At 39.6% G+C, this 72,089-nt stretch overlaps 1 protein-coding gene across 3 annotated transcripts; it reads right to left on the bottom strand.

Annotated features, from left to right (window-relative positions):
- Positions 1–16,893: 16,893 nt before the first annotated feature.
- Positions 16,894–57,855, bottom strand: LOC108712202 (GRAM domain-containing protein 2B). 3 transcript variants are annotated; one of them, XM_018253963.2, is made up of 13 exons: positions 57,587–57,855; positions 40,093–40,221; positions 33,397–33,478; positions 32,909–32,978; positions 32,660–32,763; positions 31,645–31,743; positions 28,792–28,863; positions 28,588–28,656; positions 27,386–27,458; positions 27,161–27,241; positions 23,391–23,490; positions 22,007–22,114; positions 16,894–19,085 (listed from the first exon to the last, which is right to left on the bottom strand). In XM_018253963.2, exons 1-13 carry the CDS (start codon positions 57,628–57,630, stop codon positions 19,070–19,072), a joined length of 1,047 nt encoding a protein of 348 aa, XP_018109452.1. In that variant the 5' UTR covers positions 57,631–57,855; the 3' UTR covers positions 16,894–19,069. The 3 variants fall into 3 exon arrangements, with proteins under 3 accessions (XP_018109452.1, XP_018109442.1, XP_018109460.1); XM_018253953.2 differs by lacking the exon at positions 57,587–57,855 and adding an exon at positions 44,609–45,015; XM_018253971.2 differs by lacking the exons at positions 23,391–23,490; positions 57,587–57,855 and adding an exon at positions 44,609–45,229.
- Between the last annotated feature and the right edge of the window lie 14,234 nt (positions 57,856–72,089).

Raw genomic sequence — 72,089 nt, 5'->3', positions numbered from 1 at the left:
TTGGCTGAGGCGAATGTATGCACCTTGTAGAATTTGGAAAAGGTGTGTGTGGATGACCACACTGCAGCTCTACAGACCTGTTCCGCTGAAGCCTGGTGGCAAACCACCCAAGAAGTGCTGACCGAACGAGTGAGCTCAAACCCGGAAGGGTGTGGCCTTACCTTGTACCTCATAGGCCTCAATCCATCTTGCAATGGTGGCCTTAGATGCTTAAAGGCCTTTCTGTGGTCCTTCTGGTAAGAAAAAGAGGTTGACCACCTTCCTTATGATCTTGGTAGCCCTGGTGTATGTTCTGAGAGAACGAACCACATCTAAGTTGTGTAACTTCTGTTCCAAATTTCTTTGGCTCAGGACAAAATGAAGGAACCACCAGGTCCTGGTTAAGATGGAATTCTGACACCACCTTATGAACAAAATCCGGGGCAGGTCTCAACACCGTCCCTTGTCCTTGTGAAAAATCAAAAATGGTGGATTACAGGATAGAGCTGCTAGTTCTGAAACCCGTCTCGCCAGTGCTTGAATTGGGTGTAAAAAAAGTGAAGGGACGGTACATTTGCCGCGCGTATCGAAAAAAAAAAGAGGCCACGCCCACAATTATAAGCCACAACCATTAGTATATGCCACGCCCATTGATGCTTTTTTTGGGTTCCCCCAGTAAAGCGAAATTGACACCAGGAACGAAATTTTTTTTTTTTTTTTTTTTTTTACACATCTATCATGGCATTCACTGACACTGAATGGATCATCAAGTACACTGCTATGAACAGAAGTCACCCAGGGCAAAGAACTACATTATACGTGCATATAAACATGTAGTATGTAAAAGCAATAACTACTAACCTTATATTTTTGTTCCATGCTCTGCTTTTATTTTATTTTACATCTTTTTCTTGCTCCTGCTCCTCTATTTGTCTTGTTTGTATTTTCTTTCTTCCACCACTTCTTTACTTTTTATATATTCCTCAACCTCTTCAACCTCCTCACCTGGCACCCCTCACACACTAAGGCTCACACAAACACACTGAGGCGCGCACACACACCCACTAAGGCACACAAACACACTGAGACACCCCCACACACACACACTGAGACGCCCCCCCACACACACACACCCACTGAGACGCGCACACACAGTGAGGCGCACACACACTGGCACACACACACACACACACACACTATGACACACACACACACACTCACACACACACACATTGAGCCACACACACATTGAGCCACACACACACACACACACTGAGGCACCCACACCCACTAAGGCACACACCCACTGAGACACACACACACACTGAGGCACACACACACACACACACACACACACTGAGGCACACACACACAAAGGCTCACCCCCACTGAGACAAACACAGACACACACTGAGACACACACACACACACACTGAGGCACACACACACACACACTGAGGCACACACCCACCCACGAAGGCACACACACACACTATGGCATAGACACACACACATACATTGAGGCACACACATTGAGGCAAACACACACACAATGAGGCTCACACACACAGACATACACATCAAGGGCCCCATCGGGGGGCATGGACCCTGGTGCAGTTGTGCACACACTCCTGATAGTACTGCAGGGGGCGCAGGGCCCGATTGGACTCAATCGATCCAATCGGCCTAAGGCCGGCACTGCACACTGACACAACAAAGCGCGAGTCACTCTAGTCAGTGCCGAGAGGGCGGACCTTGCCATGCACACCAACAGCTGATCCCCCGGTTTCCTCCTCCCCCCGCATGCACTTAGAATATCTCAAGATGAACTTAGCAGCAGCCCACTCTGTGTCAGCTCCAGCACTCGATGCCGCATAGTGACATCACGTCATGGAGCCTCTCCAAGTCCAACATTATTCAGCCACGAAAGGCAGGGATACGAGCAGTGGCACTCGGTGCCGCATAGTAACGTCATGTCAGGGAGCCTCTCCGACTCCAACATCATTCAGCCGCGACAGACGAGCAGTCTCTCGTATCCCTGTCGGCACTGAGGACAGCGCGTGCGCATAAGTAAAGGAGAAATTTGTAGCGTGCACAGTCCTCAGTGCCGTAGGGCAAATATGCGGCTGGAATCGTGCCGCCTGTCTGGATCCAAAAAATGTTCCGGTATGCTAAACACTAGCATCCCGCCTAACGGGATGCATTTTTTGAAAAAAAAAAGAAGTGGCGGGATGCCATCCCGCCGCATCCCGCCCCAATTCAAGCACTGCGTCTCGCCAAAGTGATGGCTAGTAGAAAAACTACCTTTCAAATTAAACATGAAGTCCAATTTCTATTTTTTATTAAAGCATTCATACAGTTTCTACTCAAACCTGTTTATAGTACCCAAAAAGGACGGATCTTTAGTCCGGTGCTAGACCTAAAGGCACTAAACGACCAAGTAAAGAAGCACCACTTCAAGATGGAATCCAATCAGTCGGTCCTAATGTCCCTGGACTTAGAGGATTTCATGGTGGTGATCGACATCAAAGATGCATACCTGCATGTCCCCATATAATCCAACCACCACTGGTTCCTTCTCTTTTCAGTGGCAGGAGAATATTGGCAATTTGTGGCACTCCCCTTCGGACTATCCTATGCACCAAGGGTGTTCACAAAGGTCATGGCTGTGGTTCTAGAGGACCTGCGACTGCAGGGAGTTTCATACCATACCTGGACGACCTACTGGTAAAGGCCCCTTCCATGGCAATGGCCGCAACTCATCTCCAGACAGTGATGCAGACACTAACGCTGTTAGGCTGGCAGATAAACTTCCAAAAATCTCGACGCACACCTTCTCAGAGTACAGAATATTTAGGGCTTGTCCTAAATTCTTGGGAAGAGCCTTCCTTCCCCAATCCAAGATCACCTAAACGCAGGGGCTCCTGTCAGCTCTGCAGAAAGCAGATCAAGTACCTTTACGATTTGCCATAAGAGTGCTGGTGTCACCCTTCCCGGCGATTCCATACACGTAGCTCTACAGCAGAGCCTTACAGAGACTGATACTCCAACACGAGAGGTGGAACCGAGTGGACCTAAACCACAGGATTCCCCTATCAGAACTAGTTTGAGCCTCAATCAATTGGTGGCTTCGACCAACAACACTTCAGTCAGGATAACCCTTCCCCAATCACAAGTGGACAGTCATTACAACAGGTGCCAGTCTACAAGGTCGGGGAGGAGTAGTGGGAGACCTTAACAGTACAGGGACATAGGTCACAGAAGGAACAACTACTCCCCATCAACATCTTGGAATTAAGAGAGATCCATCTCTCATTGCTCCACTGGTCAGACAGACCAGATATACCTGCATACAGTCTGACAATGTGACAGCGGTGGTTTACATCAACCACCAAAAAGGCACAAGGAGTCAAGCGGCCCTCGCAGAGGCACAACAAATCCTTATGTGGGCGGAAAACACAGTACCAACTATCACCTTAGATGAGGGCGAGTGGAGCCTACACCCAGAGGTTTTTTTCAACTGATTCTGGCAAGGTGGGGCACTCCTGAAGTAGACTTAATGGCATCCAGGTAAAACAATAAGTTTCCAAGGTTCATCGCAAGAAACAATGACCTGCTGGCCCTAGCAGTGGATGGTACTTTATATGATACTATAATATGGTACTTTCTGTATTGTAGGAACACCTGTTCGAGCCACTGGATTCAATTCACTTCAATTACCTCTGCTGACGCTTAAAGGGGACCAGTCACCCAAAAATTCCCAGTCTGGGAATTTAAAATGATAGCAAACAGGCAGCAGCCATTTTGTGCACACTGTTATTAAGACAAGCCTTGCATCATCTCAGAATCTTGTTTGTGCACCAGAATGGGGGACCCGATGTCCCATGCACTGGCTACACAATTAAATGGTTAAGAGAATGGGGGGAATGTGGGGAGAGCAGTGACATCTAGGAAGTGCTGAATGGAAAGTGAAAGTAATTGTCTGCCCCGCCTCTATGCCCATAGAGGAGGGGCAGACAATATTTAATTGACAGCTGAGATTTTTAAATGAGTTTACAACAGCTATTAATGCTTTAATAAAAAGTAGCAGTTGCAGAGCTGGCTGGTAGGGCTGTGTGGGATTGTAATTGTGCAGTGACTGCTACAGACTTACAGGCTTCACATACTGGCTCAGCCGAAATGCTAGAAAAATTTATATTTGCAAGTAGCACATGGCAATTATGAAATTGCATTGGTGGTACGTAAAGTTGCCTGCTTGGGAATGGACTGGTCCTCTGCCCTGCCCCTCATGGCTATACTATGTAGATAGTGCCACCCAGTAAGTAAGGATATTGGGGAATATTAGGAGAGTCCAGAGGAGTGAACCACCTCTTCCTTAGAGTGTGATCTGTGGAGACAGAGGGAATTCGTGAAAAACCCCATAGTAGGTCCCATAGAGAGAGGGAAGTGTTACTACCTGTTCACCAAGGTAGGAAGGAATGGTGCCTTGTTCTTCCCTGTGAGGCTGGAAACACTCAGTGCTGGAGAGTGATGCGGATCCAAAATGGCCACCAGAGAGGTTTCCTGGGCTTCGGTATAGTACCTTAGTAAGATGGCGCCCGTGAGGTTACAGGTGCAATAGGGATAGAAGAAGAAGCGGTGTCCTATGTCCCCTTGTAGGGAATTCTCTGTCCGAGAATAGAAGTGAAAGTGAAACTAATGCTTTTCTGCAGAGCTGACATGCAGCAAGTAATGGGGGGGAGGGGGGGAATTGACTTACCTCCTCGTGCAACCTAGGAATGCTCAATAAAAAGTCTATCCTCCGTTGTGGCTACTGGTGAGCCCCTGGGGAGTGGGAACCAGTTGCCCAGCGTAGTGTGGGGGTGGGGGCGCCCCCCAGCCAGCAGCCTCCATAGAGTGGGAAGAGCATCTTCAGATCAGAAGTCCTTGGCTGGAGGGGTTCTGGAAGAGAAATACTGACCCCCAGTAGTGGCATGATACTGAAATCTGTACCATTGCTCCCAGCCACGAAGTGACCATCCTCCTGAGGACACTAAAATAAAATTGAAGTTTGAGGAGGTAGGTGGGGGATGAAGCCAGAGGAGGAGCCACTTTAACCATTCTTCAAGCAACAGGATCTGCCCATGGTGCCTGTCCCCCCCAATCTAGGCAAGAGAAAGAAACGTCCATCAAGTTTAACCTTTTGACTTTGTTTTAACCTGCTTAAATGCTAGTTGATCCAGGAAAGCAAAAAAAAAAAAAAAACATTTGAAGCCCCTCCAATTTTCATCAGAGGGGGGAAAAATTCCTTCCTGACCCCAAAATGGCAATCAGTCATGTCCTTGGATCAACTTGTACTATGAGCTATCATCCATAACCCTTTATTCCCTCACTTGCTATAAAGCCATCCAATATATAATGTATCAGCCTGTATGACTGATTCAGACAGACAATTCCACCTTCAGTGTAAATAAAAAAAAAATAAAAAAAAAACTTCCGAATATTTAGGCAGAACCTCCTTTCTTCTAATTGAAATGGGTGAACTTGCATTCAGATGGAAAGGCCTACTGGTATATAAAGCAATAGAGAGATTATATGATCCCCTTAAATATTTATACATAATTAGCATATCCTCCCTTAAGTGCCTCTTCTCCAACGTGAACATCCCCAATTTGGCCATAGCTAAGATTTTCCATAACTTTTACCAGCTTCATTTCCCTTTTCTGTACCCTCTCTAATTCAATAATGTCCTCTTTGAGCACTGGAGACCAAAACTGCACGTCATATTCTGGATGGGTCCTTATCCGTGCCCTATACAGTAGAAGAATGACACCTTCCTGCCGTGAATCAATGCCCCTTTTAAAACAGCTCAAGACCTTATTTGCCCTTGAAGCCACTGACTGGCATTGCTTGTAAGTTTATTATCTACAAGGATTCCAAAGTCCTTTTCCATTATGGATTTGCTGAGTGCTGTCCCATTAAGGGTATAAGTGACTTGGATATTTTTACATCCCAGGTGCATGACTTTACATTTATCGACATTGAATCTCATTTGCCACTTACTGTACCTGATCCTGTAGCCAGTTTCCTATCCATGTGCAAACGACATCATTAAGCCCAACAGACCTTAGTTTAGAAAGCACTCGTTTGTGGGGCATGGTATCAAACGCTTTGGCAAAATCCAAATAGTTCACAGCTACTGCCCCCCACTGTCCAGTATCTTACCTCATCATAAAATGCTATCAAATTTGTCTGACATGATCTATCCTTTATAAAGCCATGCTGATTGCTGCTCATAATGACATTCACTAGGACAATATTTTGAATCCTTTAGCAAGCCTTCAAATAATTTGCCCACCACAGATGTCAAATTTAATGGCCTATAATTACATAGTTACATAGTTAAATTGGGTTGAAAAAAGACAAAGTCCATCAATTTCAACCCCTCCAAATGAAAACCCAGCATCCATACATACATCCCTACTTTTAATTAAATTCTATATACCCATACTTATACTAACAATAGAGCTTAGTATCACAATAGCCTGCCATTTGTCTATAATGTCCTCTAATGTACTGTAAAGTGTAATCATGTCCCCTCGCAAGCGCCTTTTTTCCAGAGAAAACAACCCCAACCTTGACAGTCTACCCTCATAATTTAAGTCTTCCGTCCCTCTAACCAATTTAGTTGCACCTCTCTGCACTCTCTCCAGCTCATTTATATCCCTCTTAAGGACTGGAGTCCAAAACTGAACTGCATACTCCAGATGAGGCCTTACCAGGGACCTATAAAGAGGCATAATTATGTTTTCATCCCTTGAGTTAATGCCCTTTTTTATGCAAGACAGAACTTTATTTGCTTTAGTAGCCACAGAATGACACTGCCCAGAATTAGACAACGTGTTATCTACAAAGACCCCTAGATCCTTCTCATTTAAGGAAACTCCCAACACACTGCCATTTAGTGTATAACTTGCATTTATATTATTTTTGCCAAAGTGCATAACCTTGCATTTATCAACATTGAACCTCATTTTCCAGTTTGCTGCCCAGTTTTCCAGTTTAGACAAATCACTCTGCAAAGTGGCAGTATCCTGCATGGAACCTATAGTTCTGCACAATTTAGTATCATCTGCAAAAATAGAAACAGTACTTTCAATGCCCACCTCCAGGTCATTAATAAACAAGTTGAAAAGCAAGAGACCTAGTACAGAGCCCTGCGGTACTCCACTAACAACACTGGTCCAATTAGAAAATGTTCCATTTACCACCACTCTTTGTAGTCTATCTTTTAGCCAGTTCTTTATCCAGGTACAAATACTATGTTCCAGGCCAACATTCCTTAATTTAACCAATAACCTTTTGTGTGGCACTGTATCAAATGCTTTAGCAAAGTCTAAGTAAATCACATCCACTGCCATCCCAGAATCGAGGTCTCTACTTTCTCATAAAAAGAAATTGTTAGTCTGGCAAGATCTATTACGCATAAAACCATGCTGGCACAAACTCATAGTATTATGATTTGCTATGAAGTCCAGTATCTTATCCTTTATTAACCCACTTTATTAACCACTCGCTTACTACGCTCCTCTACTGACCTGCTACTCAACTCTTCTCTCATTACCTCCTCACATGCTCGCATTCAAGACTTTGCAAGGGCTGCACCCCTCCTCTGGAACGCTCTCCCACGGTCTGTCCGACTTTCTCCCAACCTTTCTGCTTTCAAAAAATCTCTGAAAACGCACTTCTTTCGAGAAGCCTACCCTCACTCTGCTTAACTACCAAACGCAACACCACATACAACACCACATTTCTCACCCTCTTACTTCGATCTTGCCCACTCCCACACCTTGTGTATTACTCCCTTCCCTTTAGACTGTATGCCTATGCATAGGGCCTTCCTCACCTCTTTGTACCTGTATTGATTGTGGTGTTTGTTACTCCATATATTCTATATATGTAATTCATGTGATGTAGTTGTATAATCACATTTACTTTACAGTGCTACGCAATATGTTGGCGCTATATAAATACATGTTAATAATAATAATAATAATAATAACCCCTCGAAAAGCTTTCCTACCACTGACGTCAGACTAACTGGCCTATAGTTTTGAGGCTGAGAACGGGATCCTTTTTTGAATAGAGGCACCACATTAGCAATTCGCCAGTCTCTCGGCACTATGCCAGATCTCAATGAATCCTGAAAAATTAAGTAAAGAGGTTTGGCAATCACAGAGCTAAGCTCGCTAATTACCCTGGGATGAATACCATCTGGCTGCCAGGCTGAGATCAGAATCCCTTTTTAAATAAAGTAGATATTCTGATATAATTTGCAATTGTTTTGCGTTTTTGTAATTTAATTTGTTGTTTTTGAGTTATTTAGCTTTTTATGCAGTAGCTCTCCAGATAGGTTTTTAGCAATCGGGTTGCTAGGGTCTAAATTACCCTAGCAACCATGATCTGATTTGGATAAGAAACTGGAATATGCGTAGGAGAAGACCTGAATAGAAAGATGAGTAATAAAAAGCAGCAACAACAATACAGTTGTACATTTACAGAGCAATTTTAGAGGGTTGGTGACCCTCCATTTGGAAGCTGGAAGGAAACAGAACAGGAAGGCAAATAATTCAAAAACTATTTAAAGAAAAAACATAGGTAATGAAGACCAGTTGTAAAGTTACTTAGAATTAGGCATTTTTTTTAGATTGAGTTGAGAAGCTGCAAACATTACTTCATAGTTGGGAGACAAAGGCAGTCATGTTCTTGCATTAAAGAAGGAAAGTCAAACTCACCTGGAGGTACCAAGGTTAGGCACCCCTAAGTGATTATAAGGAGATGGAAAGTTAAGAATCATCGGGGAATACAATCACCCCCCAGTAACTGTATTCACTTACTTGATACACTGGGCTCGTGCAGAAAACTACCCTGGCTTCTCAGTGAACACAATGGAGCAATCCACTTGTTTCTTCAAAATACCAAGGACACCACATGTGCAGTGGTGCGTGCACACCAGCGCAAAAAAAGATCACTGTGGTGCTCACTGGAAGAATCCAAGGTCACACCAGTTTTCTGCTGATAGAAGCATCATCCCAGGGTAGCAGGCAAGTGAATATAGTCATGGGGGGGGGGGATGCATAAATTTGGACATGCCCCAGTGATTCTTGCCTTTCCTTCTCCATTAAATTAACATGGTAATTATTCTTTACAAATCATTGGATGTAGTGTGCAGTTATTGTCCCCATATACGTACAAAATGGACATTAAATTAGAGAGGATCAAACTAATGGGTGGGATATTTTGTGAGATTTGCAAGGAGTTGGAAAATTGTGACAAACTGTTTTTCCAGAGGCGTTTAACTGGTAATCCAGGATTGAGCACTAAAAATCTTGACTGTCATGAAAAGCGGCAGTTGGAAGGTATGCAATTCTATGAAGGGAAAGCATTTAATAAAATAAATCTAAAATAAAAAATGTATATTTTAAAAGAAATGAAGCATTCTCAGAGTCCCACACCAATAACATGGGAAAATGAACCTGTGGCCCAGACATTTGACCAAGGGCCAGCCCAAATTGGAGAATTTCTCCAATGGATTATGAAGACAGAGACGAGACAACAATTACAGGTGGAGGTAGAAAGACTGTCTACCGCCATAGCCTTCATAGCAGAGGCAGCAAAGGAAGTCACTAAACTTGCAGCTAAGATAACAGCCAATGTGGTGGTCGCATGCAGAGCTCTGTGGCTCAGACATTGGACAGAGGATACAGCATCAAAACTGAGACTTTTGTCACTAAAGTTTACAGGTGACTTACTCTTCAGACCTGATTTAAAACAGATCATATCGGAGGTAACTGGAGGTAAGAGTACCTTCCTACCCACGGGAAAAAGACCCAGGTCTGAGCCGACAAATAGATACACAGGCAAAAGATCATGGTCCTCTCAATCGAGACCCTTTCGTTCCTTTCGTGCCTACAACAAAAATCCCCCAGCGGAGCAAATCGCAAGACGCTGCAGACAAATTTGGCATCAACAGGCACGTAATACCAGAAAGCCTAACACTAACTAGCCTAACTCTGCCTGACTCAGCTCAACGAATCAGGGCGCAGCACGTGGTTGGCCGACTTCAAGAATTTATCGGGGACATGGGAAACACACGTCACAGACGATTGGGTACTAACCATAATCAGACAGGGATACAAGATACCCTTTTCCCCTCACCTTCCACTAGGGAGGTTCATTCCATCAACCATGGCACCTCACAAACTACACTTACTCCAACAGGCAGTAGACACACTGCTTCTAACGGGTGATCGAGCAGGTCCCAGAATCACAAAAGTACAAGGGATTCTACACCAATCTTTTTCTGGTTCGCAAAAAGGAAGAATCCTTCCGACCAGTACTCAACCTAAGACCCCTAAATCTAATGATAATTAAACAAAAATTCAGGATGGAATCCATAAAATCGGTAATTGCGGCCATGGAGCCAGAGATCTTTATGACGTTGATAGATCTACAAGACGCCTATTTACACATACCCATTTTCCCCTTCTCGAGAAAATTCCTCAGATTCGCCATCGGAGAAGATCATTATCAGTTTACGGTGCTGCCATTTGGTCTTTGTACTGCACCACGCGTCTTTACAAAAGTCCTAGTTCCGATAATAGCCTACCTCCGGTCCTTGGGAGTAAACATTATCCCATACCTCGACGATTTCTTGATAAAGTCGCCCACAGCTCAACAGGCAACCAGGGACACACAATTATGCCTACAGGTACTAACACAGCATGGCTGGTTAGTCAATCACAAAAAGAGTTCTCTAAGACCAAGTCAGACAATTATTTTTCTGGGCCTACAGTTCGACTCCAGGGTACAAAAGGTGTACTTACCACACGACAAGGCCACCAAGTTACAACAAACGACCCAATCATTTCTAGAGAATAATAATAATAATAATACAGAACCTCCTACAAGGGAGGAGTTTGACAAGCACCCCCTGGGACGTAGTAACTACGGATGCAAGCCTCAGGGGATGGGGTGCAGTTTACCAAGGACTAACCCTACAAGGGATTTGGTCGGTTCAAGAGAGCAAGTTACCCATCAATGTGCTGGAGTTAAGAGCAGTTGCCTTAGCTCTAGAGGGATGGTCATCGATCTTGCGATCTCGGGCAGTCAGACAATGCAACTGCTGTAGCGTATATCAACAAACAGGGAGGCACACACAGCAGAGCAGCCATGCAGGAGTTCTCCCAGATACTCACCTGGGTGGAAAATATCGTCACAAGCATCTCAGCAGTGTTCATTCCAGGGGTACAGAACTGGGAAGCAGATTACCTGAGCTGAACGACAATAGACCAGGAGAGCGGTCCTTACACAACGCTGTGTTTCAACAACTAATTCAAAGGTGGGGAACCACGGAGGTGGACATGTTGGCTTCCAGATACAAGAAAAAACTACTCTCAATATAAATCACAAGACTTCTTATGTCTAACTTATTAAGCTCTTCTTCCTCTACACAGAAAGAAGGATGGAAGTATAATCTGAGAGTTAATATTTTGCGTGGAAGGAACTTTTGGTCGAGTTCTGAGAACAACTTTTTCTAGAAAAAACAAAGTATACGGTGGATTTGCTGCTAATGCTTGCATTCTCCTACCCTTCAGATGTAGCAGATGTAATTGCTACCAGAAACACCGTCTTTCATGCCAACAACTTGTGACTGACAGATTTCAAGTGTTCAAAGGGATCTTTGCATAAAGCTGACAATACCAAATTGAGATTCCATGCTGCAACAGAAGTTTTCACTGATGGTCTCAAACTCATCATTCCTTTAATAAAGCAGTTGATCATAGGTTCAGAAGTCAATCTCTAGATGAAACCGCTGAAATGGCCCCAAAACTTTTAAAGTAGCCGGCTTCAACCCTTTATCAAAACCGTCTTGCAGAAACTGTAAAATCCCTGCCACCGGACAAGTCGTTGACTGAAAATCTCTCTGGGCACACCATGAACAGAAGACTCTCCAAACTTTATTGTATACTTTGGAAGTGGACTGCTTACGAGAATGTAGAAGTGGCTGGACAACTTCCTGAGAGAGACCTTGATTAACTAGCAAGTCCTTGTCAAATTCCATGCTGCCAACTTCCATCTGGCTGGATTCGGATGACACATCTGCCCTTGTATTAACAGATCTCTCCTCTGTTGCAGTATCCAATACACCCCATTGGACAGGACCATCAGGTCCATGAACCAAACTCTCCATGGCCAGAAAGGTGCTATCAAAATGATCTAGGCTTGTTCGTACCTGACCTTCTTCACCACCCTCTGTATCATGGCCAGAGGGGGGAAAATGTAGGCTATCCTGAATTTCCATGGAAAAGACATTGCATCCAGGAAGTTTGGGTTGTCCATTCTTGACAAATGGACAATGAACCACGAAAACACCTTTCTCCTTCAGTGCTGCTGCCAGAACCACGATCACTTTGGTAAACACTCTCAGAGCTGAGGTTGTCCCAAAGGGGAAGGCTCTGAACTGGAAATGATGAACCTTGTCTTTTTCCCAAACTGCAATGGGAAGATAATTTCTGCGGAGAAGATGAATGGGTACATGTAGATATGCGTCTTTCAGATCTATTGTAATAAGTTGATCTCCTTCTTGTAAAATACTTATTGCGGATCTGATGGTTTCCATTTGAATTTTTTTAAAAAAAAAAAAAAACTGGTTGAGAAACTTCAGATCTACCACTAATCTGAAAGAACCGTTCTGCTTGGGAACCAAAAACAACTGTAAACTCCCATCTTTATTTCCCCTTGAGGAACTGGTGAACACTTTCATGACTATGAATTGTCTCACTGCCATCAAAATAGCCTCTTGTTTTATAGGGTCTTGTCTCTTTTTTGTTATGCAAAATTTGTGAAGGGTTGTTCCTGAAATGTTATGTGATAGCCTTCTTTCATTGCATTCAACACCCATGCATCCGAGGCTGTTTGTTGCCAAATGGGGAAAAATAAAGTCAGTCTCCCCCCAACCTCCTCTTGACCTCTGGCATCAGAAATTAGGTGATTTATTCTGACCGGAGTCCTTCTTTTGACTAAATTCCTTTGATGCAATCTTGGACTTGAAGGAACTTGTCTATGTTCTTTCCGTCTCTGAAGGGTCTTCTACCCCTAGAAGACTGTGGGGAGAACCTTCTGGTAGAAGAGCGAAAATACCTTTTCTGAACCTTTAGTATGTCTTGTGGAAGTGTCTTCCCCTTCCCTGTTACTAAACTTTCAAGCAAATTGTCCAAGGCGGAACCAAATAATTTTCCAGGCTCAAAGGGCATCAAGATACGCTTGTTCTTTGACGCTAAATCAGCCACCCAAGCCTTAAGCCTTAGGGCTCTTCTCCCTAAAGTAGACAAAGACATGGTTCTTTCCCCCAACTTAAAAGACTCCACTGCCACATCACATAAGAAATCCGTAAACTAGTCTGATAGGATAAAGCATATCCAAGAGATCATCTCTAGAAGTTCCTGCATCAATGTTTTCTTCTAAAGCATTCAACCAGCATTTTAATGATCTGGAAACTGAAATGGCTGCAAATGATGGATTGCATACATTGGCCCCAGCCATATAAGACCTCTGAAGGGCACATTCCAGCTCATCTACATCTGATGATTTAAAAGGAAACATCTGCTTGAATCTTTTATTCATCTACGTTTTTTTCCCCGGATTTTTCCACTTTTTTTTCCGGATTTATCCCATCTAGCATCTGAAGTTGAAGTTTTTGGGCAAACTATTTTTCTGACTTCTTTAATCAGCCTAGCCATAATATCCTCTTGGCTAGGGTTGGTACAGGCTTGGCAGCTGTTTCATGGCCAACCCTCAGGAATTGATCACAGCCCGACAAAATCATATGTCTGCTTTTTCTTTTGCCCTGCGACATCTAATAAAACACAAAGAAAAGTAGGGATAATTATCTTATGTCCATAGAAAACACCAACCATTACCAATCCTGCTGCTGCAAGCTAAATACCTTAGCAGTCTTTGATACACAGACTGGCAGCATTAGCCACAGTACTGTAACAAGGCAGCATATACCAATGACTCTGCTGCCTTAAATACCCCCTTACCGGTCACAAAAAATGCCTCCATGTCCTTGAAAAAGGAACTGAGCCTCCCCAGCATTGCGCGTCTCACTCGCCATTAGTGATGACGTCCGTGCTCAACTGCTACCTCCATATTGACTTGGGAAAAACCAGCAGCCCTTCCAATTTCAGTCTGCTAAGCATCGCCTGCAACCCTGAAACCTCTTCAAAAAGCCTAAGGGAAACTTCCCCTGGGGAACTCAGTTCCCTATACTGCCATCAGACACCTCGGTGCCTGGATCTTCTCCTACACGGCCCACAGAACTTGTGCAATTGGATTGGAGCAGGAAAAAGAACACTAGGGAAGGCGGGACAGAGGTGAGGTAGTTTTAAGCTTGGTAATTGACTATTCATGATTGTGTTTTTTTCCTGTGCTACAGGGGTGGTTCGGCTGTGTGCGGAGAGTCCCAACATTTTTCTTTCAGCGGAGATTAGTCATTTGGTCGATTGGACAGGTTACAAAATTTCTGTCGATAATATCGTACGATTTCCAGAGGGAGACTGTCACTAGCTGTCAGACATAACTTTCATATGATTGCTGTCAGGGGCAGAACATCGGCTGATCTGTTCTTTTCTACTTTATTTGATCTGAATGGTTAATGGCAGGTCGGGAGATGGGGAAGTCCGATCGTTCGAGGATTTGTACGATCGGATCTTTGCGTCTATGGCCAGCTTAAGGAAAAGGGTATTTAAAGGGATTCTGTCATGATTTTTATGGTTCACTTTTTTTCTAAATTACACTGTTTACATTGCAAATAATTCACTCTACTAATTAAAATTTTATTCTTGAACCAACAAATGTATTTTTTTTTTAGTTGTAATATTGGTGTGGAGGCATCTCAGTGAATTGTGCCCGATTCTGAGCTTTGAGAAGGAGCCAGCACTTCTGTGAGACAGCTATTGTTTCTTCCCTTCCCATTGTATTTTACCACAACCCTAGCTCTTGTTTGCAGTGCTAAAAGTGAGAATAGCACCCAAGCAGGAAAAAAAGTAGGGGTTTTCCTGTTTTGGAGCTATTCTCATGTCTACCACTAGATGGGGTTAGCAATGCAAACAAATCCTCCAGCAGAGATGTCAGTTAGCTGCTATCTGGTTAGCTGCCCATTGTTCTGTTGACAAGCTGCTGCTGGGGAGGGATGGGAACTTGCAGTGTAGCAGTAAAGAGTGAAGTGGAGCACCACAGAGAGATCCTCTTTCTGCTTCTTCAGGTCTTCTCGCAGCTGCGCATGTACAGTAGAGCAAAAAGGCAAACTTTAACGATTAAGCCGACTATTTCATCCTACTGTGCATGTGTCTGCCCCGAGAAATTTGAAGAGTGAAGAAGCAGGAAGAGGATCTCTCTGTGGTGCTCGCTGGAATAACCTCAGTTTTCTGCTGATAGGAGCATCGGCCCGGGTGTCAGGAAAGTAAATACAATAACTCGGGGGTGCCTAAAATTTGGCACCCACAAGTGGCAAATTACTTTCCTTTTGTGGTACTCGCTGGAAGTTTTTGTTATACGTAGAATGGAATGGTCTTAATGTTTTTCATAGTTTTTAACTTGTCTTCTTCTTCTGTCCCTTTGTAATATTCAAATGGGGGTCATTAAAACTGGCAGCCAAAATACTATTGCTCTGTGAAGCTACAGTTTTATTGTTAGTGTTACTTAGGGGCATATTTATCAAGGGTCAAATTTGAAAAGACCAACCGTGATGAAGTCAAAGGTTTTTTTGCCCGAATAGGTCTGTTTTCGATCGAATAGGTCCGTATTCAGCTGACTTCGAATTGTACAAATAGAATTAATAACGCATTCAATCGAATTTGATTTAAAGTTTTTCCCAAAAAACCTTTGAATTTTTATAGTCCACCAAATGACTCCAAATAGGTTCTAGGAGGTCCCCCGTAGGCTAAAACAGCAATTCGCCAGGTTTTAGATGGAAAATAGTCAGTCGAATTTTTAAAGAGACAGTACATGATAAATTTCGACATTCAAATTTTTTCAAACTCAAATCGAATTGGGACTATTCCCTAGTCAAAGTAAACTAAAAATAGCTTGAAATTCACATTTTTTGAATTCAAAAATTCACTTCGACCCTTGATAAATCTGCCCCTTAGTGTTACTTACAGTATTACTTATCTTTCTGTTCGGTCTTCTCCTAATAATCTTCCAATAGCTCATTCACCACACCACTGTGTGGTTGCTAAGTTTATTGTGATCCGAGCAAACTGAGACCTGCTGATTGAAAAGCTAAATAACTTAAAAACCACATATAATAAAAATGAAAACTCAAAGTTTATTTAAAGGTGAACAACCCCTTTAGGGTAAGGGCAGATTTAGTTGCCTGATGACTAATCGCCTCTTCTTACAAAAAAAACAAGTAATAATTAGGTGTAATGAATTTATATTCACTAACTAAAAAGACTGCAAAGGTTCACAATTTATGATTAGGAAGTCAGAGTGCACGCTGCATTTCTTGTTTTAAAGAATTTCTGTAGGACTCTGCACCCTATTTAGGAGCACAGAGAACGGCAGCTATGCCCATAGCTATGCACTGTCTGTGGTCCTTGTACTGTAATTATTAGGGCAGGTAAACGCTTCCCCTCCAACTCTCTAACTTGGACATCATTCCTGCGCTAGTAGTAGTATTAACCAGATGTTTACAGGGGTAGCGGTTCTTCTAACAAACTAACAAATTTAATTGATGTCATCCTCTTAAATCAATGTCAATGGTTTTCTCTTTGGTTTGCAATGCAATGGGCTTGATGGGACAGGTATTCCATGGGGCAGGTATTCCATGGGGCAGCTGTTTCCCTTCAAAACTCATACAACACCATCAAACATAAAATTCCATTTATTATAGTGTAGGAAAATCATTTTATCAGGTAAAAAAGACACACAGCAACATACATAAATAACCTGCATACAAATCTTTTTGATACATGTATTAAATTATATTACAAAAATCAAGATAAATACAAGAAAAACTTATTGGTCCTAAACTTAAAATGTGATTCTTTGTGTTCTGAGATCACAATGATCTGAATGTTCCTGAACGAATGTTCTGTCTTTTTAGCAAAAGGGGTATATGGATAATTAACATGTTATGAACATCTTCTTTTCCATATAATAAAACAATGTTTTTCTGCTTATTTAATGGGCACTGGGCCTAGCACCTGAGCATGCTTACTGATAATCATCAGGCATATACTGATTTTTTAATCATACTGCACTGAAGCAAATTTCTCAATTCTGTCATGGAAACAATTCTAATTATGTTGCTTGACCGTAAGAAATACACCCCATCTATAAATATCATACATTTTACAAAATTATGCATGGTTATGTTTTTCTTTAAACTGACAGAAAAATCTGAAGGTAAAGTACATTTCCACTGATAATATACTCATCTTAAGTACTCTCCATTGCCTTCCAAAGAACCCAGATTGTCTATTGTATTAATATAAACATGTGGAGATGTTAATTTGACATGTGCAGTTACTTGCAGCATTCAATCAGATATTTTCTGACACACTCATGCAGTTTAGCATACATGTTACTACATTATCCAAGTATGTTCACTGTTTACAAAAACAATTTTCTTTTTCATATTTATTTTTTTTAACGATAGCCTGTGCTTATAAATGTAGTGTATTTGCGCATTAGGACTGGAGGGCTCCCTTACAAAGTAGACAACAGAGTGCAAACTTGCCATACAAGTGCATCCCAATTGCTTTCTGGCAGATGTAACAGTGCATAGACAACCACAGTCAGTCAGTGTGCACAGGGTCCTATAATTACAATCTGCAACGGATAATCCCTTGGTTGCTTGTGGACAGACACAAATGCACCATGCTACACTTTCACCTCCATGCTCATGCCCAGGGTTTTGGTGTCATGAAGCAGGCCCCTTGCCCGATACGTCTGATTTTTTCAGCATGAAAATATAAATACATCATTTGCTTTGCTCTTTTGTATGTACACTATATAAAGCCACAATATGGAAAATACTTTCACACTGAGTATTGACTAGGCTAAAGAAAACCTGAATATTGTTTTGATCTTGTGGCATAAATAAATATATTAGTACAGTCCCTCAGCATGTTTTTTTTTTCTCATATTTATTAACTTCTAACTTCCTGCTTGGTAGAGTGAACCGTTTCGCTGCAAAGTAACAAACCCCCTGACATAAATTTTATCAGTTTACCATGTATGCATTAGTGAATGTTACAAGCCCTTTAGAGTTGGTGCCAACCTGAAATGAAACTGTTAGTCTCTCCAGTACAAATAACACTGTCCAAGTCACATTTTGGTCATCAGCATGAATCACAACATACATACCATGTATAACTGACCGTATGTTTGTATGTGTGTGTGAGGAACCTACAAACCAACCTCTATAATTGTTTCCCTTGTAGCAGGTACTGTACAGACTTTGTATAACAATTTGTTAGGAGATGCCCATAAAACCAAGCATAAATGGAATCCTTAACATCCTGTTAGGATTCCAGCAACAATACCTGGCAAACATTTTCTTCTCCTATTTTCCCCATCCTGTGAGGCTTGCCCACAAAAAAAAAAACACAAAAAAAAACAGAATACAGGGAATGGATGTAATTAACTTCTCCTTCATATGCACACTTTTTTTTTTTTTACAAAAGTATGTGTTGAAACCTGATGTACAATCTAGTTTCATAAATGGGGGGCAGCAAACATCAAATTGAAATGTGTTGTGCACCTCCCCTTTTCTCCTTTTAGATCATGTTTTAGTGATTGTCATTAATCCTGGTGGTGCTGCGGGAATAAAGTGCTGAGAACCTCTTTATATCTTTTTGGGGTCATCATCTCACCCTGGCCCTTTAGAAAGATGACCACTGCTTTTTCACAATAGATTATATCATCTGAAGTGCAGAAGCATCATTGAGCTCATGTTGATGGAGCCTGTTCTTCACCTCTGGCCGGCAGAGATCCTGAATGATATTTTACAAACTCTTGTACTTGTACTCTTGTAAATTCAACTATCCTGTAGCCTGCAAAAACAAATATACATGTATATTAAACATCTGTAGATTTATTTATTAAAAGAGTGCCAAAGAAAAAAAAAGGACTGCTTGTCATGTTGTTTGTTCACAATGCAGTAATTCTTCCCAAAGTTCTAGTGTAACTGAAAATTATGCACAGCTAGTTATTGGGTGCTTCTCTGCTGGCCGAAATATGCTGTTGAAAAAATTCTATGTATGCCATAGTCTGTAACTGTAAAAGTTGTATATGTCAAACTGCAAACCAGAAACTTGTCTCCTTCAATTGACACTAAATTCATGCACAGTGTGAAATAACATGTTTACTAATTAAAAGCATATATACTTGATTTGGTCCTACAAGGAATTTTTATGGCACCCAGCAGGTATAATTTTAATGTATTTAAATTACAGAGATTTATAAAGTTTTAATTCTACATGTAATAAAAGGTATGGGTATGGGATTCATTATCTGGAAACCCGTTATCCAGAAAGCTCAGAATTAAGGAAAGGCCATCTCCCATAGACTCCATTTTATCCAAATAATCCAAAGTTCTAAAAGTTTAAAAATGATTTCCTTTTTCTCTGTAATAATAAAATAGTACCTTGTACTTGATACAAACAATATAATTAATCCTTATTGGAAGCAAAACCAGCCTATTGGGTTTATTTAAAGTTTACATGATTTTCTAGTAGACTAAATGTATGAAGATCCAAATTATGGAAATATCCGTTATCTGGAATACCCATGGTTTAAATGTTGATTGTTCTGGATAATAGGTCCCATACCTGTACTGGTCTGGTGCAGTAACCATAGCAATCAATAAGGCATTTAATTTTTAACAGTTAACCAGTTGTTAATGCATCCTGCTTATTGGTTGCTAAAGGTAACTAGACCTGTAGCAAACTTTTTATCCTCTTAAGCTGGCCACAGACGCAAAGGTCCGATCGTACGAATCAACGTACGATCGGACTTTCCCATCTCCCGACCTGCCACTAACCATAAAGATCAAAGTCTTACCATTCAGAAGTAATAAGAACAGATCAGCCGATGTTCTGCCCCTGACAGCAATCGCACGATAGTTATGTCCGACAAAGTTAGTGACAGTCTCCCTCTGAAAATCGTACGATTGGCAATACAAGCAGAGATATTACCCGCAGCCGACAGAAATTTTCTAACCTGCCTGATCGACCAAAAGACCGATCTCCGCCGGACGAAAAATGTCGGGACTCTCCACACACGATCGGATCTTTGCGTCTATGGCCAGCTTAGACGCAAAGATTTTCAGACCGTGTGTAGAGAGTCCCGATATTTTTAGTCCGGCGGAGATTGTTCTTTTGGTCGATGGTCTTTTGGTCGATCGGACAGGTTAGAAAATTTCTGTCGTCTGCGGGTAAATCTCTGCGTGTATTGCCGATCGTACGATTTTCAGAGGGAGACTGTCACTAGCTTTGTCAGACATAACTATCGTAGAATTGCTGTCAGGGGCAGAACATCGGCTGATCTGTTCTTTTGTACTTTATTTGATCTGAATGGTTAGTGGCAGGTCGGGAGATGGGGAAGTCCAATCGTACAATCAGATATTTGCGTCTATGGCCAGCTTTAAGGGGTTATGAAAAAAAAGGACACTACGTTTGCCCCGGTGCAGCAACCCATTCTATATAACATACAGTATATCCTTCCTATTCTTCCATTTTAACTTCCTAACAACTGCCTGGTTGTTAGGGTTATCTTTAGCGATCAGCTGGCACATTTCCAAATCTCACTGCTGCACAACACCTATATGTCTCCAATTACAGAATTCATAAACTACAAAAAATACAAATTGTAAATTGTCTTAGAATACCATTGTCTACAATCTACATCATAATAAATGAATTTTTTAATGTAAACATCCCCCTTAAACCAATGAATGCATAGTATGTACAGTGGGGCAGATTTATCAAGGGTCGATTTTGAAATTTGAATTTTGGAGTTTTTTGTGGCCAAAACTATCAAATTCAACTAGGGAGTTAAGAACTCAAATCTGACTATTCGCAACCTAAAACCTGCAGAATTGCTGTTTAAATCAATGGGAGATGTCCAGGGATTAATTTGGAGTTGTTTGCAGCCTTCCTGCCTTCCTTCAGGGAAAAAACTTGAATCGAGCTTTTAAAATTCGAATTGCATTGAATTCGAGTTTTCGAGTCAATCCTATTCACCTGAGTTTACAAAATTTGATTTTTATAATAAATTTGATTGTTTGAATTTCGAGTTCATGGGAGTTTGTGAGTTTTAAAAAAAATCATATGAATTTGAAATTCAACCCTTGATAAATGTGCCTCAGTATGTTACTGAGATGCAATATAGACTTTGCCTACTTGTACTTAATAGAACATATATCTGTGCAGCAATTTATTTGTGTGCATTTAGTATGTAATGTCTGCAGCCTATTACTTCTGTAATTTCTAGTACTGAAAAACACCGGAATATACAGAACGTGCTGCAAGGTAATTAAAGGATTTGTTACGTTTTTTTAATCAAGTTTTTAGTTTAGTTGTTTTAATCAAACTGGTTTAATAATTACATGTAGAGGTGTATGATTTGTGCCACATTTATGCAATTTATCTTCTCTTTTATGACTGACAGTGTTTTCATGTAGCAAACACACTTTTTAGCCCTTGGGGTTTAATACATTTCGAAAAAAAAAAATTAAAAGCCTATTATAACACAAAAAATCACGAATTTTACAGATTTCAAGGAATTTCGGGTATTCGGAGCTTAGTAAATAACCCCCTTAGAGATTACATTTTTCCCACAATTTGAGAAGGCAATGAATGGAACAATGTTATTTTGTGATCGCATTTAATCAAGTTTTCCTTAAATATTATAATCATTATTCTACAAATGTAAACAATTGTTTAGATAGAGAGAAACTAGTATATGTACTGACCCTTGAATATCTTCTCCATTTGGCCAGGCTCCCATAATGCTTAGTTGATTTTCCAGCTCCATAATCCGCAAACCAATGTATCCGGATGAGACCAGTAAAAGCAAAACCCTAATTAAGAAAAGGAGAAAAATTAGTAAAGGAAAAACTTTAATTTAGAGATCTATTAAAATAAGGGAGTCATGTGACAAGGGTGTGTAATGCTGGGGAGGCTGATATATATATATATATATATATATTTATAGTTGATCTCTCTAAGGGGGTTATGTATTAAAGTCTGAATGCCAAAAACGAAAAATTTGAGGTTTTTGTTTTTTACTATAAATCTAAATTTTTTGTGAAAAAAAAACCCTCAAATTTTTCCCCAGAGGATGCTAAATGTCAGAATCCAAAAATCCGACATATCCGATCTGCCGAGGTCGTATATAAGTCAATGGGAGAGGTCGCTATCTTGTTTTAAAGTTTCTGTGGTCTATTCTGGAATTTTTGGGTGAAAATCCAAAAAATGTGGCATTCTTAAGGAGAAGCCCGAAAAAGTCAAACAATTCGGGTTTGCATTCAATTTTATCAAGTTAAATCAAGATCAAATCGTGGATTCTAGTTTGGTCTGACTTTTTTATTTTAAAAAAATCTGAAAAATGTGTCTTTTGATAAATAACCCCCAAAATATAAGTTCTATTAAAAACAGTGTTTGTCTATTACTTTCTATGTTCTGGTTCTGACAGACATACAAATACTGCTTTTAATAGCAATTACTTTTATAAAGAATTTCAAAAACGCTGAAAAGGTTTAATTCAGTTATACTGTAAAACAGTTTTTGCCTGAAGCTCTCCTTTAAATAGTTAGTATCTAATTCCCAGGCCTTATAAATTTGAATAATTATTTTTATTTATTATATTATAATACATATGAATTAACAAACATTACTTTTATACACATTTTTAATTATATTTACCAGAAAAAGTTGTAAACAGAACTATGGCAATGCAGTATGTAAGCAAGCCTCACATGTGGAAATGACCTTAACGTTTGATCAAAATGGCATATAAATGAAAGTTAGATTTGCTTATAGTACAGGTATACGATCTATTATCAGTAATGCTTATCACTTGAGGTTTTCTGGATAAGAAGTTTCCCCCTAATTTGGATCAAAATATCTCTACCAAAAAAATCATTTAAACATGAAATAAACCAATATGGCTTTATTTTATGTTAGTTACCATCACTACAATACTGTACTGTTTTATTACTACAAAGAAAATGGAAATGAAAAATGTTTTAATTATTTGCTTAAAATGCACAATGGGAGATATGATATTCAATATCTGTTCATAGCATAGTCATTTTACTCAAGTTGTCCTGACAAAAACAAGGAAAAATTACTTACAGCAGCATATAGATAATGAGGAGAACATTCACAGCACTGGATTCCACCAACTGAGTATGATTAGTTTTATCTAAATTTACTTTTTCTTGGCAAGCTTCACCTGAGATTAAAACAGTATAAAGTAAAATTTAAACCTTCTCAATACACACACTGCAGAATCTGTGCTGTACAACACTACAACATTTTGAATAATATTATAGTTATATAAACCGAAGATCTGACAACTTCAGTTCAGTTTTCCACTCACAAGTTTCCAATATAAAAAGCATATTTATCAAAAATTTACTGAAAAAAATTGCCAAATTCAAACGTGTGCTTATTTATTAAAAACAACTTGAAACTTGAAAACTTGATTGATTAAAAACTTGACCATGGCGAAATCTCCCCTTCATTATCATTTACAATTAATCAACCAACTTTAGAAAAAAATTGAAAAACTCAAATTTAAAAAAATTGCTTAAAGGTCATGGGAAAAAAATATTTTTTCAAAATGAATCAGTTAATAGTGCTGCTCCAGCAGAATTCTGCACTGAAATCCATTTCTCAAAAGAGCAAACAGATTTTTTTTATATTCAATTTTGAAATCTGACATGGGGCTAGACATATTGTCAATTTCCCAGCTGCCCCAAGTCATGTGACTTGTGCTCTGATAAACTTCAATCACTCTTTACTGCTGTACTGCAAGTTGGTGTGATATCACCCCTCCCCCCCAGCAGCCAAACAAAAGAACAATGGGAAGGTAACCAGATAACAGCTCCCTAACACAAGATAACAGCTGCCTGGTAGATCTAAGAACAACACTCAATAGTAAAAACCCATGTCTCACTGAGACACATTCAGTTACATTGAGAAGGAAAAACAGCAGCCTGCCAGAAAGCATTTCTCTTCTAAAGTGTAGGCACAAGTCACATGACCAGGGGCAGCTCAGTAGCTTTTAAATGCCAATTTTTTCCATTCGGTTTTTAGAGGTTTTGTGCTTATTAGGAAGGTTATTTATCAATGTTATCGTTTCCTATGATTACATTTTTTGCACTAAAAATCACAAATTTGAATAATGGTTTTAAAAACACTGATTTTTGATATTCATTAAGCAGAAAAAAGAACTCTATTGTAAAACTTTGAATAAATAGTTTACATTTTGCCTAGCCAATTTGATTTTTTGAGCTTGTCAACTCAATAAAACTTATAAATAAAATACAAATAAATACAGGTACTCATATATTTTTGTGCACGGTCTTATTTATTTATTTATTTTTTTAATCTGGATGTTTTAATAAGTAAGGTAAGATTTGAGTTTCTTTAAAATTTCTAGGTAATTCAAAGTATGAAAATTGCACAAATCTGAATCTTGATATATAGGCCTCCACATCTCGAACATTCAAGTTTCTGAAACCCTCATACAAAAAAATTTAAATTCAAATGTTGACAGAAGAAAGTATACCTTTTTTACATCTATCTTAATATTGGCCTTCCATGCTATTTATAATTTTGCCATTAAGTATTTGCCTGATAAGGGGGCTGCCATATTTGTGCAGCAGGAGTCGGTTAGCATTAGAAACTTTAACTGACAGGCTGAGATGGGACAGACAGGTTGGCAAAACAGTCATGTGTAGGAACTTCAACTAACAGTTAGTAAAACAGACCTCTCAGCAAGAAACAATCAACATGACCTATAGGTAACTTTAAATGTACATTCATAATTTAAAAAGTGTTTTTTAAGTGTCTGTATAACTTTAAGTTTACTTTTAGTATGTTATAGAATGTCTTGTTCTGAGCAACCTTACTGCTGGTCTTCATTTTTTGTTTTTGAATTATGTGTATTATATCTTCTTCTTCTTTCCAGCTGTCAGATTGGGGGTCACTGACCCCAGCAGCCAAAAACAATTACTTTTTGAGACTACAATTTTGATATTGTTAAATGTTAGTACTTTCTATTCAGACCATCTCATATTCATCTTCCAGTCTTTTATACAATTACTGCCTGGTTGCTAGGGTAAACTGTACATAAACCACCTGACAGCTGCCGGAGAGCTGTTGTACAGAAAGCTTAATAATTCAGAAATCATAAAAAAATATAAATCCAAACCAATTGCAAATAGTCACAATGTGGTCATATATTTTAAGATTTTTAAAAGATATTTTCGTTATCGTAGGACCTGGAACTATTGTTTAAATGCACAATTAGTCCATCAACAAAAACAATAATTTCAAGCGACATCTAGTTAAAGCTGGGAAGCTGTGGGTAGCTGCCTGCTTTGCCCTGTACACAACTGGACTATAGCTACATTTCACTGTGACCAAAGAAAATGTTCTAATCTGACGTTCGATTTTCTGAATGATAAAAGGGCGAAAATCATTAGATTTCAGTGCCCACTAACCTCATGATAATTTGACAGGTTTGTCAAAAAAATGAATGCCTATGGCCACCAATATAGTTATGAATATGAATGTCTCCATTATACTAAAATAAAAAACTTTTTAAAGGTGAACCACTCCTTTAAGGTACACGTTCTAAACGTTTATAAAATATACTTTTTTGGCTATTTTTTGACAAATTTACATTGTTTTACATGTTTTCTTTTTTAAATCTATTTCTTTAACAAGTAGAACATAAACAGAAATTTGAGCAAATGGATGACATTTATAGACTTTTTTTGGTCTATTATGTAAATTTACATTTATTAGGTATTAGGCTTATAGCACATGTGGCAGTTTCTATGTCTGTGTATAAAAGCAAGCAGAGAAATAGCTGATCTGCTTTGATTCAGTCAGACCTGACTGGTAGTAACGATATGGGTGTTTACCTGCAGATCGTCGAGTTAGGATTGAAATTTGGACAACATTGTGGGTTTGGGTTGGGTACGGGTCAGACTAGGGAAGTACACTTCTCTGCTTCCAAAGATTCCCTTGGAACCAGAGGAGTGTGCGTAAGTAGCATATGGGGCAGGAAGACTTTGGTTTGGGTTGGATGCGGGTTATAAAATGACAACATTTTGCAGGTTAGGGTTGGGTGCAGGTTATGGGTTTGTGGGTTAGGGCCGGGTGCAGGTTGAGTTCTTACTGATTCAGAAAAAGAGGAACCGCTCGCACACCCTGGCCTTCTAAAGCGACACCTGGTGCACGGTGATGAAGGGGTCGGCACCCTCCAAATCGAACAGTACAAGAAGGATTCACTGGCACTCAAAGGCTGCTACAAGCAGGGATAATCCCTTGCCTGTTTATTTGCAGAACAATGCAATGTTTCGGATAGTACCACTTTGTCAGGCATGCACCAGCCTGTGAATCCTTCTTGTGAGTTCTTCCTTACCCATACATCACTAGTATGCAGACACACAGAGCAGATTTTGATGTGCAAATGCTCATATTTCCTTGCTGAAATCTGCTCTGTGTGTCTGAACACTATGGGGTAGTTTTATCAAAGAGTGAAGTTAGAGATCTCCACAGTCCACAGAGTGACTCTCTCCATTCATTTCTATGGGATTTTTAAAGATGCATTTATCAAATGGTGAACTTTCACTATCACCCTTTGATAAATACGCCTTTAAAAATCCCATAGAAATCAATGGAGAGAGGCGGTATTTCACTCTGCGGACTGTGGAGATCTCTAACTTCACTCTTTGATAAATCTAGTCCAATGACTGTTAATGCAGATACAGGTCGGAATATGTGGAGTGGATCAACTGTTGCTGTCCTTGTATTTATAAGCAGACAGAAAAACAGACAAGTGGCTTGTTTGTTAATAAGGTGTATGGGAAAATATGTCAACTTACTTTTTATCCAGGGGCTCAAGGTTACTGCATCCACTTCACTAGAAACGGATCTCACCAGGATTTGTTTCTCAAAATGAACATCTGCAGAAGAACAAAAAAATGTGGTGAATCTGTATCAGCCAGCCTGTCTGTAAACGACTTGCTGTATGCAAAATGCAAATGTGTGCACAAATTTGTGTGTCAGTATTTATATTTGTGTACCTTTATTTTCATATACGTACTTACCTGTACCAGTAGGGCAAATATCTGTGCTGTCCGATTCCTGACGGTTCTGTTCAAGATCAGAGTGGCTAGAATTCTACAAGAAAATGTATGTTACAAGTTATAATTTGGTTAACAAGACTGCCACCATGAATCAGTGCTCCAGAAAAATGTGTCAGGATATTAAACTAGGTAAAATCATGACTAAATAAGTGTATGATTTATTTAAGTTAGTGATAGCAATTCAAGAATATTTTATTTATATTCAAGATCTATATCTGCTTGTTCAGCAAATAAATTACTTATTTTATATAACAGTGTATGGAGAGTCTTAAAGGGGCAGTGTACCCCTATATAAACCCTTTTTCAACATGAACACAGTAAACTGAACTTGTGCATTCTGCTTATTCTTTACATAAAAAGGAAAAACATTTTCTTTTCTTTTTTTATTTATACACCAGAAATTTTTTGTTTTGTTTTATACTTACTACATTTGCCCTCCCATCCATCACTATTCAGCTCAGTTTAAATAGAAATAATGAGCCCTGTATTAATACCCACTCCATTGTAATGTCTGTTTTGTTAAAATGTTTACTGGTAATCTGTCTTCCTCCCACACTTGCTTGCAAGAACCAAAAAGTTGGAAACGGAAACTTTCAGTTTCATGTTCCCCCTGTCTAGCTCAAGAAACAACCATTAGGCAACAAGTAGCACTATACTAATGTTGAACAAGGTGATATATGGCCCAGATTAAAAGAAATTGTGTATACACACACACACACACACCTGTAACTATCCTGTAGATTATATGCTTATCAACAGTGCTTAGTGATGTCATCAGTTAAAATCTGAGATTAGTGATGTAATTTCTGTCACATTAAACTTATGTATTATAATAAAGTTCCCCCTGTCAAAATATGAGGATATTAGAAGTCACCTCAAAGTTGCATGACCTTCGGCCTTGTGTTTTTATGTGGTCATGGAACTCCTCGGTAACTTATAATATCCTTATATATATATATATATATATATATATATATATATATATATATATATATATATATATATATACACACACATACATACACACATATGTATATATACACACCAATTATATTTTTGATGTTACTATTCTTATTAATGGCTAAGGACTTCCAACAGGGGAATTTAAAGCAAGCACATTAACACTGTAGCAGTAGTACCAAGTAAAACTTGTAGTAACTTACCAAAACCTTGCTTTGCTCAAAACTTGCCTCTCCTGAGTATGACAAAGGGGTGCTGCAAGCACTGCCATCCTTAAGGTCAGAAGTGAAAAAGATGTGAATAAAATGTCTGACAAGCAAGGCATATTTTAGTAATTCTAGTAATTGTTTCACCATTCACATGTATGTAATGGTTAATATGAAAATGTATACAGTGTGGACACATACCTGTAAGTTGCTGCATACTGCACGGACAGCTTGATAACAAAGCTCCCTATTCCTTAGAGATCCAAACAGATACTGACAGCAATAAGAGAAGATAAATGTGGAATTTTTAGTTATATATGTATATATAAATTATATAAACACATTCACATAAGATTTATATATCATGGTGTAGGTACAATCGTACATTACAAACATTTGTTTACATGTTCAGAAAATGGAAATCCCTATGGAACTTTTTTACATTTGAACATACAAAAAGGCCATTTTATTCAAAGAAATTGTCGCTTGAAATACATAAATAGATTGAGTATGTTTGTTGCTGTAAAACAGTGGTATTTTATCCCACAAATTCAGCTTTACTTTAAAGGGGCTATTTTTCAATTACATTTTATTATTTGTTGTTAACTTTTTCTAAAATTGAAGTTTACAATTGAATGTTCCTTTTCTCTGGTGTTTTAGTCAGGTAGCTCACTTAACCAGGTGCAGACCCAGAACTAATACAATTTGTCAGCAGCATCAGTGGAATATTTGCAACTATTGTATCAATAATAACAACTGCCTTGAAATGAAACTCAAGTGCCAAGGATAAGAAATGTATCAACTAATGTAATTAGAACAGTGATTTCCCCCTCCTAGAGCTGCTCTAGGGAGGCACGAGAAAGTGAAAAATTAAGCATTACTTAAACTTTAAGTAACCTATATGTGTAAGCCATCTGTGTCACTTCAAAGTGAATCTTGAAACTTTTACTGTATATTGCATACACTGAAGAAAATATCTTATGAAGCACATATGCTTAATTCAAATTATATCCATTTTAATGGAGTCTCCGCCTGCATCTTTTTAAAAATAATAGACTACAAAAAGTTTGGGAGTTAGTCTTGCCTATCAGTTTCTCATTTTCTATATTTGCCTTCTGGTAGGAACATCCCCTTGGCAGTCCCTGTTGAGTATCCCATACAAAACCATGAAAGCTATACAAAGTACGTTAGAAATACATGCCCTGAATTGGTTGGGCAGTTTTGACAATTTCGACTGGTAAGTACTGATCAACGGCACGGTTGGCATCTCTAGCAGGGATGGTGGTTACGACAGAAAGTTACCCCTCAACTGGCTGGGTTGAGGGCAGGTAAAGATTAAACGGGTTGTTCACCATTAAATTAACTTCTAGTATGATGTAGCGAGTGATATTCTGAAACTATTTGCAATTAGTTTTCATTTTTTATTATGTATGGTTTTGAGTAGGGATGGGCGAATTTTTTCGCCTCGTTTTCGCCGGAAAAATGACGCCCATAGACTTGTATGGAGACGTGCGTCAAAAAAAAAAGACGCACGACAAAATAATTTTGCCGCGCGACAAATTTTTTTTGACGCCCATAGACTTTAATGGGCGTCTGCGACATTTTTGGCGAAGCGAAACGGGTCAAATTTGCCCATCCCTGGTTTTGAGCTATTTACCTTTTTATTCAGCAGCTTTCCAGTTTGCAATTTCAGCTATCTGGCTTCTAAGATCCAAATAATCCTAGCAACCATGCATTGATTTAAATGAGAGACTGAAATATGAATAGGAGGGGCCTGAATAGAAAGATAAGTAATAAAAAAGTAGCAGCCTTTCACAGCATTTATTGTTTAAAGGAAAACTATACCCCCAAAATGAATACTTAAGCAACAGATAGTTTATATCAAATTGAATGACATATTAAAGAATCTTACCAAACTGGAATATATATTTACATAAATATTGCCCTTTTACATCTCTTGCCTTGAGCCACCATTTCGTGACTGTATCTGTGCTGCCTCAGAGATCACCTGACCAGAAATACTACAACACTAACTGTAACAGGAAGAAGTGAGGAAGCAAAAGGCAGAACTCTGTCTGTTAATTGGCTCATGTGACCTTACATGTGGTCTGTATGTGTGTGCACAGTGAATCTTACGATCTCAGGGGGCGGCCCTTATTTTGTAAAATGGCAATTTTCTATTTATGATTACCCAATGGCACATACTACTAAAAAAGTATATTATTATGATAATGGTTCATTTACATGAAGCAGGGTTTTACACATGAGCTGTTTTACTCAGTATCTTTTAATAGAGACCTACATTGTTTGGGGGGGTATAGTTTTCCTTTAAATTGGGTCAATGTCCCCCATTTGAAAGCTGAGAGAGTCAGAAGAAGAAGAAGGCAATTCATTCAAAAACTATAAAAAATAAATGATGAAGATCAAATAAAAAATTGTTTAGAATAGGCCATTCAATAACATGCTAAAAGTGAACTTAAAGGTGAACCACCCCTTTAAAACTATTTTCCTCACTGTCTACAACAAATGTTAAACCTTAAAGGAACAGTTCAGTGTTAAAATAAAAACTGGATAAATAGATAGGCTGTGCAAAATAAAAAATGTTTCTAATATAGTTAGGCAAAAATGTAATCTATAAAGGCTAAAGAATGTCTAATAGCCAGAATCCAACTTTTCAACTCTCTAACCCTGAGTTAGCCAGTGACTTAAAGAGGGACCACATGGGATATAACTGTTCAGTAAGTTTACAATTGATCCTCAGCATTCAGGTCAGATTCAAAAGCAATAGTTAAGACCCATGTGCCTCCCCCCCTCAAGTCACTGATTGGTTACTGCTTGGTCATCAGGGTAACCAGTCAGTGGAAACCAAGAGAGCTGAAAAGCAGGAAGTAGTATTCTGTTATGTTAGACATCCAGTCACTCCAGCCTTTATACATTACACATTTGGCTAACTAACTATATCGGAAATTTTTTTTATTTTGCACAGCCTATCCATTTATCCAGTTTTTATACTAAATTCCTTTAAGTTCCTCAATGGCCCCCACAAGTGCTCACCTTTTCTCCTTCCGCAGTTCTTACACTGAGAGCATTGGGTACTAGTAGAGCTGTATTTGCCTTTTTCAGAACAATGATTACACTGACAGGAATTAATATCTAGAGAAATTAAAAGAGAAAAGAGAGGAAATTACACTGGCTATTGAATTCCAGTTGGTTGTTCTGGGTCAAAGTCATGCAATGTACATATAAATATTTCATATACCAAAATAACAGTAGTGACAGCGCTCCCTCTTAACACATTTTGTGCACTTCCTCAGAGGTTACCAAAATGCATTAAGGCAGATAAACTGGGAACTCTGATGTAAGTGCAGATTTTGTATGTGATAAGTAAATTAGCAATATAATGCTATTGGTATTGAATTCCTTTCTAGACATGCAGAATGAGGAGGAATCGTGGTGAAGTAAATACATCACTACTTTTGACTGTGCTGACCAGGATCTCCGTTTTGAACTGTAGTATACAACATATCTTGGGGCTTTTTTTTTTTAAGTATTTTATTTTTGTATTTTTAACCATCTTGGGGCTTTTTTAGCATGTTTTTTCCAGTACAAACTGAACAAATGTGGTGAAAGAATATGGTGAAAGCAGATATGCTTTTCCTAACCTGAAAACTTTCAGTCCCAGTGCAAAACCAGGGTAGTAGATAGCCGCTAGTTAAAAATATAAAAATTCAGAAGTGACATTGTAAACCGTGTCGGACTGGCCCACCAGGATACCAGGAAAACTCACGGTGGGCCCAGGGGTTAGTGGGCCCTCATGCTGCTTAACATTTGGCAATTTTGTATTTCCTTAATAAAGAGGCTAAATAGATGGAATATAGATTATAGTGTGTAAAGAAAAGTGACTAGGAGAATAGAAGTTGAGTGAGGAGAGCAAGAAAATAGTACTGAGAGTGGGCCCCTGGTCTAAGGTTTTAGGATGGGCCCCTGGTGCCCCAGTCCGACACTGATTGTAAATGTTTTAAGTTTGCTCTTGAAAAATGGCTATATATTTTTACTTCTTACTACTTACCTTAATCTCCTTCCGCAACATGTTGCAGTAGAAAGCTAGGTGGTTGGAGGAAATATAGAGTCTACCTTGGTAAAGAACTTCACGCTGGAGGGCACAAGAGAAGCCTGTAGATACAGAGAAGAAAGCTTGAGATTAATGATCTTAAAATCGAATCACAAGGAAAAGTGACTAGATTAGACTCAAGCTAAACAGAGAGACAGGGTTCAGGTAAGGTGTGACAGTGATAATGCAATTCTTAATGTATCTTACTATCTTTTAGTTCCTCTTCCTTGGTGACATCTTGAAATATCCTGTGGAAAGTGATATTGTGCTTTGGTAACTAATGGAAAATGAAAATAAATGTAGAATTAAAAACGTTTCACAAAATTATAATATACGGTATAGGAGAAAAAAGTGAACATGAAAATAAATTACCTATTGAGGATTACAGGGACAGATTTTAAACCTACCCAATTCTAATTGCTATTTCAAAAGTATACCCTAAAACAACACCTGGTTACTGACCTGGGTCCAATAACAAAACAATGACAAAAGCACAATTTTAGCAGCAATACTGAGCTTTAGGAGCAGAACAAAATAAATGGGTGCTGGAGAGAGAGGTGGGGGCATTTTTGGAATGGACGATTAACTTTAGGTTTTTCTAGACATATTATAACATTCCTGTTTCGATCTGCCTGAACTTGCCATACTCTGACTTCCACTCCCAAGTCACCAGGTTCACCAAAGCCCCATCTTACATTGGTAGTAATGGATCTGCGTCTTTCCACTGAAGAGCTGTGATCAGATCTCAGAGGTGAGGGTGGGTCATATGTTTTTGACCTAGAAGGAGAATAGTTGATGTAAAATGAAGGTTTCAGAAGCTAAGACAAAGTTTGAAATTTCAAAGAGAGAAATCATTACATCCAAATTAAATGAATTTCAAGAAACGATTACATACAAATTAAAGGAATATATGAACTTTAAAACAGATTAAACTGCATTTCATACACAACTCTTCTTGAAATAAATGTTATTTTCTATGTCCTTTATGGCACATCTTTTCATTCTCTATGTTAATCAGGGGATTCCTTTATCATTGCCTAATCTTTCCATTCAGGTCAAAACTGCCTCTGCGTCATTCACCCTCCTTTGGAGATTCAACCTTCCTCCACGCTAGTACATAGAATGGCTACATTATCCTTAAAGGGGTGGTTCACCTTTAAAGTAGCTTTTAGTATGTTATAGAATGATCAATTCTAAGCAACTTTTTTTATTGGTTTTCATTATTTATTTTTTATAGTTATTTGCCTTTTTCTTCTGACCCTTTTCAGCTTTCGATTGGGCGTCGCTGACCCCTTCTAAAAAGCAAATGCTCTATAAGGCTACAAATGTATTGTTATTGCTAATTTTATTTAATCGTCTTTCTAATCAGTACTTCGCCTATTCATATTCCAGTCTCTTATTCAAATCAGTGCATGGTTGCTAGGGTAATTTGGACTCTAGCTACCAGATTGTTTAAAATGCAAATTGAAGTAAATAAGTCAAAAACCACAAATAATAAAAAATGAAAACCAATTGCAAATTATCTCAAAATATCGATCTGTACACCATACTAAAAGGTGAACAACCCCTTTAAAGGAATTGTTCAGTGCAAAAATAAAAACTGGGTAAATAGATAGGCTATGGAAAATAAAACATATTTCTAATATAGTTAGTTAGGCAAAAAGGTAATGTATAAAGGCTGGAGTTACTGGATGTCTAACATAATAGCCAGAACACTAATTCCTGCTTTTCATCTCTTGGTTTACACTGACTGGTTACCCTGGTTACCAGGCAGTAACCAATCAGAGACTTGAGGGGAGGCCGCATGGGTCATATCTGTTGCTTTTGAATCTGAGCTGCGTGCTGAGGATCAATTGCAAACTCACTGAACAGATATGTACCATGTGGCCCCCCTTCAAGTCACTGACTAACTCAGAGTTATAGAGCTGAAAAGCAGAAAGTAGTGTTCTGGCTATTATGTTAGACATCCAGTCACTCCAGCCTTTATACATTACAATTTTGCCTAACTAACTATATTAGAAACATTCTTTATTTTGCACAGCCTATCTATTTACACAGTATTTATTTTCACACTGAACTGTTCCTTTAACCCTTTAAGTGCCACAGAACGTAGAATCTACGTTCTGTGGAAAAGTAACTTGAAATGCCACAGAACGTAGATTCTACGTTCTGCAGCACTTCCGGGTTCTGGAGCGGAGGAGCAGCTGTTAGAGCCGCTCGCTCCGTTCCTCTTCGATCCCCTGCCCCTAGGCAACGAGCAGAGCAGGGGCCCCAAAGCAGTAGCAGGCACGTGTTACTTACGTGTCCTGCTGCTGCAGCCTGCACTGCGCCGTCCAGCTCCGCCCCCACAGCACAGGGACACGGATGGCAACGCAGCTCTCTTCCTGGGGCCCTTCCAGATCGCCTGCAACAGTCCCAGCGACTTTTTCAGGTTAGTGCAACAATTACACACACAAACACACCAACACACACTTATTACAGTAATACACACTTAGATTCACACTTACACATACATTTTTGGGGATTGGGGGGGTCACTTACACTCACTGCACTCACACACACGTGCACGCGCACATAACATGTAATTTACCAATTGCACACACGCACATACATGGCATTGTGGCTTTTTTTTTTTTTTTATCGCATCGTCTCTTTTTTTGGCTGAAAAAAATGTTTTATTGCCATTACGAATAGCGTATTCGCTAACCGTACTGTGCAATACCTTTTGTATGTTATTTCGGTGATTATATTGCAATTTTGGGTATTTTGGTGCATTTTTAGCCATTTTATTGAATTTTTTGCCATTTTATTGCATTTTCAGCTCTGCATATGTTGTGTTCACTTGTTTCTAGCCGTATAACCTATTTGGCATAGCTAAAATATTCAAACTGTGATTCTGACGGCCGATAACACTAGTCTGGAAAAAAAAGCATTGATTTTTGTGGTTTTATTGGATTTTTTTGCATTTCACTCTTTACTGCCTTATTTTGTTTTGCCTTGTAAATTTTATATACTATATAACCATTTGGGGGTCTCTGTGCGCCACATAGTTTGGTATATCTATGCATATTGGGCATCAAAGTGTTCAGTAGACCCCTGGCGTTCATATTTAGGATGTTTTATGCTGATAAGTTACGAAATGTGGGGCATATAATGGGGTAAAATTCAAGCTTTGTGACAATTTTCAGAAATTTGATAAAAACCATTACGTTCAGCATTGCTTTGCAGTTTGGCAGTTTGCAGTAGAAACACATATTTACCCATATTGGATTCATCAGAATGTGTACTTTCTGAAAATATATGGTTTTCTGGGGTCTCTGTACTGTTAGGGGGGTCTAATGTCGCATAATACACACACCAGGTGCTTATATTGCAGCAGCCAGCGCGTCAGCCGTGAAAATGTATATACACTATTGTCATTTGGTGGTCTTTGTGCGCCACATAGTTTGGTATATGTATGCATATTGGGCAGCAAAGTGTTCAGTAGACCCCTGGCGTTCATATTTAGGATGTTTTATGCTGATAAGTTACGAAATGTGGGGCATATAATGGGGTAAAATTCAATCTTTGTGACGATTTTCAGAAATTTGATAAAAACCATTACGTTCAGCATTGATTTGCAGTTTGGCAGTTTGCAGTAGAAACACTTATTTAACCATATTGGATTCATCAGAATGTGTACTTTCTGAAAATATATGGTTTTCTGGGGTCTCTGTACTGTTAGGGGGGTCTAATGTCGCATAATACACACACCAGGTGCTTATATTGCAGCAGCCAGCGCGTCAGCCGTGAAAATGTATATACACTATTGTCATTTGGGGGGTCTCTGTGCGCCACATAGTTTGGTATATCTATGCATATTGGGCATCAAAGTGTTCAGTAGACCCCTATGTTTATATTTAGGATGTTTTATGCTGGTAATGATACATGGACAATACGATGCTGGAAAGTTGAAGCTTTGAGGCAATTTTCAGATATTTCACCAAAACTGCCAAATTTGGCAAAGCCTTGCGACTCAGTAGTTTGGAGCAGAAAGGCATGGGTACCGATTTTAGATTCTGTAGAATGTGTACTTTCCAAAAATATATGGGTTTGGGGGGGTAAACATATATTTATGTGTTTTTACCCCACAAAAATGCAGTCAATGTGTTGATTTTTCATTAGCTGAAGTTACCCACAGGACAATTTGTATGCGCTAACTTCATTTTGGGGCCTCTAAATGCCATATACTTTGGTAAACCTATGCACAGTGGGCACCAAACTGTTTGGAGGACCACTGGCAATCACAATTTGGGTGCTTTTTTGTGATACGTAATGATACATGGGCGATATGATGCTGGAAAGTTGAAGCATTGAGGCAATTTTCAGATATTTCACAAAAACCGTCAATTTTGGGATAGCCTTGCGACTCAGTAGTTTGGAGCAATAAGGCATGGGTACCCATTTTAGATTCTGTAGAATGTGTACTTTCCAAAAATGTATGGGTTTGGGGGGTAAACATATATTTCTGTGTTTTTACCCCACAAAAATGCAGTCAATGTGTTGATCTTTCATTAGCTGAAGTTACCCACAGGACTATTTGTATGCGCTAACTTCATTTTGGGGCCTCTAAATGCCATATACTTTGGTAAACCTATGCACAGTGGGCACCAAACTGTTTGGAGGACCACTGGCAATCACAATTTGGGTGCTTTTTTGTGATACGTAATGATACATGGGCGATATGATGCTGGAAAGTTGAAGCATTGAGGCAATTTTCAGATATTTCACAAAAACCGTCAATTTTGGGATAGCCTTGCGACTCAGTAGTTTGGAGCAATAAGGCATGGGTACCCATTTTAGATTCTGTAGAATGTGTACTTTCCAAAAATGTATGGGTTTGGGGGGTAAACATATATTTCTGTGTTTTTACCCCACAAAAATGCAGTCAATGTGTTGATCTTTCATTAGCTGAAGTTACCCACAGGACTATTTGTATGCGCTAACTTCATTTTGGGGCCTCTAAATGCCAGATACTTTGGTAAACCTATGAACAATGGCCACCAAACTGTTCAGAGGAACCATGGCAATCATATTTAGGGTGCTTTTTCTTGGTGCGTAACGATACATGGGTGATGGGGATATGTGTACTTTCCAAAAATATATGGGTTTGGGGGGTAAACATATATTTCTGTGTTTTTACCCCACAAAAAATGCAGTCAATGTGTTGATTTTTCAGTAGCTGAAGTAAAGTCCTGAACAATTTGGATGTGCTAACTTCATATTGGTGTTTTTAAATGTCAGATACTTTGGTAAACCTTTGCATAATGGGTATCAAACTGTTCAGTGGACCCCTGGCAATCATATTTCATTTTTCTTGGTACCTAATATAGTTTGGGATATGCGGAGCAGCAAAATAAAACCTTTGAAATGATTTTTCAGAATTTTGATTTTTTTTTTGAAAAACCGCTATGTTCAGACAAGCTTTTATGTTTGGTAGTTGGGAGTAGAGAGACATAGTTACCCATTTTGTAATCAGCAGAATGTGTACTTTTCAAAAATGTATGGTTTTCTGGGGTAAACCTACGGTTTCAGGATTTTTTGCCTTGGAATCTAAAGCATGCCGTTTTCTGCCTTAGTGCTTTCAAAATTCGGTAATATACTGCCGGGACTTTTTGCTGTACAGAAGTCCTAAATCTCCCTAAAACTATACATATCTGGTATTGGCACGTTCGAGAGACATAAGGTTTTCCAAATCAGTTGGATTTTCATCCGTAAAATGAAATATTTTTCTGGTATAAATTGATATACGATGAAAAATTGTAATTTTTTTGGTATTTAGCACTATAAATTTTTTTGCACAGGTGGAAATACATGAAAACTCAGGCAGATTTAGAAAGCTCAGTTTCTACCGAAAAAAACAGTGTATAGTTTTCCTAGGTAAACTATAGGTTTCCCCTCAGAAAATGCCCCTAAAGTGAGAGAGCACAAAATGTTTGAAAAACGGCTGACATTTCGCGTAACCAAAATGTGAAATTCTGCTGGCACTTAAAGGGTTAAGCTGGCCATAGAAATGCAAATTCGGACAAATGAACATACGTTCCCATCTCCCGAACTGCCACTAACCTTCAGTTTAAATAAAGTAGTAAAAGAACAGATCAGATGATGTTTTGCCCTGACAGCAATCGTATGAAAGTTTATGTCCGTCAAAAGCTTGTGACAATCAACCACTGAAAATCGTCCGATCGGCAATACATGCCCAAACGACCAAGCTCCATGGGACGAGTCTTTCCTACCAATTTTTTCCTTTTTATCACTTAACCTATATCAGTTATAACCTATTACTGTTAATATTTTTCTACCCTACTGAGATTTGTTTTTTCTTTCTACCTAGCTGATCTTTGCATCAACACAATTTATATATTGTGTTATACGGACATATCAGCATGTTTTCTTCAAAACCACCAACAAATACTTTTATTCCTTTCTCACTGAAATGGCACAAATATTTGCTAAATGCTTTTATGTGAATGCATATTTGCTTTTTCAAATATTAAGCTATGGCATTCCAACTGTCTTTCAAATATTCATGTATTGTCAGCCTGTTTCCCTACCCTGTTTACATATTTTTTTTCTGTCATGTTACACTTAATCTTTACAGGGTGATTTTAGCTCTGCTGCCCCCTTAAGGTGGCAGGACTGACAGTGTCAACACCTATGGCTCTGCTGCACTCAATGTAAATATTTCAAGGAGCCACACACGCACACACACTATTATAAACAGTCAGGAGGCTTACCCCATCTATTGTGACCACCTGTGCATCAACGTTTGGGGGGCACCACTCTCGCTTTGTCAGAATCCTGACAAAGGGAGAGTTGTGCCCCCTGAAACTATGCATATAATAGTGCAAGTGTGGCTCCTTGAAGTATTTACATTGCTGAATTGACTGCACCATTCGTGGAAAGAGGCCTCCACCACTAGTGCAGTAATCTGTAAAATGTGTGGGTGTGCAGCAAAAACCCATATTTGATAACTTTGCTGCACTCAAACCAGGAGGACAAAAATTCCCATAGTTACCAAGCATAGATTTTTGCTGGCCATGATAAAGCACATCATGGCAGATGCTGTATCATTCCAGATTCAATCACTATCTTCATCTTCTTTTATACAATTTAGATACTATCCAATCTGCTTTTTTCAGTTTTCTTTCAATACTATGTGATAATAGCTCAGCATTTACACAGTATTCACGTAGCTAAGTTTTGCCTTACAAATGCAAATAATTTCCAAGGCCTAATTTCCAAGGCCAAGGCAATCTTTTCTTCTGCCTGCTTCCAGTTCTCACAATGCTCAAATGCCTGTCCTATGCCTACTATTCAAACCCCTTTCTTTTTCTATTTCACAATCTCACCTGGTCAAGGTTCCTCTCTCTCCCACATCTCCATGAAGGGGTTCTTCTAAACTGAATGACTTCAACTCTGCAAGGCGTTTTTTACTCTTTTTCTGTCGGACAGAGCCCAAAGCTGAATCTGGAGAAACACTAGGGAGTATAAATATAAACATTAGTATAGAAAGTAAATTACCATGCAGTTTATTTTATTAACATAAAGGAACAAAGTAAAAAGTACATGGCAGTTTGCTCATGCCCTGGGTGCCAAAAGGTTGTTGTTTTTTCCCAGGCCTGGTGCTCCTCTTTGTAGAACACTGCACTGGCCCATGTAATAACTGCTAAAAGTGCAGTATTGGCATTTACTTACCTTCTATTTGCCATGCTTGGAATTGGTCATACAAGCATGCGCAATTGATTAAAACTTTCCAGTTGGCGAAGTTGGCGAACAATATGTTCTAAAGAATGGCATTATAGGTAAAAATCAACATGGTTTTATGAAGGACAGATCATGTCAGACAAATTTAATGCTAAGGTAAGGGAACTTGGACAATGGGATTGCCGTGATATACCTGTTTTTTGCCAATGCTTTTTATATAGTGCCACATAACAACTGTTTTCTAATTTAATTATGCATGGCAAGCAACTTGTGCTTTTAATGGGACTACTTTAGGCAAATAGAGAAGAATCAAGGGGTAGTTAAGAATAATAAACTTGCTGTGGCAAGCAATGCCAGTCAGCAGCTGCAAGGGCAAACACAGTTTTAAAAGTGTGAGATCTACCATATACTTATCTCTGCTTCTCCTGTGGTTCTTCTATACATGACTATGAAGAATGGAGTAGCAGAGATAAGCATATGGTAGCTTCAGTTACTGTGTAAATGTTGGTTCAATCCATAAGACTTACCACCGATTCATATTTTGTTTTTATATAAAATAAATAAAAAAAACTTTTTATTAACTATGTATATTTTTCATTTAGGACTGTGGCACACAGGCCTTTTTTCAATATCACTTTTGAGAGTTAAAATAGGTTGCATCCAACTGACTACAATGATGAATGTCATGAGTAGCTCATAATCATAAGCTGCAGTTCTCCCTAGTTTGGTAAAGCTGGCCATACACGTGCAAATATAATCTATTATTAGCATGTGTACAGTAGCCTCCATATCCTGTCAGATATTTAGGTACTATGTATGTTGGATGGTTTGAGAATTGGTCAAGCAGATAAAATTTCTGCAGATGCACCATGTTGGCCACTGCATGGTGAGATGAGGAAGCGAAGAGAAGCCTCAGCACAAATGACCGGAACAACAGAAAGTTATCGATATGTGTAACATCTCACATACACTCCATCTGTTCAGCCCATAGAAATGGGCTGATCAGTCAGAGAGCTTACCAAATGGGTCCATGAATGGCCACTTTTACTTGCTAGGTATCCTTAACAATTTAAATACATTTGTCGCTGCTACTTTTCACAAAAATAATGCTGATCAAAAGTGATATAGGCCTTACATGCTTTACAGCCCACATACATGTATGGGATCTATTATTTAGAATGCATGGATTACTGTTTAAAGGAGAATGCATAGTTGAATCATCAAAGCCCTACACAAGCTAACCCCCTGGCCCAGGGATTTTTTTATAATAAAATAAAAAGTACAAATATTATAACACTCTGAATGTCATGGAACCGATATGATTTGGATAGAGAATCTGGGGACAGCAAAGAGCAGAACTGTGAGTGTAAACAAACTGTTTTAACGCACCCTTGTTGCTGTGGTGTTATTTCATGGAAAATGAAAGAACTGAAAAAGTAATTGTGGACTTGAATCCAAGTGTGAAGTCTTCAAGCTATCACAATGAACTTTGTATGTGTTGACTTAGTGAGGAAACAAATTATCAGTGTTTAAAAGCAACAGTAAAGCATGTAGAAGGATGGTAGAGTTATGGTTTGGGGGTTTTAATGGCTCTACAGTTAAGGACTTGCATAGACTGTCTGGAATTCTAAATCGTATATAAGTATTCTTTAGTGCCATTCCATATCCACTGGTACGAGATTTTTTGGGCAGTCCTTTGTAATGCAACATGATAATGATAATAAGCATGCTTTCAACTGTGTTGAAGAAAATAAAGATGAAGGAAAGCTGAAAGTGATTACTTTATCAAGGCTAAACAGTCAACTAGTACAGATCATTTGATGACATTTCTGTTGGAGTGAACCTTCTCTGCAACAAATGCCTGTTTTGATAAGTCTAACATTATGCATGTTTTGTTTCTTTAGGTAATGCTTGTCATTTGTTTTATATTTTTAGTAGGTTTTAATCAGACAATAAGGGGCAGATTTATCAAGGGTCGAATTTCGAAGTGTAAAATACGAAATTCAACCATCGAATTGAAATAACTCTACTTCGAATATTGAAGTTGAAGTATTTTTCACCCAATTTGGACATCCTGCGATCAAAGTAAAATCGTTAGATTAAATCGTTCGAATCGAGCGATTAAATCGTTCAAATCGAACGATTCAAACTATTTTGTACGATCTAGCGATTTTACTTTGATGTGTAAAGACTTAGAGAATGGTTGTAGAAGGTCCCAATAGGCTAACATAGCACTTCGGCAGGTTTAATTTGGCGAAGTATTGAAGTCAAAGTTTTTTTAAAGAGACAGTACTTCGATTATCGAATGGTCGAATATTCAAACTATTTTTACTTCTAATCAAATTCGAAGTAAATTCGAAGTTGTAGTATCCTATTCGATGGTCGAAGTATCCAAAAAATTACTTTGAATTTCGAATTTATTTTACTTCAAAATTTCCCTCGAATTCACTTCGACCCTTGATAAATCTGCCCCTAAATGTGTAAACTGTAATACAGCATACACAATTCTAGCTTTTGACAGGCAATTTACTACAGTGTATTCATATGCATATTTACAGAACTGAAAGCATATATAGGGGATGGTTTAGGAGCATAAATGATAAATTGTGCTTGTGCAGTTACCCATAGCAACTGACAAGAGCTTTGGTTTAATTTTAGAACCTGCAAAAGACTGACTAAAGCTAAATGCTGAGTGGTTACTAATGACAACTTCACTGGTGTAATTTACCACCTATGTAAATAAAGTACTAAACAAAACACATTCATATTATATTTATATATAAAGTCCTAAAAGCTGTTCTGGGGGACACAAGACATAAAACATAACAGTTGCCCTCCCATTACTTTAAAAAGCAAGCAAAAAGGCATTCATGCCCCAAATTTCACATTAGTCTGCCTTCAAACTGGGTGATTCTCAAGGGGACAGCCCCACAGAATGGGAACCTCTGATCTGTTTTTTTAAAATCAGAGGCAGGTTAACACAGAAGGGCACCAAAGGCAAGCCCCCTCTAACTTGTACCGCTGCTGCTCCCTGACACGTTCCGATGGGAAAGTGCAGAGCCAGAGTCAGAGAAAGCAGAAGTACCTACCTACCTACCTAGGAAGCGCCCCTCACAGTGGCACCCTAGGCACATGCCTCTTCTTCCTATCCCCAGTTCTGGCCCTGATTAGAATACACAAAGATTTTCGAGTCTTCACATTTAATCTGGATCAATTAGCAGCTAGGCAGGATCACCAAGAAACAAAGGATGAGGGAAAAAACTTTAATTATTTAAATTTGACTAGGGCTTTGGTCTGATGCTACTCTAGGAACCCAGCCCACCCTTTCAGTGTCCAATCAGCACATGTGCAGAAAAACTCCTGAAATTTTTTTGCACCGTTTATATTTACCATATCGGCACCCAAGGGACACGCCCCTAAAGCTACTGCCCTCAGAATAGCCCTCAATTGCCTATATGGTAAATACAGTCCTGAATTTGTCATAGGAACGTAACTAAACGTTACAAGATTATTCCCACAAGCCGCTTGCTCTTGTAAACACATTATCCATACTTGTTTCTTATTCTGGATTACTAAAACCCAAGCAGTTCAGCTCCCACAGCCTCAAGCTACTAAAAGCAAATAAAATAATAATAAAAAATAAAATACAGGCAAACATAGTTATCCACATCCAAAGTCAATCACATAGTTTGTTTGAAAACGTTTCTCTAGTCATCTTTCAAGCATAACAAGTCCTGCAGGTCTCAGCTTCATTCTGCTCTGCAAGGAAGCATCACATCCTGTACACAGGTCATCGCATTGTTAAGAAGAGAGAGAATGGATAATTCTGTCTTTATCTATGCCTGGGTACACAACTCATATGCAGGTAAAAAAAATTACACAGTCCAAAAGTAAATGAGCCAAACTCCCCATGCCACGTCAAATGGAGGGTGTGTAAAGGCTATATGTTATTAGTGAATGCCATTTACTCATCAGGTGTCAGTCAAATCCGAAATCTAATCTGGCAATGTCCCCAGTTCAGGAAAATCTGTCTTCAACCAAAAAATAAACTTAAGAGGATGTTACATATGTATTCATCATAAAATTATCACTAGTACTGTAGCGAGGAAGAGCTTCATGCCACACACAGGACCTTCTCTGCGAGCACAAATGTTGTCCTACCTTAAAGCCAACGTGGCACTCTCCCGACCTGCCCTGCCAATAAGCCTCATGGTTGGCACAGCTTGATCTTCTACACTGTCAGCAGCAGAAGCAGCCTTCAGTCCTGTCCAATTAATGGTTCTCCTGTCATGTTCCCCAACTGAATACCTCCGACTGCCCATTTGTTCCACCCACTCAGCTGAAACCGGCAAACACACCTCCCCACGCCACTGTGACGAAGGTGGGCGGAGAATGCCTGATTATTCGGTCTTCTATTGGTTCTCTATGAAAAGCTCTTCTTCTGGGTGTAGAAGTAGTACCGACTATCTTGTCAGCTGACTTGACTGCTAAATTGGCGACTTAAAAAGTTGGTGTCAAAGAGAAAGCGCTCAGAAGCTGAAGTCCCTAGTGGCAAGAGCATTGTATGCTTTACGCAGGTTGCCATCTCCTCGTGACGGCGGACTGTGATGTAATTCGGCTGAACACTCGCAAAGCTGTGGGGTTTCTCATAACCCTGCGTGCGTTGTGTTTTCTTTAGGAACTATTTTTTAACTAGGCGGCGGAAGCTGTGCCTGCATTAGTTTCCTTGTAACCTGGTCACTATTGTACATATACACATAGAGAGCTGCTCAAATGGCAGCACTGCCAAGCTTCCCTGCTTCTGGTTTTCCTGTTAAATAGGTCACCTTTCTTGCTTTTGCAGCCCGTGTAAATATACTTGCAATTGCCCTCTTTATTGTTGCCGAAATGCCGGCGAAAAGGCATTGATATATCGGCCTTAATTGTCTATGTAGGATTTTAAGATTTCCACTCAAAACCGACGAAACAGACGGCTGCTAAAATCTGTTTTGTCGTATGTTCATAAAAATGACCGAGGCCAGTGCTAATGGTATTCAATCAACCTACACCTAATAAACCTCTGCACAAAAAGGTCACAGTCCTGTCACTCCTGGGTTAATTACTGCGCTCCTACAAAACAATCGCAGCAGCCGCCAGTAAACTGCTTTTGCTTCATTATACATGGACAGGCAGTTGTCACTAAAGGGATTCTGTCATAATTTTTTTTAGGTTGCTTTTATTTTTGAATTACACTGTTTACACTGCAAATAATTCACTCTACCATGTAAATTTTCATTTCTGAACCAGCAAGTGTATTTATACTTGCTGGTTCATAATATTGACGTGTAGGCAGCCATCTCAGGTCATTTTGCCTGGTCATGTGGTTTCAAAAAGAGCCAGCACTTAAGGATGAAACTGCTTCAGTGCCGGGTCAGACCCCCTTCTCCGGACGACCCCTCTCGGCGCTGTGCAGCGCCATCTGCACATGTGCATGGTGACGTGCGCGCAGGAGCACCTTCATGCGTGCATGCAAGAGGCGCATCGGAGTAGGGGGCCTTGGACAGCAGTCCCGGTGGGCCCCGGGCCCCCCAGTCCGACCCTGAACTGCTTTCTGGCAGGCTGTTGTTTATCCAACTCAATGTAACTGAATGTGTCTCAGTGGGACTTGTCTTTTTAGGGTAGAGACACATGTGGAGATTCGGGAAGATTTAGTCGCCCGGTGACAAATTACCTTTTCTTCGGGCGACTAATCTCCCCAAACTGCCTTCCTGATGGCTAGAATCGAAATCGCCAGCAGAATGGCACTCGGATCAATTTGTTTTCCAAAGTCACCCGAAGTTGCCTCACGAGGAAACTTCGGGCACTTTGGAAATTGCAAGCTGAAAGCATTTTGCAAACTTTTTATAGCCCTCCCCTGCTTTGTAGGCATCAAGTAGCTTTATTTTCATATCCCCACTCAGTTGCTTATTGGCAGGGCCGGAACTAGGGGTAGGCAGACGAGGCACCTGCCCAGGGCGCATAGATGTGGGGGTGCTGGGCAGGTACCTACTGAAACGTTTTCTGCCTACCCGATAGTTCACACAGCTTCCTCCCCTGCTGCTCTCGCTCCCATTCTCTCTCCTATCCTCCCCTCTTGCACTTCTCCCTCCCTCCGTGCCCATCCCCGTGGTAACATGCCTGGTTATGCGGCGCATGCTCACAGTTCCGTGTGCATGCACGTGCGCGCACACGGGCGGGGGGTATCCTGCCGGCTGCCTAGGGCGCTTTGTCAGCACGGCCCGGCACTGCTTACTGGGTTCATAATAAAGTTTCTGGCACGTTAGGCAGTGGCACCTGAGATGACCCAATCAGCACAATGAGTTGAGAGAAGGCTGCTTAAAAAGAAAATATACTCTGTTTTTAGATAAAAATTAGCTTAGTTTAAGGAAACAGAGGGATGTATTTTTCACAAAACTAATTTGGGTTTATATTATATACAAGGAGTAACAGTCATTTCTGACTATTACCTATAAGATGCAGTATCAAAGCTACAAAGACATGTATCTGTAATCACCATCTAACTGAGCGAGCTGGAGGTTTTCAGGTATGCTTACATCGTGAGATAAATTTATCATATTTGCAGTCTGTAATTACCCACATTGATTATAAGAAAACTAGGAGAGCTGTGTAAAACATGTTAGGTTAAACTTTTGAACATACTATTTTAAATAGTTACATAGTTACATAGTTAAATTGGGTTGAAAAAAGACAAAGTCCATCAAGTTCAACCCCTCCAAATGAAAACCCAGCATCCATACATACACCCATCCATACTTTTAATTAAATTCTATATACCCATACCTATACTAACTATAGAGCTTAGTATCAGAATAGCCTTTGATATTATGTCTGTCCAAAAAATCATCCAAGCCATTCTTAAAAGCATTAACTGAATCAGCCATCACAACATCACCCGGCAGTGCATTCCACAACCTCACTGTCCTGACTGTGAAGAACCCCCTACGTTGCTTCAAATGAAAGTTCTTTTCTTCTAGTCTAAAGGGGTGGCCTCTGGTACGGTGATCCACTTTATGGGTAAAAAGGTCCCCTGCCATTTGTCTATAATGTCCTCTAATGTACTTGTAAAGTGTAATCATGTCCCCTCGCAAGCGCCTTTTTTCCAGAGAAAACAACCCCAACCTTGACAGTCTACCCTCATAATTTAAGTCTTCCGTCCCTCTAACCAATTTAGTTGCACGTCTCTGCACTCTCTCCAGCTCATTTATATCCCTCTTAATGACTGGAGTCCAAAACTGAACTGCATACTCCAGATGAGGCCTTACCAGGGACCTATAAAGAGGCATAATTATGTTTTCATCCCTTGTGTTAATGCCCTTTTTTATGCAAGACAGAACTTTATTTGCTTTAGTAGCCACAGAATGACACTGCCCAGAATTAGACAACGTGTTATCTACAAAGACCCCTAGATCCTTCTCATTTAAGGAAACTCCCAACACACTGCCATTTAGTGTATAACTTGCATTTATATTATTTTTACCAAAGTGCATAACCTTGCATTTATCAACATTGAACCTCATTTTCCAGTTTGCTGCCCAGTTTTCCAGTTTAGACAAATCACTCTGCAAAGTTGCAGCATCCTGCATGGAACCTATAGTTCTGCACAATTTAGTATCATCTGCAAAAATAGAAACAGTACTTTCAATGCCCACCTCCAGGTCATTAATAAACAAGTTGAAAAGCAAGGGACCTAGTACAGAGCCCTGCGGTACTCCACTAACAACACTGGTCCAATTAGAAAATGTTCCATTTACCACAACTCTTTGTAGTCTATCTTTTAGCCAGTTCTCTATCCAGGTACAAATACTATGTTCCAGGCCAACATTCCTTAATTTAACCAGTAACCTTTTGTGTGGCACTGTATCAAATGCTTTAGCAAAGTCTAAGTAAATCACATCCACTGCCATCCCAGAATCGAGGTCTCTACTTACATTCTCATAAAAAGAAATTAAGTTAGTCTGGCAAGATCTATTACGCATAAAACCATGCTGGCACAAACTCATAGTATTATGATTTGCTTGAAGTCCAGTATCTTATCCTTTATTAACCTTTGAAAAGCTTTCCTACCACTGACGTCAGACTAACTGGCCTATAGTTTTGAGGCTGAGAACGGGATCCTTTTTTGAAATAGCATCAACTATCTCCATAATTAGTAATGAGAATTAGTTCTTAAATGTATTTTATATGCTACTAAATGGATTTTTTTATTGGTTTGGATGGTAACCTACTTAACAGCATATTTGCAGTTAAGTGTATAAAGGCTAGCATGGGCAAGGCCAGAGTTAGAGGAGGAGATCTACAGAAAATACAGATATTGAAAAAACAATGTTAAAGGTGAAATTAGTTTTTATTTTTTTTAAAAATATTCATCCATGTAACTTGAGACACAAGTCTTCCAGTTTATTTTTGCATACTTTGTAACATTCAAACTCAGCTGACTGAGATTTTTAAAACAACAATCCTTCAGTTTAGTTACATAGTAGCAGGAGATTTATGCAACAATATTGCCAATAGGGAATCTATAAAATCCTTTCCTGCTACAATCAGGATAAATTACACTCAGATCCCATCCAAATGCGCATGGAGTACCATAATAGAATGACCATAATAGAATAACACTGGAAAATTTGCACCTGGGCAGTAACCAACCAAATGTCTGCTTTCAATTTGTTCTCCTTTTAATTGGCTGAACAAAGCTAATAACTAATTTGTTACTATGGGTTATTTCCCAGAAGCAAATTTGCCCAGTGTTGGCAAATGAGCATGCTGTACTTTCTTAGAACACAGAATATGATGGGTGACAGATGTTTTTAAACAAACGGTAATGATTTATTGAACAACCATACAACAGAACACAGAGCAGATCAATAACAATACATCTGATATGCAGTACTCACAGCTGTCAGTATCCACTAGTATCTCAGGTCTATTTAAGGCCTTGTTTCTTATATTTGGGTTGCCATACATTCACCATACAATCAACACTTAAAGTATGCTGAGTTGTATTCCAAAAATAACTGGAGACCCAAGGTTAACAAACCTGTCCTTAGAGATACTTACACCAGAAATTAAGCTATTTTTTTACATCATAATACTGTATTTTCTTTGAAAGCTACTAATAACTTTGCAATAAAGTGTTTGCACAATGCTTTTACTTTACTTGTCTGATGCCCCATGTTCCTGTATGATGGGGCTGCCATATTTGTGCAGCAGGAGTCCGTTAGCATTAGAAACTTTCACTGACAGGCTTAGATGGGACAGTCAGGTTGGCAAAACAGTCAGGTTTAGAAACTTCAACTAACGATAACTTACAAAAACAAACTTCTTAGCAAAAAATTATCAACATGACCTATAGGTAACTTTTAATGTACATTCATATTTTAGAAAGTAGTTTGTTAGTGTCAGTATCACTTTAAGTAGGCGTGCCAGGTTTGGCCAAGTTCCTATTGGTGACCTATGGGGGCGAGGTCCTAATATGTGGTGGTGTGTTCATGCTGTGTTGGGGTGTGATTCTGAATTTGGAGGTGGATGGCCAGATTTTTGTTTGTCTGAAACTTGGACAGACATTAGGCAGGGGCAGTATTTTCTATAAAGACAGCTCTGGGCACATGACATGTCTAGGGCAGAAGCTTCTGGTACCTATAACGGAAAATAACTTTTTTTTCTTTAAAGCCCGCAATTTCATTTCAAATCAGCTACACTTCTAGAAAATCCTGCTAGAAAGACAGTAGCAATTTGCATTTAATTTAAAATGCAATCAGCAACTTATGTCCCTCATTTTTTAGATGATCAAGTGACCTTATTTTCTGGTTTTACTTGCCCTTTTAATTCCGAAGTGTATATTAACAGTCCTTGACAGTTTTTTGTTAGTTTGTATGTGCTTGCTTAATGTTTACTAGGCCAGGTCATTTTTGCATGTTCCTAAAAGGGATCTTGTCTTCGGAAAACATGTTTTTTTCAAAACACATCAGTTAATAGTGCTACTCCAGCAGAATTCTGCACTGAAATTGATTTCTCAAAAGAGCACACAGATTTTTTTATATTCAATTTTGAAATCTGACATGGGGCTAGACATTTTGTCAATTTCCCAGCTGCCCCTGGTCATGTGACTTTTAATTTTTCCCCATGACAGTATCCCTTTAATCCTCCTAAGGTCTTATGATTGTGCAGAGTGAATGTGTTCATTCTAAGAAAGCAATTTTGAAAAATGCTAAATATAAATAACATAGTAGGGTGAAAAAAGACATACGTCAGGTTCAACCTTTCTGTGTATTAGATGTGCTAATCTATCTGGTACAGTTAACAGAGAACCCTTAAAGCTAGCTTTACACAACTCTCTTGCTCTTAAACTTTATTTTCATACAGCTTCCTTAAATGGTTATATGATGGAGTAAGTATGGTATCCTCTCTCAATATGGTGTGAAGATTATTCTGATTATTTATTTAAGCCGATTATCTAGGAAATTCCTAATGCTTAAAGGGCAACCATAGTCTAAAATAGAATAATGTTAGAAATGCTGTATTTTGAATACTATTTATAAACATGAACTTACTGCACCAGAAGCCCAATTAAACAAATGATTTATGCTTTTAAAGTTGGCGCAGGGGGCTGTCATCTTGTAAATTTGTTAAACATCTTTGCAATACCAAGACTAGGCACATGCTCAGTGTGGTCTGGGCTTCAGTTGGGAGGTTAAGATTAGGGATCAACATAAATGATCAAAACAGCACAGGTCAAATAATATCTGCCAGAGACAGCAAGACTGATTAATAATCAGAATATACAGACTGCACTGGGTCTATGGATAAAAATCTACACAGTTGTTACAGAGAAACAAACAAAGCTGCTCGATTTCTGAGTAGTAAGGTGGGGGGGCTTGGGGGGCTCGCCCCCCCGCTCCTCCCTGTCATTTGAAAGTATGGTCGTTTCCCTGCACAGCAGTTAGGGACGGTCTGTAGTTTCCTAACTGAAGCTGTCAGAGCAAGTAAATCGAAGGGTGAATTTCACTGCGTAAAGTCAGTTTTCTTATAAAAACGGTACACATTTTATAATTAAAGTATATTGGAGTATTATACTTTACCATAGAAAATCAATGATCATTCCTCATAAAAATTTAAAAGTAGCCCTTTAATAAATATTATTTTGTAACTTCAAGGTCATAACATAAGGCATTGCTTTCTAGCCAAGGTAACTGAAGTACTAAACTTCTTGAAGCAGTGGTCTCCTCTCTCCCTTATCCTATAAACTGCTTAAATATTTTGAATATATACATATGAAAGAAAAATAGCACATGACTGACTGTGTGTGTTATCAGGATTATAATCTTACATCTCGTGTGAGTCTGTTGGTTGCTTTGCAGTGTGAATTGCTAACACTTATAGGTTACTCTGTTCTAGAAAAATGGGCCTGTCTGAGCACGTTTGGATAAACTATTCCCAGGGGAAATCAAACACCTTCTGGCCCCTAGAAACACTGCTTATAAAACAAAAATATATGCAAATGTGGGGCATATATATTTATCATGCACCTTTATTGGTAGTTTCAACTTCAACTTTACTGGAGTATTAATGAACCAGCCACAATCAGCTTTAAGGTATTGGTAAACTCTTGTTCTAAACGCCCCATTCCTAGGATTAACACACACACTTTTCATTATGACTGGGCAAATATTTTGAGACATGCACCTAGATAAGTAGACCCATAAATATCTGCAACACAAATTTATTGATTTGTGTACATTCATTATTACAACATCCAACAATAACACAAGCATACTCATGTTTTTACAGCAAAAACATTTGGACACACAATCCAGCATAAGAGCACCACAGAGGTGTACAGTATATATTAATATTAGGACAGTACAGGAGACACAAATGCAAGTCATTTTTAGGGCATGTGCACACCATGTGCACACCAGTTTTAAGGATAGTGCACACAACAAATTGTGTTGTGCACAAAGAATTTTGTGTGCTAAGACAACATTTTGCATTTATTCTCACCTGAAGATATAGTTTTTGAAATTTTGCACATACAGTAAGTTTAAAATGTGTCCACAAAATAAATGTATTATGCGCATATAGCCTAGAAGCAATCTGAGACAACATTGAAGAGGGGCCTTCAAAAATTACAAGTTGTACATGGACCCACTGCAAACAGAGTTATTCTGATTGCATACCGAGTCAAATAGCACAGTTTGCCCAGGTGCAGGAACCAATAAGATTTTTGTTTTTTTGTTTCTAAAGGGTAAGTCAACCCCAAAATAAAAATTTGCCTAATAAAATAAAACATAATGGCAACTATGCAACTTTCCAATCTACATTTATTACATTTTCTCAGTGCTTTTAAAGCTATTTATACAAACAATTGCTATTGAGAGCAGTATTTGCCTAGTCTTGGTTACCCAGCAAAGACAGGTCTGATAATCAGCTGCCTTGTCTTACATTGTATCAACAGTCTGAGCCATCAGGGCAGAAAATAGGAAGGGACAGAGAAACACTGCTTGCAATAGCAATACAAATAACTTCAAAACCATAGAAAATTTGTAATGAATGTATGTTGTAAAAATGCTTAGAATTATATTTTCTTTTATTAGGCAAAAATATTTTTTAGATTGACATTTCCTTTAAATAGGGGACCTGTAAATGCTACCTGTTGATTGGTTGCTATAGGTGACTAGCTTTTGTACCTTTTATTGTATGCAAAATAGCACTGGACATTTTCTCCTAGGTAACATACAGTGCACTAGGAGATGATACACCCAAACACTGCTATGCTCTTGATTTATTTTTGCTGTTATTCCCACTGCTTGATTTTTCAGAAGGTTCAACAATGATTCTGGACTGCAGAGTACATCTTTAAATCTCAGCCACATTTACCATGGGGGGCTCTGGAAAAAACACACTTTGTATCAGCAGCCCAGAGTCCACTAATGCAAAATGAAAATCCTTGCTGTCTAGCAAGGGTTAGTGTTAAGTACATGCACATCCAGAATAAAAATTATCTAAAATATAGATCAGTCAGCAGGAATGTCTACATCTACTGGTTGCGTCGAAACCAATATCCACATGAAGGAAGAGAGGGGATCATTTATTAACTCTAATGTGAATTTGCCTCTGTGCAGCATTTCATAGCAAACAATGAGCAGTTAGAAAATTGTTTTTATCCTAAATGAAGGTTAATGTGTCAGATAAAAAATTGAGGACAAAATCCAGACAGAAGGGCTGCACTAATTGCAAATAATTTAAATGCAACTAGTTTGTCATCAGTGCAGCCAAGAGCACTTCTGTTATAAAGCAAGGTGAGAAACTTGTCCAAGATGGCATTTTAATAGACTCCTAGCATTGTTCAAAAAATAATCAAAGGTTAAAGCATTCTTGAAGTTGTACTACTACACCAGGAGACCCATGTTTAAATACAGGGCTTAAAAAATATGAAACAAATAACTTTTTGGTTGTCACTTCTTGTGGTGACAATTAAAATTAATTAAACTGTTCCACAACAGTTTATTATTTAAAAGGTAAGTGCTATGGATCACTCACACTCGCCATTAATAGCGCTTACAAGTAGGAATGTACCAAGTCCACTATTTTGGGATTCCACTGAACCCCAAATCCTTCATGAAAGATTAGGCTGAATTTGAACCCTAGTTTGCTTGTGCAAATTAGGTCAGGGAAGGGTTAAAGTGAACGGCGCCCTGTGTGCGTGGTTAAAAATATTTTAGATTCCTTGTTTGTGTGACAGAAAGTCACATGATTTTTAGGACTTGAATTCGATTCAGTCGAATCCAAATCCTGCTGGAAAAGGCTAAATCCGAAACCGAGTCCTGAATTCAGTGCATGCCTATTTAAAAGCATGCAGGCCCAGATTTACAAATGGGGCACCCCTAGGCCATCTCTGCTCATCTCCCCGTCCGCGTCCCCCTCCCCTTCTGCTTCCTCCACCGCGTCTCCCTCCCCTTCCCCCTGAGCTTCTGCTTCCGCCTCCGCATCCACGTCTCTCTCCCCTTCCCGTCCGCCTCAACTTCTGCTTCCCCATCAGCTTCTGCTTCCCCTCCACGTCTCTCGCCCCTCCACATCCGCGTCTCCCTACACATCCGCGTCTCTCTCCCCTTCTGCTTCCCCCTCCACATTCGTGTCTCTCTCCCCTTCCCGTCTGCTTCCCCCTCTGCGTCTCTCTCCCCTTCCCCTCCCCTTCTGATTCCCCCTCCAAATCTCTCTCCCCTCCCCATCACCTCGTGCGTTTGCGTATATGCGCATATCATAAATATGCGTAAATGCCGTTGCACAACTGACTTTAATGTGGCTGGGCAGCATGCCACCCCTGAATTCAGGCCTTTGTGGCCTTGTCACAAATCCGAGCCTGAAAGCATGGCAGCATGCACTAGGGTTGCCACCTGGTCGGTATTTTACTAGCCTAGCCGGTAAAAATGATGCTTGATGTTAATGTTATTAATAGGAGAAAAAGGCAAGAATATAGGAAGGACTGTAATTTTTTCCAGCAACCCTAGGTTGGACTGGGATTCAAAATAGGCCCTGGCATTCCAAGTACATTGAGGCCTGAACAGGCATCTTATCGCATCTTAAAGCAGCCCCTCCAGAACCCACATATTGCCAGTCCAGGCCTGGTAGCATGGATTTTTGATTACTAGTAGGGGTGCAAAATAACCCATGGACAGCTATCTGAGGTGAAAATTAGATATTAGTTGCTGCTACGAGCCCTTAAACTAATGGCACAAGAGATATTTTCCCTACCGTGATTCACTCAAGGAAATTTGTGGTGGTCAAAATGTTACCATTATAATTCTAAAAAAATCCAGATTGTTTGGTCCAAGATGGGCAGAGCTTGCCAAGTGTAGGTAGAATTAAGGATAGATTGGGAGAGTAAAGGCCAATGGCTGATGTGCATCAGGGGTGCAATATTAGTTGTCATGGCCCCCCCTGGGAGATTGGGCAGGCTGTGGGTTAATAGTCTTTCAAGGGAGACTTTCCATATGTGCAAATACTCTACTAATGGGAGACAATGTAGGACACCTTCCATAAAGGGCAGTGGCACATTGGGTATTTTTTTTGTCCACTGTGGTTTTAAATAGATGTGTTCCAAATGTCCCACAATCACCCTCCATTGTTCTTTATGGCACTTCTTCTTTTTTTTAGAAAAGATTGTAATGGTAAGCAGTGGCTGACAATTTCTTTTACCCTTATGCAGGGCTGCCATCAGAAATCATGGGCACATTTTCTGGATCCCTGGTCCTGGCCCCCAGCCCAGTGCCCAAGCCCCACCCCAGATCCTGCCCAGCCCACAGTAAAAAGGCCACACAAACATCAGTGCTAAAAACCGTAACCCCCCCCCACACACACACAAGTTATAAAAAGCCATTGGTGGTCAGGTTCCACCTAGAGGTCATTTTGATTTTTTCGCTGATAGGTCTGCTGTTATAAGTAACTGTTACTTGAGTTTCCTAAAGCTGACTGCCAACCTAACTGTCCCTTCTCAACCTGTCAGAGTTTCTAATGCTAATGGACTACTGCTGCACAAATATGGCATGGGAATTAGTTAGGTAATAGGTAAAAAATTCTGGTGTTTTTATCTCTTTAAAAGACCCCTAGTACCTTCTTGATGTTAATTAAGATAGCATAAATCCATGTTAATGGCATAATAATTAATTTTTTTAATGTTAAAATGTTTTTAGTAGCCTAAAGCCATAATGCTCCATATTAATATAATACCCATTGTCTCACACATTCTGGGATAACAGATACCATACTTGTAATTTGAAAAACACTTGTATTCGGGCGAGAACTGTGAAAAAAGTCTGATACTCTGCAGCCACACACTCTTATCGAATCAAAATACATTTTTCTTTGTCACAATAAGAATAGGACTACATGGACATTGGCGTTTTGTTACAGCGTGTCGGTTTATGGCATTTAGTTACAGCGTGTAGGATCGCGCCGAAAACGTCCATGTAGTCCTACCCTAACTTTGAAAATACACTTTAACTCACTCAAAATAAAAGGAGGAGATGAACTATAAGAGCACAATAATGTTTCTAGAACACAGTAAACTTGCTTCAACTCTCTGGGCTTGTCCTGCCCTCAGGGAGACATGGGTGGTGACAACCACACAGCCAAAGCTCAGTGCAAAAGAAAAACAGGAATAGTGACCTTTGTATATAGTGCTAGTGCTCCACTTGTGATTCTTTTTCGTAAATGTAGCAGAAACACCACACGCAATCTCTCAGAGGTTGCATTAACCTTGTACATATGATCTGAGAGCGGGATTCTTAACGTGAGCTGCTAAAATGTCAAGAATTCACAGTATTCACTGGTGTTCTGCCAGACTGACAAAGAGGCAAATAAATGCTATTTGTGCTTTTACAAAATATGTAGGCTCTTGGTGCTGACCTTTGCCACATTACTACATTGTCTGCTGTTTACCTATTCCCTCCCACTGTCACATGCTCCGTACAGCATTCTTGTTAAATGATGAAATTTTAAAAAATGACTAGGAACCATTTTCTATTCACTCCACACACACTGCAGAAACTACACATAGTATAACTTGTATACAGGTTTTTCATTATATACAGGATTGCAGCTGCAGGAACATACACGTTTTGGGCCATGGTTAGTTTTAAAAGGAAAATACTTTGGAGTGAAAATGCAGATGCCATGTACAATAATAGTCTTCTAAAGAATTCATATATTTACACAGCAAAGTTAGACTCATAGTCACTAGTTATTTTCCACTTGCGGTAATCCCACTACAATTTTAAGATTACCATGACAGTTTTTGATTGTTACAGCTAATGTAGAGCAATCAAAGGTTGTGGACCGTTCCTTACAAAATGTAAATAGAACAGTTCAGACAGGTCTAAACAATTGAAATCCCCCCCCCATCTTGTTCACCTTGGCATGTGCTCAGCACCTGCAAAGCAACTGGTTATGCTTATTATTATTATTATTCCATGGATTATGTAAAAATGTAATTTGTATTTTACTCCTCCTATGAAGTGATGCTTGCTAGGCATTGACCCCCATACAGATCTGAATGGAAACCTCCATATTTCATGGCTCGGTTATGAATATTGAGTCACTTACTCAGCTGATCCTGGTTTGTCTGGCGGTGTCAGTGAATTTTCCATTTAGAAGCTAATAATATTTTCTTCTTTTTCTTTTCCTTGCTTTACTTTTTTCTGTCCCTCCACCACCTGTTTCTTTCACAGATCTGTTCTGTATTTCTGTGTGACTCTCAGTGGCCAGTGGGCAGTAAGGACAAAGTTCAGGATCTGCAAGATCACTCCCCTTTACAGTGCTGTATCATTTCCACAAGAACTCCTGACAACAGCATAAAACGTGTACCTGGGGAAAAAAAATCACAATTTCTTCTTTCTGTAGATAAGATAATCACCTTTCTACTTACATTATCATGTTCTTTCATCTCTATACTTCTCACCTTTATCTACTAATAACAGAGAAACAGGAGCAAAAAGAGCACTCTACCTCTACTTCTCACAGAACACTTTCTTATTGGCCTTTGAACTCTGCATACTGTTAAACAGCTCAGTTTGCATTTCTTGAATATACTCCCCTCAACAGTAACAATTTGTTTAACTATTGCCCTAAAAGAGCAATATGTGTCAGTGGGTGTCATGTCACAAAATAAATTCACATAACTCTTTGAGATAGCTGGTAGATTTATCTTTTTACAGATAAAGCTGTAACCAGACGTTATAAAATTCTGTTTTTAAGAGTTTGGAGAATATTTACATAGTGTTTAACTTTCTGGTGTGTTTAAGTGTTTGGAGAATATTTCCATAGTACTTTTTGTATTATAAGCTCTGTTAGACACTCTTACACAGAGACAGGGCTGTTTTTGACTGAAAACGAAGGACATCAGTGCTCTTGAAGTTTTAAAAAGATAATCATCCAATAGCCCAACATATTGCAGGTGAAAAGGGAAGGCAAGGACATAGATGAGATTAGAGGCTGTAAACTGACAAAACATTAACAGGTTCAGGAGGAGATCATTTCAAGATTATGTTCATGACATCATGACAGGCTTATTCCATGCTGGAGCTCTACTGATTGTGACCTTCTTACAGGGTATTATCAGGAGAGGCTGACAGTGCTGGAGTTTTATACAAGGCAATACTGTAGATTACATAGAAAGTCTTGTGCTAGACAGAAAATGCTTGGCTTGTATATGGGATTAAAAGTCTTCATTAATAAACATGACAGGTTCATTTAGACATACAGGTATGGGAACAGTTATCCAGAAACCCGTTATCCAGAAAGCTCCTAATTATGGAAAGTCTCCCGTAGACTCCATTTTATCCAAATAATCAAAAATTTAAAAAAATGATTTCCCTTTTCACTGTAATCAAAAAACAGTACCTTGTACTTGATGCCAACTTAGATATAATTTATTCTTATTGGAAGCAAAACCAGCCTATTGGGTTTATTTAATGTTTACATGATTTTTAGTAGACTTATAGAACAGAAATCCAAATTACTGAAAGATCTGTTATCCGGGAATACCCAGGTTCCAGCATTCTGGATAACAGGTGCCATACCTGTAATTGGATGGCTGCATCATATAGCTAAACTATCATTAACCTAATAATTAACTAACCTAATATTAATATTAAACAACAGCATTTTACAGTATATGGCTAACTTTAGAGTGTAATATTCTTGGCAAAAAATATAGACTGTTTACAGACTCATCATGAAGTTGCACTGGTGATTGGTTGCTTGGAAAACTAGGCCACATCACAAGAATTTTTTTGCTTCCTATTGCAAGAAAGACTAGCTGATAAATGAGTTGATAGGTCTGGCTTGCTTATAAAAATGCCCCTGCCCACTCCAGTCACTCAAGTACTCCCTGGCTCCATATATAGTGTAGTTTTAACAGGACTGGTTTGTATCTAGAATAGTTAAAGTTTTATGTCAGGAAATATGGATACTGTTGACTTGGCCCAATCAGGAATCATAATCCTCAAGGGAAAACACATGCATAATAACATAAACATAAAATACTATAGAAATGACTGCGCTCTGGGAGGTTATTTTCCTGGGCTTGCTAACTCTCAGTGTACACCCCCACCTCAGGTTTAAAGTAAGTCAAACAATGAAGGAGTTACTGAGAGTCAGCCACCAATGCAGTGCTTGCTGCTAAATGTGCTTTATTGCAAATCTCATAATATGAGTTTGAAAACAGATGCATGAGTTACATCATCGTAAGGAAACAACTCTTCCAAATATTTCACATACAATACATATATACAAAATAATTATATTACACACTAGGCACCCTTGTGGCCTAGGCATGTGCCTCTTCTGCCCTATCCCTGAAAGATTATAAAAAAAGTTTTAAATGTAGGGCAGGATTAGTGTGTCATTTTTATGAGGTGAGGCTTTATTCAAGTGGTAGCTTCCCTCTCTTTATTCAGTTTATTTAGAAACAAATTTCTACTTTGTCAGTTCTGCAGATAATTATAGTTAAATCATCTTGCAATGTTTTTACTGTCTCTTTGTTTCTTTCTTGGAAATCAGCAATGATTCAGGAGGTAGCATGTACTGCTCACTTGTTTAAAAGCTAAAATCATATTGGTTGCTATAGATCAGTGCCTCTGGGCAAACGTGCCATTTTTTACATAATAAGATAGACTTTAAGACATATCACTTTTTCATATAAGGAACCATAACACATTTATTTCCCTATACAGTTACTTATGCAGAAACCCATTATCCAAAAAGCTCTGAACTACAGGAAGGCATTCAAAGAAAGTTGTTGTGCTGAAGCCTGCCTAGCAGTATAAAACTGTAAAACTGCTAACATATTAGAAATCATTAAAAATAGTAAAATGTATGTATATTGTAAAAGTGCTCAGAGGAGTTTAAATTCCCCTTTAAGTGCCCTATGGAGGCATGAAACATGTAAGGCCTTTCTTTTGATATCAGAGCTGCTGGAGTTACTGGAAGAGCTTGGCGAGGTTGACCTTTCCTACACCTACCACTGAGGGGAAATAGTCACTGAGGTTGGGTAACAGGACTGAACCCTAGAGGAGGAGTGACAGGAGCGCCAGGATATCTAAAAGTGTCAAATCCAAAGTAGGAGGCAGAGGATAGGCCAGGCAGGCAGGCAAGGGGTCAATTCAGGCAGTTCACCTCAAAGAACCAGGGACAGGCCAAGTCTAAACACAGGAAAAGTAAATATAAGATGCTCAGGGGCAAATTCACTAAGATGCGAAGTTGCGCCAGGCGCAACTTCGCCGCACTTCGCCACACTTCGCCAGGCGTAGTTTCGCCAGGGCTCCGCAAATTCACTAAAATCCGAAGTTGCGCACAGGGGTAGCGTAAGGTTGCGAAGTTGCGCTAGCGTTGATTCGCTATATAAAGCGAAGTTGCGCTAGCGAAGGCTAATTTGCATACGGCGCGAAATTCAAATTTCAATGGAGGAACACGTATCTGCACTACAAATGCCTAGAAAACCTTTAAATCAGCAAATAAAAATTTTATTTTGCCCTACACATGTGCCCACTGTCTAGGTAAGTTGCCATGAGTCAGGAAATGTAGGGGGGAGGAAGGGGAGCCCCAAAAATTTTTCGATCTTTTTCAGCCTATCACCCATCATGTAGAAAACACGCCAGCGTTTTTTGGGACTTAGAAAAAAAATTGACTTTTTTTAAAACAATCCCTATCTACTCTATTACGCTTCGCCAGGTCTGAGGTGGCGAAGGAAGTCTAGCGTAAAAGGTAGCGTTCAGTACACTGCGCAAGTTAGTGAATTTGCGTAGTTTTGTCGCCTGGCGTAAGGGTGCGAAGTAACACTAGCGAAACTACGCCAGCGTTCGTTAGTGAATTTGCGCAGTAGCGAAAATGCCAAACGCTAGCGAACTAACGCTAGCGTTCGGCGCTTCGCGTCTAAGTGAATTTGCCCCTCAGTGTCTTACCAAGTAGCGCAGATCACTTCACAAGGATCCTAGGCCTCTAGCGTCCTTTTATGTGCAATGCGCATTTGCAGAGAGTCCTAATGCGTTCACACTGATATTGTAGTGGCTCAACCATCCCTGCGCATGCCCACTAGCATCGCTGTTGGAGACGGGCAGAGCCTCGTTGGGTTTTAAGTCCCTGACATTTGATATATTTGGGATGTTTTTCTCCTAAACTTTTTTCCCTCATTTCTCAACTGATGTGGTCTAGTTCTTAGAACCAGTTTAGAATTAATTTGTTTTTGAAGAAGCCTAGTCCTCAAGCTGTGGGTCTGGAGCATGTGCACCTAAATCCAATGTTAACATATTTAAATACTTAAGTTCTTGAAAGAGAACATTGGTAACAAATGCCATTGGTATTGGCACACGCGCAGTTGGAGAGATCTTCTGTTTCGCGACAAGTGCGCATGTGCCGAATGTCATGGAAATTGCGGAAGTGCCAGAAGAAGACCCGAAGATTACGGAAGAGAAGAAGATGGCACCCATGAACTCCGATGCCCTGAATCTGCACCGAGGGGTAAGTAATGAGTTAGGGGCATTTACCAAAGGTACCACCTAGGCTGGGGGGGAGCAGGGAGGGGGTCTATGTTGGGTAGGGTTTTTATTTTGCCAAGCAGTTTTTAGATATTTTGCACTCTTTCACTTTAAGGGCCTTTCCTGGGGCGGTCTTTTAGTTTACCCAGGAAAACAATATATTGTTTTTTTTTCAGGACAACCTGAACTTTCAAAATATGCAAGAATTTTGGTGTAATTCTACTTATATAAAGAAATACAGGCTTCTAAGTGTCTAATAAAATGAAAAAAATCATGTTTCACAAAAAACAATCACATATATCAGAAAGATCATTTATTTTATGTACGAGAACACAGCCGATTTGGAAAGGTCTATGTCTCCTGAATGCGGCAATACCAAATATAGAGAGTTTTATGGAGATTTCTCACTTATATAGCTCAAAATCTACAAGCCGTACACTACCAAATTTACAAAGCACCGCTCCCCAAACGGCATACTTCTGATTTCAAGGCCAAACATTCCACTAACAGTAGGTTTACCCTAGAAAACTACCCATTATTAGAAAGAACAGATTCTGGTGAATCAAAAATGGGTAAATATATCTTTGTACTCCAAACTACCAAGTTGCAATTGTTTCCTAAAGTTATAATGTTTTATAGAAATTGGTAATTTTTTTTTAAAAATTACCTCAAAGTTTCCACTGTACAGCATCATATCTCCCACACATCATTAGGTATCAATGTAAAACACCCCAAATATAAAAGCCTGGAGTCCATTGAACAGTTTGATGCCCAATATGTATAGGTGTACCCAAGCATGTGGTATTTAGGGGCAGCGTTGGATTCGCTGGGCGGGCGCCCCTAGGCCGTGCGCTCCACGCGGTCCAAGCGCCCGCCCGCACTACCACACGCTGGCGCTTTGCGGCGAGCGCCGAAGCACTGGGGAGCACAGGCGGCTTGGCGGCATGCTGCCTCCAAAAATGTGTCGCCCTAGACCCGGGCCTATGTGGCCTCGCCACAAAGCCGGGCCTGTATAGGGGTCCTAAAATGTAGACACCTCATTTGAGCTATCAGTTCTGTAATTACAGATACACATTTACATAGTTTGGGGGGGGCAAACAGGACCGGATTTGTGGCGAGGCCACATAGGCCCGGGCCTAGGGCGGCACATTTTTGGGGGCGACATGCCGCCCAGCTGCCCCATGGGGAGCCTGTGCTCCCCAGTGTTCCACGCTCGCACGCTGGAACTTTTGCGCCAGCGTGTAGCAGTGCGGGCGGGAACTAGGACCGCACGGAGTGCACGGCCTAGGGGCGCCCGCCCAGCGAATCCGGCGATGGGGGCAAAGTTAGAAAAAAGTACGTTCACCCCAGAAAACCATATATTTTCGGAAAGTACACATTCCCCCTAATCCAAATTGGGTATGCATGTCTCTCTACTCCAAAGCACTAAGCCGCAAACCATTCCTAAATTTGGAGATTTTGGTGACATTTCCAAAAATCACCTCGAAATTTCTACCCTGCAGCATCGTATTACCCACATACTTTTAGGTATCAAGAGAAATCACCCCAAATATGAAAGCCTAGGGTCCTCTGAACAGTTTGATACCCAATATGTATAGGTGTACCCAAGCACCTGGCATATAGAAGCCCCAAAAGGAAGACCCCCATTTGGTCTGTCATTTCAGGTACTGCAAAATCAATACATTGACATCGTTTTGGGGGGCAAAAGTAGAAAAAGGTAAGTTCACCCCAGAAAACCATATATTTTCGAAAAGTACACATTCCCATGAATCTAAATTGGGTATGCATGTCTTTGTACTACAAAGTACCAAGCCGCAAACCATTCCTAAATCTGGTGATTTTGGCGACATTTCCAAAAATCAACTCAAGATTTCTACCCTGCATCATCGTATTACCCACATACTTTTAGGTATCAAGAGAAATCACCCCAAATATGAAAGCCTAGGGTCCTCTGAACAGTTTGATGCCCAATATGTATAGGTGTACCCAAGCACGTGGCATATAGAAGCCCCAAAAGGAAGACCCCCATATAGTCTGTCATTTCAGGTACTGCAAAATAAACAAATTTAGATCGTTTTGGGGGGGGGGCAAAGATAGAAAAAAGTAAGTTCACCCCAGAAAACCATATATTTTTGGAAAGTCCACATTCCCACAAATCTAAATTTGGTATGCATGTCTTTGTACTACAAAGTACCAAGCCGCAAACCATTCCTAAATTTGGTGATTTTGGTGACATTTCCAAAAATCACCTCAAAATTTCTACCCTGCAGCATCGTATTACCCACATACTTTTAGGTATCAAGAGAAATCACCCCAAGTATGAAAGCCTAGGGTCCTCTGAACAGTTTGATGCCCAATATGTATAGGTGTACCCAAGCACGTGGCATATAGGGGCCCCAAAAGGAAGACCCCCATATGGTCTGTCATTTCAGGTACTGCAAAACCAACACATTTACATCGTTTTGGGGTCATTTTGGTGACATTTCCAAAAATCACCTCAAAATTTCTACCATCCAGCATCGTATTACCCACATACTTTTAGGTATCAAGAGAAATCACCCTAAATATGAAAGCCTAGGGTCCTCTGAACAGTTTGATACACAATATGTATAGGTGTACCCAAGCACATGGCATATAGGGGCCCCAAAAGGAAGACTCCCACATGGTCTGTCATTTCAGGTACTGCAAAACGAACACATTTACATCGTTTTGGGGGGGGGGCAAACGTAGAAAAGGGTAAGTTCACCCCAGAAAACCATATATTTTCGGAAAGTACACATTCCCACAAATCTAAATTGGGTATGCATGTCTTTGTACTACAAAGTACCAAGCCGCAAATCATTCCTAAATTTGTTGGTTTCGGTGACATTTCCAAAAATCACCTCAAAATTTCTACCCTGCAGCATCGTATTACCCACATACTTTTAGGTATCAAGAGAAATCACCCCAAATATGAAAGCTTAGGGTCCTCTGAACAGTTTGATGCCCAATATGTATAGGTGTACCCAAGCACATGGCATATAGGGGCCCCAAAAGAAGACCCCCATATGGTCTGTCATTTCAGGTACTGCAAAATCAAGACATTTACATTGTTTTGGGGGGGGGGGGCAAAAGTAGAAAAGGGTAAGTTCACCCCAGAAAATCATATATTTTCGAAAAGTACACATTCCCACGAATCTAAATTGGGTATGCATGTCTTTGTACTACAAAGTACCAAGCCGCAAATCATTCCTAAATTTGGTGATTTCTGTGACATTTCCAAAAATCACCTCAAAATCTCTACCCTGCAGCATTGTATTACCCACATTACTCACCCAATTTCTTGCAATACAATTGTAAAATAACATAAATATTGATGCCAAGGCACTACTGAACAGTTTGATGCCCGATATGCATAGCTATACCAAGGCAGCTGGCATGGGCGTTGGTTTGGGCAATCACTCTCTCTTAAAAGCTGCAATTCAGCAGCGGGGGAAGATTTAGCCCTCCAGAAACCAAGGTTCAGCAGACTTTTACTTTTTACTTTACTATTGCTATTATGCAGAGAGACACAGGATCCTCAATACTTTGACTGGTAGGTAAACAAGTTAGGGACCGCCATATGGGGTTTACCTTGAAGTGGTATGGTGGCTTTTCAACTTTATGATCATAATTTTGCAACTAAAAACCCCTGTCTTTGTTAACACATGCATTTGCATATCTACTGAATTACTTAGACAGGGGCCCAGGGAATGTGCACTGACCCATTTGGATATGCCAGTAGCACTTTCCCTTATACTTATATATATTTTTACTTAGCAATGCGGGTGCTCCCACAACCCCCCTTGTGTATTTGCTTTTACAGCCTGTAGCTTTGGCTAAGCTTCTTGTGGCTTGTAGCACCCCCCATACCCACCCCTATTAATTAATAGTGGCCCTATGTTTTTAACTGCACCATATTTATACATTTTTGTCAAAAATGGGCGTTGGTTTGGGCAATCACTCTCTCTTAAAAGCTGCAATTCAGCAGTGGGGGAGGATTTAGCCCTCCAGAAACCAAGGTTCAGCAGACTTTTACTTTTTACTTTACTATTGCTATTATGCAGAGAGACACAGGATCCTCAATACTATGACTGGTAGGTAAACAAGTTAGGGACCGCCATATGGGGTTTACCTTGACGTGGTATGGTGGCTTTTCAACTTTATGATCATAATTTTGCAACTAAAAACCCCTGTCTTTGTTAACACATGCATTTGCATATCTACTGAATTACTTAGACAGGGGCCTAGGGAATGTGCACTGACCCATTTGGATATGCCAGTAGCACTTTCCCTTATACTTATATATATTTTTACTTAGCAATGCGGGTGCTCCCACAACCCCCCTTGTGTATTTGCTTTTACAGCCTGTAGCTTTGGCTAAGCTTCTTGTGGCTTGTAGCACCCCCCATACCCACCCCTATTAATTAATAGTGGCCCTATGCTTTTAACTGCACCATATTTATACATTTTTGTCAAAAATGGGCGTTGGTTTGGGCAATCACTCTCTCTTAAAAGCTGCAATTCAGCAGCGGGGGAGGATTTAGCCCTCCAGAAACCAAGGTTCAGCAGACTTTTACTTTTTACTTTACTATTGCTATTATGCAGAGAGACACAGGATCCTCAATACTATGACTGGTAGGTAAACAAGTTAGGGACCGCCATATGGGGTTTACCTTGACGTGGTATGGTGGCTTTTCAACTTTATGATCATAATTTTGCAACTAAAAACCCCTGTCTTTGTTAACACATGCATTTGCATATCTACTGAATTACTTAGACAGGGGCCCAGGGAATGTGCACTGACCCATTTGGATATGCCAGTAGCACTTTCCCTTATACTTATATATATTTTTACTTAGCAATGCGGGTGCTCCCACAACCCCCTTGTGTATTTGCTTTTACAGCCTGTAACTTTGGCTAAGCTTCTTGTGGCTTGTAGCACCCCCCATACCCACCCCTATTAATTAATAGTGGCCCTATGCTTTTAACTGCACCATATTTATACATTTTTGTCAAAAATGGGCGTTGGTTTGGGCAATCACTCTCTCTTAAAAGCTGCAATTCAGCAGCGGGGGAGGATTTAGCCCTCCAGAAACCAAGGTTCAGCAGACTTTTACTTTTTACTTTACTATTGCTATTATGCAGAGAGACACAGGATCCTCAATACTATGACTGGTAGGTAAACAAGTTAGGGACCGCCATATGGGGTTTACCTTGACGTGGTATGGTGGCTTTTCAACTTTATGATCATAATTTTGCAACTAAAAACCCCTGTCTTTGTTAACACATGCATTTGCATATCTACTGAATTACTTAGACAGGGGCCCAGGGAATGTGCACTGACCCATTTGGATATGCCAGTAGCACTTTCCCTTATACTTATATATATTTTTACTTAGCAATGCGGGTGCTCCCACAACCCCCCTTGTGTATTTGCTTTTACAGCCTGTAGCTTTGGCTAAGCTTCTTGTGGCTTGTAGCAACCCCCATACCCACCCCTATTAATTAATAGTGGCCCTATGCTTTTAACTGCACCATATTTATACATTTTTGTCAAAAATGGGCGTTGGTTTGGGCAATCACTCTCTCTTAAAAGCTGCAATTCAGCAGCGGGGGAGGATTTAGCCCTCCAGAAACCAAGGTTCAGCAGACTTTTACTTTTTACTTTACTATTGCTATTATGCAGAGAGACACAGGATCCTCAATACTATGACTGGTAGGTAAACAAGTTAGGGACCGCCATATGGGGTTTACCTTGACGTGGTATGGTGGCTTTTCAACTTTATGATCATAATTTTGCAACTAAAAACCCGTCTTTGTTAACACATGCATTTGCATATCTACTGAATTACTTAGACAGGGGCCTAGGGAATGTGCACTGACCCATTTGGATATGCCAGTAGCACTTTCCCTTATACTTATATATATTTTTACTTAGCAATGCGGGTGCTCCCACAACCCCCCTTGTGTATTTGCTTTTACAGCCTGTAGCTTTGGATAAGCTTCTTGTGGCTTGTAGCACCCCCCATACCCACCCCTATTAATTAATAGTGGCCCTATGCTTTTAACTGCACCATATTTATACATTTTTGTCAAAAATGGGCGTTGGTTTGGACAATCACTCTCTCTTAAAAGCTGCAATTCAGCAGCGGGGGAGGATTTAGCCCTCCAGAAACCAAGGTTCAGCAGACTTTTACTTTTTACTTTACTATTGCTATTATGCAGAGAGACACAGGATCCTCAATACTATGACTGGTAGGTAAACAAGTTAGGGACCGCCATATGGGGTTTACCTTGACGTGGTATGGTGGCTTTTCAACTTTATGATCATAATTTTGCAACTAAAAACCCCTGTCTTTGTTAACACATGCATTTGCATATCTACTGAATTACTTAGACAGGGGCCCAGGGAATGTGCACTGACCCATTTGGATATGCCAGTAGCACTTTCCCTTATACTTATATATATTTTTACTTAGCAATGCGGGTGCTCCCACAACCCCCCTTGTGTATTGGCATGTGCGGACCCCAAGTAAAAATAGTGCATGAGTTTTCTCCGCTGCCGATTCGCCTTCTGTGAACATAGACCATTGACTTCTTTTTATGTGCCTCAAGACCCTCCTATCAGCAAAGACCCCCCAAAACCATATGTTTTTGGAAAGTACACATTCTGACGAATCTAACAAAGATAAAGACGTCTTTCTACACCAAACTGCAAAGCTTTTCTAAACTTAGAGGTTTTTACAACATTTCTGAAAATTGCCTAAAAATGTTGCAGTTTGCCGCATTTTTCGCACACAATGTTTTACGTACAAAGAAAAATCACCCTAAATATGGACGTCAGAGGTCTAATGAATAGCTTGATGCCCAATATGCATAGATTTACCAAAGTATGTGGTGTGTACGGACCCCAAATGAAAAACATGCATATGAATTTTCACACTAGCCAACTTAGCTGCTGAAAACAGTACCCCGACTTTGCGTTGTGTTGTAAGACCCCCAAACTGTAAAAAGCCCCCAGAACACCATATATTTTTGGAAAGTACATATTCTGACAGATCAAACAAAGTAAAATATATCTTTCTATACCAAAGCACCAAACAGCAAAACTATACTAAAGATACACAAGGAAAAATGATGCAGGGATAAAATTGCAATAAAACCACAATTGTGTAAATCAATGAAATAACAAAATGACTGATCCAACATCATAATTAGTGGCCAAAATCCATTACCCAATAGTCATGCTGCCAAAACAAATGGTTTTTAGGGGTAAAAAAACACAAATTAGTAAAATGAAAAAGTAAAAAAAAAAAAAAAGTCCTCTTTGTGAGTTTTTTGTGTATACATGTGTATACACTTCTAAAAGTGGTGTGACAGTGTGTATATAAGTGTGAAATAAGTGCAAATAAGTGTACATAACTTTACAAAAAAAAAATCTTTACTAAAATGAGTGAGTAACTGTGTATAGATCTATACCAGTGTGGTGTGTGTGTGTGTGTAGTGTGTAATGTGTAAAATAAAGGCCACTTACCATTGCTGGAGCAGGAGGGACAGTCAGATTGCTCTTGAGCAGCGTGTGTGCTGAGTCACTGCAGCCAGGAAGTGCGTGGGCGTCGCCAGTGAAGCAGAGAGAAGAAGGAAGACGGAGGAGCTGGTAAATTGCTTCTTCTTGCGATTTTATGTCGGCCCTGCGACAATCCTGTTGCAGGACCGAAATGACAGCCACCCAGCCTTGTTGCCCAGGGGGCTGTCAGCACTGCTAAGTCTCTGCAGGGGCGGCTAAAGCTGCTGATGCAGAGATCAGCACTGATTTCTGCCAGAAAGTACTAGGTACGTTCTTGCCAGTTAAAGCCCTTGCCTGCCAGAACGTACAGCGTACGTGTTTGGCAGGCTAAGGGTTAAGCACTGGAGACCAAAACTGTTTGCATTGTCTAGATTGGGCCTTACAAGTGCTCTATTGTCAAGGGCATATCGTCTCCAAACGGAGAAATCTGGACCAAGAAGGGAGCTTTAAGGCAATGTCCAAGTTCGCTGTAAAAAATAGGGATCAGGAGTAATCATAGTCAGAATCCAGGCAGAATAGGAGCAAAAATCAAGGTTCAGGAAAGGTCAAACTCCACGAGTCAAGTTAGCAGGAATTTAGGAACACCCAGGAATGCAGAAAACAAATGCTATAATCGCGCATTGAACCTGCATATTTGGCTTCCTTTTATTTAAAATTTGGCACCAAAGCACGGTGTCATGATGTCACGCGTTTGCGAGCTGATGTCGGCGTGAAAAAAATCCAGTGGTATGCCCTGGTCAAAAATCTTACATTTATTATCAGTGCCCATAGTCTCCCGGCAGCAGGACACATGAATGGGTGCACATCATGCGTGGGTTCTCATTCCCCATGATCTCCTGCTGCAGAGAGAAACAACATGAGTGCTGCGCATTTTAAATTTCTGGAGTATAATAGCTGTTGCATTCTGATGCAGGGTGGTACTGTAGGCTATAAGTCAGTGATCCCCAACCAGTAGCTCGTGAGCAACATGCTGCTCCCCAAACCCTTGGATGTTGCTCTCAGGGCCTCCAAGTAGGTGCTTATTTTTTAATTCCTGGTTTGGAGGCAGGTTTTGATTGAGTAAAAAACAGATGTACCACTAAAAAGAGCCTTATGTAGTCTGCCAGTTCACATAGGGGCTACCAATAGCCAATCACAGCCCTTATTTGGCTCCATCCAGGAACATTTTTCATGCTTGTGCTGCTCCCCAACTCTTTTTACATCTGAATGTTGCTCACGGGTGAAAAAGGTTGGGGATCCCTGCTATAAGTAATCAATTATAATCTATAGCCAGAAACTTCAACACTCCCAAGTACTTAAACCATTAACCATCTTCATAATTCTGAAAAAATTCACAAGTCATTTACTAGAATTAGTAAAAGATAATTATGAATTTAGTAGGATCTGAATAAACTGCTGCCAAGACCATAGGAATCGGGTATAGGTGAAATGAGCACCTCTGTATTAACAGCGTCCTTGAGGTGGAAGTTTCCAAGGTTCTCTTATTTGACATTTGCTTTAGGAGCAGGGAAACTTGCCAACATTGACATTCAGCAGAAGTTCAATAGAAAAGAAGGGACAGGAATGGTCCAAACACAAATGCAACTTTGCTGTGGTAGGGTGAGTGGATCCATCACCTGAAAAGGTCAGAGTTTTAGTATCTGGACAGTCCAAGTACATGCTATAAGCTGACAAAGGGGTAAGCTGGCCAATGATTATATAAATGGCTGCTTTACTAACAATAAATTGCAATAAATTGCAAACAATACCGGGGCCATTTTTTAGGGTTAAAAAAATCACAAATCATTTACTGTGGCTATTATTACAACACTGTATAGTATGTAGGCAAAATTCTAGTATATTATATTAACTCTGAATAACTGTGCACTTTAAACCCAAGTTTAGCATAATGTACTGTATTAAGCAGAAGGATAACAGACTTGTAATGTGTTTTGCTGGATTGGCCTTTTTGTAGTTGGCAGACCATGTTTCCTGTTGTTTTTCTTACCTTCTGGTGCTTCTTTATATTCAGATGCATGATCCAGGCACAATGTCAGTTTTTCTAAAAATATTTATCCTGACAAAACATGTCTATATAGAATATAATATAATAAATAATATTATAATATATATATATATATATATACACACATACACATATATATATATATATATACACATATATATATACAGTATATTGTGAATGGTTACACACTCTTGCAGGGATCAGTCATGCAGAAATAGGAGTGCTGACAAGTTTGTGTCATAAAGTTATTCAGTCGCTCAGGCTTTATTTGTAAGTTGCTCAAAATAACAAACAAAACGAAAATAAAACATAGCCGTCTGGCTCCTGCATATCTCACTCAGTGGCCCTATCTATACTAGCAACACAAATATAATGATCACAGTCACTGGCAAAAACAGAGCAACTTACGGTTTCATAGGTTTCAGGGAATTTGAAATCACTCACAGAGCTCCTTGCCTTGCAGCTTTCAGGCAGCCTGCA

The sequence above is a fragment of the Xenopus laevis genome, chromosome 1L (assembly GCF_017654675.1).
Source record: "Xenopus laevis strain J_2021 chromosome 1L, Xenopus_laevis_v10.1, whole genome shotgun sequence".
NCBI lineage: Eukaryota > Metazoa > Chordata > Amphibia > Anura > Pipidae > Xenopus > Xenopus laevis.
The sequence above is the reverse complement of the archived record's forward strand: the minus strand, read 5'-3'. Positions and strand labels throughout refer to the sequence as shown.

Excerpts from the sequence above, each read along its gene's own strand:
- LOC108712202 (XM_018253953.2), bottom strand. The coding sequence starts at position 44,769 with ATGGGCAGTCGGAGGTATTCAGTTGGGGAACATGACAGGAGAACCATT. Across the intron at positions 40,222-44,608 it reads AGTGCCACGTTGGCTTTAAG|TGTTTCTCCAGATTCAGCTT; the intron begins GTAGGACAACAT and ends TATACTCCCTAG. Across the intron at positions 31,744-32,659 it reads TGTTGCGGAAGGAGATTAAG|ATATTAATTCCTGTCAGTGT; the intron begins GTAAGTAGTAAG and ends TAATTTCTCTAG.